At 58.1% G+C, this 68,696-nt stretch overlaps 1 protein-coding gene across 5 annotated transcripts; it reads left to right on the forward strand.

The window, feature by feature from the left end:
• Positions 1–14,135: 14,135 nt before the first annotated feature.
• Positions 14,136–54,424, forward strand: Wt1 (WT1 transcription factor). 5 transcript variants are annotated; one of them, XM_087211497.1, is made up of 11 exons: positions 14,158–14,295; positions 15,951–16,090; positions 21,283–21,405; positions 21,663–21,765; positions 30,614–30,691; positions 31,478–31,528; positions 47,705–47,801; positions 49,186–49,336; positions 51,148–51,237; positions 51,755–51,847; positions 53,173–54,424. In XM_087211497.1, exons 3-11 carry the CDS (start codon positions 21,384–21,386, stop codon positions 53,292–53,294), a joined length of 807 nt encoding a protein of 268 aa, XP_087067623.1. In that variant the 5' UTR covers positions 14,158–14,295; positions 15,951–16,090; positions 21,283–21,383; the 3' UTR covers positions 53,295–54,424. The 5 variants fall into 5 exon arrangements, with proteins under 5 accessions (XP_087067625.1, XP_087067623.1, XP_004851667.1 ...); XM_087211499.1 differs by lacking the exon at positions 15,951–16,090 and having other exon boundaries at positions 14,136–14,295; XM_004851610.3 differs by lacking the exons at positions 14,158–14,295; positions 15,951–16,090 and adding an exon at positions 16,875–17,325.
• Positions 54,425–68,696: the final 14,272 nt, after the last annotated feature.

Here is a 68,696-nt window from a genome sequence, read left to right on the forward strand (position 1 = left end):
CTGGAGGAGGCCGGGGCCCTGTCAGTGGAACCCTTCTGTCCTCAGCACCACCTCCTGGTCATGCTTGGGGAGCACTTTCCACCCAAGGCCGTGCCTTGCACCCGGGCCTGGCCCCTGCGTTTACCCGGGCAGCGGCCGCTGGTCCCCATGGGCGATTCATGGCGGCCCAGCCAAGGGGAAAGTCCTCCCAGTCCATCTTTGAGATGAAAACTCAATTTCGTACGCCTCAGGTAACAGCCAAGTCCCTCATTCTTCCCTGGAGTGACCAACACACTTATAGAGCCCTCCTGCTTGCCAGGCCTGGCTCCGGGCTGGGCCCCTGGTGCCTCACAGGGCTCCCAGTCCAGCTAGAAGGACAAACAGGAAGAGGTGAAGGCAGCCTGGGGACATGGCTGTGCTGAAGCCGGGGGCTGCTCCTTCCTGAGCTTCGCGGGAGCCGCAGCCCAATTTCCAGCCTCATCCTGGATCATGGGTCCGAGCTACCTGTGCGCTCCTGTGGAAGGATCACACCCACTTTTAAGCAGAGGGTAAATCATGTCAGAAGGGGACAGCAAACAGCGAAGCAGGGAGCCAGAGGGGCTCAGGGCTTTATCTCTGCAAAGTCGGTCTCGTGAAGTGCAGCCTCTCACTCTCTCTCCATCCTTCCTCTCACACAGCTGACGCCAGACGCGGAGCAGCAAGTGTTGGCCGGCTCCATGACGTCAGCGGATCAGCACTCCTTTGAAGGTGATCCCCTTACCACCCGCCGTGCGTGCTTGTGTCAGACAGGCGTCTTCCGTGTCCTGCAGACGTGGCTTCAGGCAGCGCAGCGTCCTGGCCCTGTCAGCTAGGTGGGCGGAAGTTCGACCTGGAGCCCCAGATGCCCAGAGCTTTGGGAATGGATACCGGTGGGGGGCACTGGAAAGAAGAGGGGGTCTCTGCGAGGGCCCCCATTCTGCGGGGTTGAAGTCCCACTCTCTGAGCCCTGCTCCCTTTCCCACGCAGGTCAGGATGGGCACCTCCCGGAGACTCCCCCAGCTCAGGCTCTGAATCACTTGACAGCACAGTGCTTGCTGCAATCCCGACCCATGGTGCAGGGGAAAACGAGTCAGAGGCAGATTTGCCCCATTCACCTGCTACCTCAACTTACATCCGGGAAGCTGACTTCTGTTGCAATGGTCTAAGGCTCTTTGTCGTTCTTTCCAAGTTATGAGAGGAATCCACACTCATGGTAACGGGATAAAAGTACATCAAAAGTGCATGCCAAAATCAGGAGTTCATAAAGTAAAATGGTAAAAGCGAGCCAGCCCCTCTTCCGCCCCAGGCCTAAAGGTGGTGATACAAAGGAGTGTGTGTGTGTGCGCGCGCGTGTGTGCGTGTGATGTAAAATTCTGTAGGAGCCATGTTAAGAAGTAAAAAGAGACAGGTGTAGTTAATTTTGGCCATATATTTATTTAAACCAATGTATATAGATAATTATTTCAATATGTAATCAACATTATCAAATTACTGAGATATAGAATTATCACTTTTTCATTACTTTTGTATTGTCTTTGGCATTGATTATGTTTTACACTTTCAACACATCTTCATTTGATGCTAAATTCTCATTGGAAATACATGCTCTGTATTGAGATTTCATAAGACACGGCTGAAAAAGTAGATCCAGTTGGAAAAAGAGATTCACATATCAAAGTTGCTGCAAACGTGGTTCATAGGTTTCTAACAACGGAATCAAGTAGCTTTTAAAGTCGATTAGAAGTAATTAAAATTAAATCCATGGAGCCAAGCATGGTGGGGTACACTGTACTCACAGCTACTGGGGGCTGAGGCTGGAGGATCACAAGTTTAAGGCCAGCCTGGGCAACCCAGGGAGACCCTGTCTCTGAATAAAATTTCAAATGGGCCAGGGTTGTGGCTCAGTGGGAAGCACCTGCCCAGCCTGGGCGAGGCCTGGGTTCCGTCCTCAAAACTGAGGACTCATTCATCAAATTTCCCTCCCCTCAGTCATACCAGCTACAGCTTTGAGTGCTTGGTAGCAGTGTGTTTGTGGCTGCCACACTGGGCAACGAAGCTACAGGACACCAGAGGGAATCAGCCCAGCCTTTCCCTGTCTTTGAATACATCATCAAAAAACATGACAGATGCTATCCAATATAATACAGATACCGTGTCTAAATTTCACTTGGGAGAAATGTGGTCATGCTGTAGAGTTTACTTGACAATCTAATTGTCTCTGCCTGCAGTTATATTTTGGGTGTTTTCCTTCCCAGTTTGTAGGCCTCTCTGATCTCCATGAGAGCTGTGTGGCTGATCTGCTGAAGCTCTCCTGCTAGTGGGGATGTGCTGGTTAGTTAATTTCCCATACAGAAAGTGAGTGCTGTGCCCTGGCACCCTCCCGAGAGGCCGTGCCAACTCTTGCCATCCCTGTCCTGCATCTGTGGATGCTCCTGAGCCAGGGTCATAAAATACAAGTTCAAAGCAGCCTCTGGACCCAGGAAATAGCAGCCGTAGGGGGATCGGGGCTGGCAGCGTGGCCGTGGCAGGGCTGGGTCTCGAGCAGCCCGTGGTGGTGTCCAGTGGCCACGGAGGAGCTGGCCGAGGCCTCCCAGAAGGTCACCTCCCCAGCTCCGTTGCTGCCAGCCCGCGCTGGCTGGGGATCGCCAGGCCTTCAATGGGGCGTCGTGCCACGCCGCGCCCCGGTGAGCCGTGTGTGACATTTGTATCCAGCATTGAATTCACTCTGCTCCACTCGCTCACCCGCTCGCTCTGAGGCTCACTACAATCTCACCGCCTCCACCTTCTGCTGAGACCAGGGAGGAGGTGATTCTGCCGCGGGTGGAAATGGACAGCGCTGTCAGGCAGGCTGGCAGCAGACATGGGCTCAGGGCTCAGCTGGAGTCGCAGCACAGGACAGAGGTGTGAGGCCCTTTGGGCCAGTGACCCGGGGCACCTGCAGGCCCAGAGCTGGGCAGCCCTCGCAGGCAGGGCTGGGGCCCAGGGGCCTCAGGGGCTGCACCCTCCTTGTGTTCACTGGGGACAAAGCCCGGGCCGGAGCAGCCTCTTCCTCCGTTTCTAGAGCGCTGTCCCGTCCCGTGACCATCCTCTCCCACCGGCAGCCCCAGCTCAATTCCATCGTGAGCGCTGACAACAAACCTTTCTGCAGATGCTCCCGCTATTTATTGTTTAAAAATCAATTCAGATGCTTGAACGTTGTTTATTTTCCTGCCTTTTACGACCCCTCTGTCTGCGCAGGGACAGGGGCTGCTTTGTGTGACCAAGACACAGGCGGCCGAGGAGCGAACAAGTCCTTTCCTCCCTCTCGGGAGGAACCATGTGGCTTGGCACTGGTTTCGGTGTTGCCACATTGTGGAAGCAAAGCAAAGGGTGGCAGTGGGAAGCGGGAGGCGAGCGGAGCTTAGCTCTGCTGTGTCAGGGCGTCAGCCGGCACACTCATCACGGTGTCACTGTCCCCAGTGACCCACCTGTGTGGCACACCCGTGTGGGCAGGACCAGGACTCAGTGTCCTCGGGAGGCTGCCCCCCCACCTGGCACAGGGCATGGGAGCCCATCGGGGTGCGGAACCTGCCCTGACCCACGGGTGTGAGCGGCACGCATGTGCAAATGTTCAATTCGTGAGTAAGGAATGCTGGTCGGGTACACACGGGCTAACAAGGTGTCCATCACAGGGGAGCGCTGCCCTGACTTAACACGGAAATCTGCTGAAAATCTTGGTTTCTGGTGGTAGTGGTGCTGGTAATTTGAACCCAGGGCTACATTCCCAATCTATTTTTATTTTTTATTTTGAGACAAAGTCTAAGTCTCTAAGTGGCCCAGGCTGGATTCAAACTTGTGGTCCTCCTGCCTCAGCCTCCCAGAGTGTGGGTTACAGGCGTGTGCCATCAGATCTGGCTCCATTATTTTCAGTCTCTGAGGGTCCTGGGCTGGGTCCCCCAAAAGAATAAGGCAGTAACCCATGTGACCAAAGAGCACTGTGTGGATGCTTTAGGTTCCTGGTCCGGGCTGGTGGGCAGCATCAGGCACTGCAGTCACCCCCTCTCGAGGGGATCCACGACAGCATCGCCACGAAGATTACACACAGGCCTGCGTGCCTTTGTCACGGGGTCACGTCCCGCTGGGGTCGGGGCCGGCATGGCTAACTGTGGCACCCTCACGTTCAGACACATGGTCACCCACAGGCCACAGTCATGAGTGCCGGCTTCCCCCTCACCGCCCTAGAAGACTCCAAGTCTGGAAAGGGCTCCCAGGAATGGCCCTGCAGCCCGGATCTCCACGGTAACGGGCAGAATCTCTCCAGGTCCTTCCTGACCGCAGGGCACTGTGGCCGTGGGCGCCAGGCAAGCACGGCTCTGGTTCTGTGCAGTCTGCAGAAAGCGCCCTTGTGGGGACGGCCAGACGCAGACCGCCGCTCCAGCCAGGCCGCCCTGTGCCGAGGCCGCCGGGCCTGCTGCTGGGCAGGGAGGCGCCAGCATCAGCCCTGGCCGAGCTCTTTCCCAGCCCTGGATTATCAGCCAAACTCTATCTTTGTTCCATTTGTCAAAACACCATTGTTCTCCCTCCCCTGTCAAGTTTCATTTCTATTGTTCAAAAAATCCAAAGTCAGGGCCGCCTGGGTGGCTGGAGGAGGCCTCATCCAGGTCGGCAGGCTCGGAGGCCACCTCCTGCCAGCCTCCGGGCTCCGGCTCAGCTCCGCCACGAGAGAGAGCAATTCTGTCGCAGGACCCAGACAGCCGGGTGTGGGTTCCTAAGCCAGGGCTGCTCTTCTCCCAGCTGCAGTCTTCACAGAAAGCAGCGAGCTCGCTAAGGACAGAACACGTCACTGTTCCCTTTCTTTCTCCTTTCCTTTCCTCCTTCCTCTCTCCTTTGACACGGTCTCACTGTTGCCCAGATTGGCCTTGAACTAGTGATGTGCCTGCCTCAGCCTCCTGAAGTGCTGGGATTACAGGCACAAACCACCATGCCTACTTATCACATTCATTTTCTAACAGAGCGATCTGGTGGATCTGCTTTTTAGAGTCTGTGGCTTCAAGCGTTACGTGCTGTTTGACGTCCTCAGGGAGGTCAGCAAGTTTCATACGCAGCTAGGACAACTAGCTCCGTGGGACGTCTTTGTTGTTTTGTTTGTCACTGTGCCAGGGATTGAGCCCAGGGCCTCTCGTGGGCTTTACCAGGGCTCTGCCCCAGGCTAGGCCCAGCCCTCTCCCTGGCACAGATGCACGAGGGGTGCTTAGCAGCTTTCAGCAGGGTTTTCTCTGAGGGTCAATAAAATCATCTAAGAAAACACAGCCCCATCCCCTGGGTGTCATCACAGAGCCAGGCCGTGGCATAGCCGGGCCTCCCAGACAACCCTGTGCTTTATTCCTGCCTGCTGAGGGCAGAGCCAGGGTCCCAGCGTCCAGGCACGGCCTGGGTACTCGCACAACTCCACCTCCCGTCCAGTGCCGCTCAGCAGCACTCCAGTCTGGGGAGAGGAGTCGGGGGTCACCCGGGTTCCCTGGAGCAGCAGATCCCCCGACGCCCCTGCTCGTTGCTGCTGTTCACTGTAATTAACAAAAACTTCATCCTGAGGACGGAGCACGGCCTCTGCGCCGATGTGACCTGGACAGGCAGTGGCAGCTTCATCCCGCTTGGGCCCAGCTCTCGCTGAGACCTGGCAAGCAGTAGGTGGCCCAAGGACAGGAGGACATGCTTCGCCTGCAGGGGTGCCTGCCCTTCAGCCCCGACCTGAGCTACTGCCACGTCCTCCCTCCCGGACTCAGAGGCCCCCTCGTCCAGGGCCAGCAGCATTCCAGGTGGCTGGACGCAGCCCTCCTGCCTCAGCATGCTGGGTGAGGGCGGGGTGAGGACCACTGCAGGGCGCTGGGGCAGCAGGAGAGAGGGCAGGACACACAGCACTCGGCCAGTGATGCCACACACCAGAGCAAGCGACCGCTGAGGAGGAGCAGGAGGAGCAGGAGGGGAGGAGCTCTAGTTAGACAAACTCACCGAAGAGCCAGCGGGGCAGCCTGAGAGCGATTCTATTCAATGCTTTAAAATACTTCACTTGTCGGGTGAGGTGGTGCCCATCTGTGACCCCAGCACGAGAGGCTGAGGCAGGAGGATCACTGTGAGTTTAGGTCCAGCCTGGGCTACATAGTGAGTTCAAGGCCAGCTTGAACTACATAGAGACCCTGTCTCCAAAAAACACAGGAAAGAAAAAGGTCGTATGTAACAGTCTCTTTAACAACGCTGGCTAACTTTCTCAGTCAGATCATTGCTGTTTCTCACCCAGCACTTGTTCTGTTTTGATTGTACAATATTTTTCTCAGTCCACACCTCAGACTGGGGTCTGGGCTCACCTAGGACTTTTGTCCTGGGACCTTTTAAAGTAAGCTGAGGCAGTGGTTTAGAAAACGATTCTTGTTTGTGGACAGAGAAACATTAAACCGAGGGGGGCTACACACTGGGGTAGGCACCCTCCGCCTCGGCCCGTGGGAGCCAGGTGGGAGAAGCCCTGTTTTCCATGCCTGCCGTCCTGGCGGGCTCTCTGGAGAGGTCCGAGCTGTCTGCAGCTCAGTGACACTTGGGCCCGTGCAGTTGACTCCACCAGCACCAAACAGGCAGCAAAGCTTGGTGCTGAGGGGCTCTGTGTGGCTTCCCATCACCTTCCTTCGACTGCTAAATGCAGCTGTGAAGGTTTGGGCAGCGGCTCGAGTCCCTCCCAAGCCAGAAGAACGGCCCCTGCAGGCGTCTCGCTGCTGACCGAGGAGGCGGAACAGCACACGCAGGTCCTGGGGCCCATCAGGCTGTCCGCAGACTCAGTGAGGCGGCTTTCAGCTCCAGGAGCAGCACAGAGAACGGGGGACGTGGGGTTTTCCAAGGACAGGCCCGACAGCAGCCACAGTCAGTCTGTGAACACCTGAGAACCAGCTCGGCCGCGCAGGTGCTTGGCTGGGACGGAACGAACGACGGAACGACTGGACACTGTCCCAGAAAGACGGCTCCCTCCCCAGGCCTGGCTGGGTTGCTCCGGCCGGGTGTGTGGGTGTGATCTTGGGGAAACTCGGGCAACTAGCAACAGGAGAGCTGGGGCGAGCTGCTCTCCTGTCCCTCAAAGCTGCCACTGCTGCAGGCTTCCGATGCAGCCTGGCCAAAGGCGCTTGCACAGATAGGGGCACCTGGGTGGCTTCAGAGGGTGCCAGGCGCGTTAGGAGCGGGGAGGGTGAGGAGCTGCTTGGATCCCACTCAAGACGTGAGTTCTGTACCGGCGATGCCAGCTGTCCTACTCTGACCTTCTGAGGACAGCATGGTCCTCTGGTAGTCACGAGTGACCCTGCTCTGCCTCGCTCTCTATGCACAGGTCCCACCTGCAAGGAGCAGGAGCCCCGTCCCTGTTGGAAACCGATTTCCAATCACAGAGCCGCACGGGCCCAGGTTGGCATCAGGCGCCTAGCCCACTGCTGATGGACGTGAGGAGATCGGCCTCCGTGAATGCAATCGCCTGTAAGGAAAACAGGGCAAACCGGAGTGCACAGCTGTCTGCGCTTATCCGGCGAGAAGGATACACTGTTTGTCTGGGCCGGGGCTAAGTTGTCCCAGCTAACTTCAAGGTCCCAAAGCAGTCCCAGATTCCAGATCCTGTGGATTTATCACACCCCCGGAGGACTGGGCTTTCCAGCCTCTGAATGGATTATCCTGTCCCGTTAGAGAGGCGCATCCTTTCCAAAAGATAACATCTTGCTTCTCCAGCCTGAATTTCCCTGCCTTCCTTCAAGCCACAATTTGTGAAAACAATGTGTGAGAACACAGGACAATGGGAAGTCCTCCGGCGGGAATTCTGCAATAAATATGTCAGCTCCATAAACTAGCCGATGATATTTATTTGGTTCTTAAGAAGGAAGTATCGGGATACGGTAAATCACGATCATTTTTCACCGTCTTGGGTTTCCCCGTAACGCATAGATGCTGGCAGACCTTCTCGATCGCACTAATTTATTTGTAAATCATCAAAGGAAGACATAAAATATCCGTCTCCAGGCCAGTGCCTGCGCAGGGAAGGGCAGCCGCAGCGGCGGTATTTTCCTCGGCTAGAAGTAAACATGTCACACGGTGACGAGGGCTGTCCCTCTCCTGGCTGAACTCGGGCTGAGACGGTCAGCATGGAGGGACTGCAGCAGCCCCTTCTCACAGCTCGTTCCCTGGCTCGGGAGAGGACGGCCTGCAGTGTGACACAGAGCCTGGGTCAGAACCATATTTCTTACTGGTGATTCTGGCGCTGCTGTGCAGTGACGGCAGCGCTCTGGAATTCTCTGGCCCGTGGTGGCTTGCGCTGCTCAGTAGGCACTGCTTTCCAGTTCAAGGTGACAGAAAACCGAGTCCCAGCGAATGTGCAGGGTTAGAAAATGGTGTGGGAGGGGGGGCAGAGCCCGTGCACCCCCAGTCCACCGCAGACTGGCGCTCGGGCGGTCCTGGCCACGTGGAAGGCGATGCTGCCCTGGTCTTCGTGGCTTCAGGACCTGGGGTGTGGCACCCGACAGAGCTCTGCCCTGCTTGCTTGGCCCTGGCCTGCTCCCATTTTCTAGTCAGCTCGTTTATCCCCCTCCCTGGGGGGCTGCAGCCTGCGCTGGGCTCACTGCCCCATCCTGGGGCAGGGGCTAGGTGACCGGGCTCCCCGGGCAGGGTGGGGACCTGGCCCAAGCCCCCTCCCCACCGCACTCATCCCTCGGGCCCAGGTGGAAGCCAGGTCTGCACCCTGCTGGCCCTGCACGGGGCTTGGCAGTACTTGCCTCTGCCTACCTCCTGGACGCCGGCTCAGCCTGTGTCCAGCGTCTCCGGGAGCAGCTCACCCTGGGGGCCCTGCACTGCTCTCCTAGTCCTGAACAGGTTCTGGAGAACAACACGCTTCGGTTCACGTTCGTATTTGATGATTCATGAAGAAAAGATGTTTTTCAAAATTACCAATGGGAGCTGGGTATGGTGGCACAAGCTTGTAATCCCAGCACTCTGGGAGGCGGAGGCGGGAGGATGGCATGTTCAAAGCCAATGTGGGCAGTTAGTGATGTGGCGAAACCCCTGGCTCAAAATGAAAAGTAAAAAGGGCTGGGATGTCGCTCCATGTGAAGGCCCTGGGGTGCAGTGCTCAGTGGAGCCCGGAAAACTATAAAAGGAGACCAAGCTATTGGCTATCTCCCTTAGAAAGCGTTTGCAGAACGGTGACTGACTCTGACCACTGGGTTGGGCCATCTCTGACACTGGAAACTGCAGTTCTCTGATGACCCAGTGGCAGACAGCCGCTGTGAGGCGCTCCATTCAAGTTCAGAAAAACCAGGTTTCCTGCTCCTATCACAGGAGAGCTGTTCAGCTATCGTCACTTTCCCTTTCTGACTTGGCTGTCAGGACACTCAGAACCAAGTTTTATACTAAATGACTCTTTTCACTCTCTGGTTTCTAACGTCAACCCAATCATTTCTTCTCACTCGGCCCACCAACTCCATCTTCTTTCAGCCTTGTTCGATGACCCCCCCGCCCAAGACTGGAGGAAAAACCCAGGGCTTCAAGTGAGTCCAGCCCTTTTTGTTTGGAGTCACGGTCTAAGTTGCCCAGGCTGGTTGTGAAATTGTAACCTTCCTGCCTCAGCCTCAGGAGTAGATGGGATTACAGGCATGTGCTGCCAGGCCCTTCTAAGGCGTTCTTAAATCCTTTTCCTAAAGCGCAACTTGAAGAAAGTGGAATATTATTTACCAACCATCAAATCTAGGATATATACTCTGGGAGTCGAAAGAGAGCAACTAATAATTAAGTTAGGACAGCAGCTTAAACAGAGAACTTTCTGCACAAAATTAAAATGTGGTGGCTCCAGGAACAAATAATAAACATCACAGATAATGTGTGTCCATTCCCAGGTGGGGATAATTAAAGATAAACATGTGCTTCACCCAGGGAACCAAGGTTAAATTCTGTGCTTCTTATTTATCTTGTGTCACATGTGTTGATTAGAGTTTAGTATTTATTATCTCTTGGGAAATTTTGTAATTAGCCTCTGTATCGGTAGGGGAAAATATTGGGCTCTCTAAAATGCACTTAGCTCTCCCAAAGGGGAGGGTCCCTTAGCTCTGCAACAGTGATCACGAGGGAAGTTTCATTTGTTTGTGATTTATGGGAGTCTGTGCTGTTGACCAGTATCCAATTTCTAACGACTCCATCTTGTTTTTCCTGAGCAACTTCTCATAAACTTTGTAATGTTTTGTGCAGCAAGCTAATACTATGTTCACACCTGTTTACGGAGCTATTAATAAATGCTACGTGCAACTCCAGTAAGAGGGTCAGACTGCTTTCCCTCTCCATCGGCTGAAAACAATTTCTTGTCTATTTTGAAAAATATGGGACCACCAAAGTCCTTGATTAAACTGGGTATTCTGCAAAGACACCCACTGAGAAGAAATGGGATTAGAAAATTTAACCTAAAGGACTCACAGTCAAAAGGCAAAAAGTGAGCCGGGGGTGGTAGCTCACATCAGTAATCCCTGCACTGTGGGAGGCTGAGCCAGGAGGGTCACAAGTTCAAGGCTAGCCTGGGCAACGTGGAACCTAGGGAGACCCTGTCCCAAAACAAACAAAAAAATAAAAAGGGGCTGGCGACACATACAGCTCAGTGTGAAGGTCCTGGGTTCACTTCCTAGTACCACACACACACACACACACACACACACACAGTGTGCTGTTAATCCCTCGGCTGCAAAGGTTTTCATAAATGAAGGAAAGTGAATCTTGGTGTGGCACAGCTGGGCCCAGAGGAAGACTGGAGGTTTGCTTCTGCCGCTCAGAACCCTGCTGTTGCTCAGGCTGCTTCGGCTGAGCCGTCCTGGAGGCCAAGCTTCACGCCAGACCAGACAAGTTCAGGGTCCAATCGCTACTGGCTATGCATTTCCGACCCCGCACCCCTACTGTATACACAGCTTTCAGCTTGTTCTCAAAATGACTCTGGAAGGCGATGGTAGCATCAGCCCCATTTCACAGCTGAGAAAATCCAGGCTTGAGAGCAAGCAGAAGCCAAAGCCAGGGAAGATGGGAGGACTAAGGTCCCCCCTGCCGACCCCAAGCTCTTCAGTCAGAAGCAGCCCACCCCACACAAGAGCTGGGGCAGGGCCAGGCCCGGAAGAGAAGTGGCTCAGAAGGTCGCACTTACTGGACAGCGACACTGGCCAGTCCCTCCCTTCCCGCAGTGCATGCCCCGCCCCGCCTCGCCCACCCTGGAGGGGCTGTCTGCTAGGTGCTGGCGCTGTTGCAGGGCGCAGGTTTGCACTCCCTCCATGCCTTTACCTCGTGCTTCTCATCACTCTCCCTGCGCAGATAAAGGCAGGAAAACTCAGGGCTTTGCTCCTTCCTCAGGTCAAGGTTGCCACCAGAGGCTTTTACACCTAGCCCAGGATTCTTCATTCCATTCTGCACTGCACTCCACCAGCAGCGATGTGATCCCAAACAAACTCACTCTTAAGGAACAGCCATCCACTTCCGGTCTCAGGGACAGGGTACAGGGCAGAAGGACCCCAACTGCTTTGAGAGTGCCATGTCTTGCTCACGGCCTTACCCTCTAGCAAGGGCTTCTCTTCTTCCCTTGCCTCCACCCAACAGGAGTGTGAAGATTGCTACCTTTCTTCTATGAAAGCTCTCCCTCACGCAGCAAGAGGACAGCTCAGAACTCACATCTCTGTCAGTACCGCACTACCATTTACGAGGGCTTCCTGTGAGCTAAGGAAGTTACACACCAGACCAGTACCTCTCACAACTGAACAGTACTGCTGTTATTTTTACCTCGAAGAAGAGAAGCCTGAGGTTTCCAGGGTAAAGTCACTGAGTCACTGAGCCCTGGTGGTGGTGATTTTGACCCAGCTGTGCCTGAACGGCCACGCTGAGGATCCTAGGGAGACTCAGGATCCCGTAAATCCCTCAGGAACCACGCTCCCAGGAGAGGGTGTGACCCATTCCCAGCTGCTGGTGCAATGCTGGCCGCAGAACAGCTGCGCCGCTGGCCTGGCCTGGGTGGCACTTGCGGGATGAGCTGACTCTGTTGGGAAAGTAGCAGGGGGGGAGGCTCTTCTCTGATCACTTGTTTTTCACGAAACTCTGAGAACAATCATTTCTGAAAGACAAAGAATGGCCTGAGCTGCCATGAAGCAGAGCCCCGGTCTTGCATGCCCCTGGAAGGTTTTGTCAGGTAGAACCCTCTGCCCCTCCGAGTGCCGTCCAGGTCCATGCACACTCCCCTTCCCACCGGCTCTCCTCCCCACCCATCTCCTGGGCACCGCGTCCTCCCGGCCACCCGGCCACCCGCTGCACAGGGCTTGGCGGCCAGGTGCTCTGGCCAGGCTGTCTTCAGCAGGAGGAGCCCCGCCTTTTCAGACTGGATGTTTGTGAAGCTGAATTGACCTGGGGGTGGGGGCGTTCTACAGAAAACACTGTCTTTCTTCCCGGATGCCTTTGCTGCTCATCACAAACATCTCACATCATTTTCTTTTTAAAAAGTCATTTACTGAGGACTCCAAATGCAAACTGTTGAGACGCTGCACTCCCGGCATACTTTGGGAGCCACTGCTAGGTTGACGCCCTGCACTAAGGTCTCCAGCCGTCCTGCCACCCCTCCTCCGGTCCTAACTCAACATTTGGATCTCCTTAGACACATGCTCCCTTGCTAGATAATACTGATACCTTGTTTTATATGAACATTTATACACCCGGACCCTGGCAAGGGCTGACTTCATTGGGATGCTTTATGGCTTAATCCTTCAGAATGATTTATACCTCGCTTTGTCTAAGCCTCTATGCTAATAAATTTAACAGATTCCCCCGGACTGTCTGCTTCTTCGTTGCTTCAGGGAGTCAAAGTGAGAGGAAAATAAAGGAGCAAGTTGCTAAAGAAAGAAGGAAGAAATTGGTCCAACGGATTTGGAACACAAACAAAATCTTTGATTACAGCTAAGATGAAGTAGCAGTCGAGGGGGTAGGGAGAGAAGTCCCCAGATCCAGGTAGATTCCTGTAATTAATCTAGTTCTCGGAGGGGAAGTCACAAAAGTGACAAAATATTTAGCAAGCTATTTACTAGAGAATATTTTGGTCCTATATAATTAAATCCAAGGCTAAAGGGAAGCTGACAACTATTAAACAAAGTGCAGTTGGGAATGGGGAGAAGATAAAACCTAGTCTATAAAATATACTCCATTATCTTTTATAGGTTAAAAACACAAAAGAAACGCTTGGGAAGAATTTTCTAAGACGGAAAGATGTGAAGATTGCGTGCAGATTTTTTTTTACAGGTGCAGAATAAATTGTGTTTTTTTCCTATTTTTTTTCTTTTGCCCATTTTCCCCGTTGTTTGCAAAGTTGAATCTGGGGTCAGGAGTTCTAATTGTAACCTCAGACTGGAATTCCAGATGGTGTGCGCAGGACTGGAAGCGAGCTCTCAGTTCATCAATTTCATGGGCCTACGTATTTGCTCGGGCCACGGCCTGGCCTCCATCCCCGCTGTGGCATTAATGCAGAACAAATTGAGACATATCCTCTATATAATTAGTTCCAGAATTTAAAAAGATTTACGGTATAATAATAGAAGCAGCGCTGCGGAATCCTTTCAGTGGGGACTGGCTTGCAGTGGCTTGGGACAGAGCAGCCGGCGGCTGGGGAGAGCGCTCTGCCCGAAGCTCTGCTCCGCTCCTCCCCTGCAGGGCGCCGGGTGGGAGACTGGTGCAGAAGATGGAGAAGACTCACAAACCCAGAGGGGAAGCTGGGGAAGGGGCTGCCCGGAAACCTCCACCTTGTTTGTTTTAAAAACTGGCTTCAAGATTCTGATGCCGGGCTGTAGCCTGCACGGGCTGGGAGATTCCTGCGCCCCGGTGTGGTACGGGTGCTGCCGGAGCAGGGGCCTGGGGCACAGCCAGGGTCAGTCACCCGGTGCCCCAGCAGGCACAGCCAGCCTGGCCTGGGGGTCGCAGTGGGGGGTGGGGAGGAGCGGGGCGCAGACCTGGGGCCGGATGCAGTGGACCTGGGGTGGAAGTGGGGCGAGGTCCTCACCGCCTGAACCACACCCACATTCCCCAGTGTGGGGAGTCTCTTGGGTGCCCATGTGCCCTGCTCCCCTTCCTGTTCCCTGAGCTCTGGAGCGGCCGAGTGGTGGCTAAAGCCACTGCTGGACCAGGTGGGGTCACAGCTTGGCTGCGGTGACTTCGCTATCCCACCCGGAGAGTGGACAAACTTGAAAATCGTGATTTACGGAGAGTTCTGGGCCAACACCTGCTCCCCAGTGCGCAGGGCAGCACCATGAGGTGGGTGCTCCCGGGGCATTTCCAGCTCTATAGGGAGGAAACGAAGGGCACCCTGCCGGCGAGGCCCGCACAGCTGCTGGTGGCCGCCAAGCGGAGTCCGGTGCTGGCCACCTGTCCCTGCTCCTTTCCCTGCTTTCTGGGCCTTGGCTGGCTCCTTCTCCTCAGAGTCAGGAGCTTCATCTCCAGCCCTGCAAGGTGGCTCAGACCGGCCTCACAGGGCGGGAGGGGAGCGCAGGGAGCCCAAGCAGCCCGAAGCTTCTCCGAGGAAGAGCTGGAGAGCGCAGGGTGGGCAAGAAGATCACCCCACTTCTCCAGAGCTGCAGCCTACCAGCCAAGGCACCTGGGCTTCCTGGGGCTCAGGAAGGGAGGTGGAGCCTGTGCTCCTCGGCAAGGGCCCAGTGGGAATTTAGGGACCCCAGGGAGAAGGTGGCACTCACTGGCGGAGGCGGTGGGGCAGAAGTGGAGGTGCCTTGGGCTCAAAGGGGAGCGACACTTCCTTGGCCCCCTCAGGGACCCCAGAAAACAAAAGACAGGGGCACCGAGGGGTCCTCAGTTGCCTCTGCTCCCCTCCTACCAATTACTAGCCACTCTCTCGGCCCTCACTCGGCAAAACCTTATTATTTGAAATGTCGAGGTAGAGACTTTGGTGTCTTCACCCTGCTCGGGGTTGCAGCCAGCCTCTCTCCTGAATACCCCGCCCCCCCCCCCAAAAACCTTGCAGAGCAAAGGACAACCTGGTCCCTCCTTTGCAGCTCTACCTTTTCACAGGGTCTCCTCTCCGCTCACAGCTCATCTAGTCCTAGTTAGGAAGAAAACGAGTTTCAAGTTGAAATCAGAGGTGGGGAGGAGGGAGGGAGGGACAGGGTTTTGGGGCGTCCAGGGGACACCCTGGCTTGAGCAGGGTCCTCTGCAAGGGCCTGCGCGTCCACCCAGACTCCAGCGCGCTTCGCCCAGAGAGGAAGGAAGGAGCAAAGCTGAGCTGAGAGCGGCGGGAAGGTGGATAGAGGGACGCGCGCGGCTCCCTCCCGCCGCCAGCCTTGGCCCGCGGGGTCTTCTGCGCCTCTAAGCACGCCCTAAACCTTGGAGGGCTTCACCTGCGGCCTGAGCGCCCGGAGCCCAGCGCCGAGCGCCTCCCGCCCGCAGCCAGAATCTAACAGCGACAGCGTAGACAGCACGCCAGTGAAAACCAAAGCGGTAAATCCAGGCCACGGAGACGCTGTTCCGGGTTCCGCGCAGTGGGCTTGGCGGAGACCCGCGCGCCCCTCCCGCTAGGCCGGTGCGGAGGCCCGAGCCCCGCGATTCCCGCCCGCGACTGGCCGTCCCAGGCCGCGCCGTCGCCGACGCCTCTGGAGCTCCGGGGCGTTTCCACGCGCCGCAGACGCACGTCACAGAAACTAAAGCCCAAAGTAAAACCAGCCCCAACCCCTTCCCTGAGGCGCGGGGCGCCGGGTTCTCCTAGCAGGGTTCCGAGCACGCGCGCGCGGCCTCTGCCGCCGGGCCAAGAGCTAGGTCCCGCTTCTCGGTCGCCAGACTAGCAGGAGCCTCCAGGTCGGGCACTGGGCCTCAGTACTGAACCCTGGGCGTGAGCGGAGGGCCGGGCGCCCTTTCTCCCCGGGCTGTGCGCCGAACCTCCTGTTTCCTCTCCTCCCCAACAGGGTGTGGGTGCTGCAGCCCGCACGCACGCAGGCCCAGGGCGGACCCCGGGTTCCCGCTCCCCGAGCCATTTCCCGGCTTGGCCGTAGCATAGATGCACCTCACTCGGGAGGAAGCTAAGTCCCTCAGACTCCGATTTCAGGTAGGCGGCCACCGGCCTCCTCACCCGGTAACCAGCTACCAGGCGATCGGTAACGCCCTGCAGGTCTCCCACCCGGGGCGTCTTTGCCTCGGATCACGACCTCTGGGGCTGACCCCTCCCCAGGGACGTCGAGATGAAGGCACGGCGGCGCGGAGGCCTCCGAGCTCCGAAAGTGCTTGGACCCCTCCTAAGTTCCGCCCTGGGGGCCCCTCCCCTCCCTCAGCCCCCACCCCCACCCCCGTTCCACCGCCCTTTGGTCCCCCTGCCGCCCCGGTGCGGAGGGGACACTTGGCTCACCCTAGGGACCGGCCAGGGCCCCCACTCGCGCGCTGGCTGGAGGGGAGGCAGAGGGAGCGCGCGGCAGCTGGCGAGGAGGTGGCCGGGGGGGGGGCTCCTGGGGTCCCGCCCCCCGCCCCCGCTAAGGGCGCCCCGAGAGAGCGAGCGCGAGCGTCGCCGGCCTGGCCGACGCGGTGTGAATGGCGCCTCCGGGCCCGCTGGCTCCTCCTCCTCCCCCGGCGCCAGCCCCTCTTATTTGAGCTTTGGGAAGCCGGGGGCAGCCAGGCAGCCGGGGTAAGGAGTTCAAGGCAGCGCCCACGCCAGGGGCTCTGCAGCCCGCCGCCTCCCACTCCCTTGCCGCCTGCCGCTGGGGCGCTGCGAGCCCGGGTCCCGCGCTTCCCCAAGGCGCCGGCGTCCACGTGCGCGCCCCGCTGCGAGCCCAGGCCCGGGCGGCGTCGGGGCAGAGTCAGGCGCGGCCGCGCCGGCGCACAGCGTCCCAACCCGGAGCAGCGGCCCGGCACCCATGGGCTCGGACGTGCGGGACCTGAACGCGCTGCTGCCCGCGGTGCCCTCGCTGGCCGGCGGGGGCGGTTGCTCGCTGCCAGTGAGCGGCGCAGCGCAGTGGGCGCCGGTGCTGGACTTCGCGCCCCCGGGCGCCCCGGCCTACGGCTCCCTGGGCGGCCCCGCGCCGCCGCCCGCGCCGCCGCCCCCTCCGCCGCCGCACTCGTTCATCAAGCAGGAGCCGAGCTGGGGCGGCGCCGAGGCGCACGAGGAACAGTGCCTGAGCGCCTTCACCGTGCACTTCTCCGGCCAGTTCACCGGCACGGCCGGGGCCTGCCGCTACGGACCCTTCGGGCCCCCGCCGCCCGGCCAGGCGTCCTCAGGCCAGGCCCGGATGTTCCCCAACGCTCCCTACCTGCCCAGCTGCCTGGAGAGCCAGCCCGCCATCCGCAACCAGGGTGAGTGGGCTCCGCGGCGGCCCCGAGTCCCCTGCATGCCTCCTCCGGGACCCTGCCCCATCGGCCTCCTCCTGGGCCCGGGGGACGGGGTGCGCTCGCCTCGCCGCTCCCGGCTCCCTCTGCAGCCAACGGTTCGCAGGAGCCGGGAGGCCGCCTGGGTCCCCAGGATCCGGGAACTCCGGGCTGTGCGTTGCCGGGGAACGGGAAGCGGCGCCGGGGCAGGTCTGACCCTGCCTGGGGAATAGGTCTTGTCCAAGGCACCCGGCGCATTACGGCCAGGCGGTGGGCTTCTCGGGGCGTCCAGACGGAGCATCATCGGGCGGGGGAGCCACAAGCTCAGGCGCCGGCCAGCGTCTCATCCTTGGCGCGGCGCTGTCCCAGGCTGGGCGCGCAGAAAGGCGACAGCCTGCTCTAACTAGATGGCTTTGGGGACAGTGTCCGGGTCCACGTGTAGCTCTTGGGCAGGGTAGTCCAGTGTGACTGCGCCACGCAGGCTGCAGGGACAGAAGCGATCCGCTTGGCGACCACAGGCTTGGGAACAGGTTCTGCTGTGGGGGGGCCGCAGCAGGCCCCTGGCGCGCACCTCTCTGTGCACCCCCTTTTCATGCCAGCCTGGGGCTCAGTGGGAAGAGTTTTGGGAGACTCTGAGGTTGGAGCCAGGCGGGTTTCCGTGCCCTCTCCTCCATCCTGCCCCAGCACCTTCGCACCTCTCTCCAGCATGAACCGAAAAACAAAAGTGGAGCCACTGTATTTTGGCCTCTTTGTTGATTTCTATTTGATTTCTTTGCAGTTGAAAACCCAATTTGGTTTAATTCCGTATTTTAGGAAATCCTTTACCAACACAATGGCCGATGCTCTTCCTGGAGCACAATGTCTCGAAGTGCAGGCCAGGAGTCGGCTGTTTGTGAGGTGGGGTAGAAGGGGCTTAGTTCAGATTGCTGGTGGGGGCGATGCCACCCGTACTCCTGGCCCTACTCCCACCACCTACTCCTGCCCCCAGGCCCTAGCAAAAGCACCCTTTCCCCTAGAGCATTGGAGTCCTGTCCTGCTAAGGAACCCTCACCATGAGGTCTAGGAAGTTCTTGTCTTCTCTCCATGAAAGTTTCCGTACTCTGGAGCACTGGGACGGCTTCCTGTGAACAGCCCATCCTCCTGCAAGGTGGGATGGCAGGTGCTACCGAACCTGGAGGCCTGGAGGCCTGGGCTCCTCATCTGAGAGAGGGAGCTGAGAGTCTGGGTCGGACTTCGGCTCAGGACTCAGTGCAAAGCTCAGCAGCACCCAGACTTCCGCTGGGTGCTTGGTTGGGAGCCGCAGCCAGCCGGCAGGTGTGTGATGCCAGCGGGAGGACGAGAAGCAGCCTGTCCGACCCTGTGGGGCGCAGCTTCTGTGCCAGGATCTTTTCTTCAGTCCAGCTTGGTTCCGCCCCACGGGCAGCCTGAAGAAGAGCGACCCCGAGCAGGGTGGGAGCTGGCCAGCCGACTGAGCTCGCTGAGCCTCGGGCCCAGCCTGACAGCCAGCAGAGCTTCAAGGAGTCAACAAGGGTGGGACCTTGCCCCTCCAGGTTCCACATTTCTTCCTCTGGTTTTGGGGGCCCCTGGGTTCCCCCGGAATGCAGGACCAAGAAAGCCTGGGTGTCGGCTCTGGGGTGAGCCTAAGGCAGACTCCAGGCTGTCTGGTACCTGTCCTGAGCAGGGCTGTGGGGCTGAGCCTGAAGCCAGGCCCTTGGTGAGTGCTCATGCTCGCTGCTTCTTGGCTCATTGTATCTGCTTCTAGACACAGCGGGCTGCCCAATCTTCTGAACATTTCGTTAGCAAACAGCAAGAACCCACTTTGTGACAGACGGGACAGACCATCTATAGCCTGGGGGCCCTTTGCTGAACTCCTGCAGCTGACTTTGCAGGCCTAACACCTTGTTTCTGGCGGGAAAGCCTGGTGCTGAAGAGGAGGCGCCTGGGGCTTGAACCCAGGCCACCCCGATGGGGCCTGAGGTGGTTTCCTCTGCCCAAGGGCAGTGCACCCTGAACTCCTCCCTCCTCAGTGCATGAGGGTGTGAGGTTTGTCTGGGCAGAAGGCAGGGAGGACTTTTCTACGCCAGCCCAAAAGCAGGGCTCAGGGAGCGGAAAGACTGCCCCATCCGGGCTGGAGCTCCAAACCGATCACAGGCGCAGGACTAGGCCTGGGCATCGCTGAGCTGTCCTAGGGTCTCTGGGGGACCAGCTCTGCCTGAGGGCCAAAGATGCCCCAGGCAGCCATGTGCAGGACAGTATTTGGTCCTTGGCTGGGGAGAGGTTTCCCGTCCCACAAAGCTAGCCGCAGCCCTTCTTCCCTCTACCCCTCCACGCCTCTGGTCCCAGCTTCCGAGCTGGAGCAGCCTCTCCCTGCAGGCTCTGTCAAGGTCTTGCTCCCGCTCGCCCGCCCGCCCGCTGCCGCTGCCTGGTCACCCGCCATGCTGGGAAGGACAAGGGCGGGCTCTTGGTCAGCCCTGCATCCCATAGGCAGCCGATGAAAGGCTCGGTCCCTACAGACCTGAGGGAGGGGACTTGGGGCCACCTGGCTGCCCAGGTCTGTGTTCCATCTGGGGGCACTGGCGTCCCAGGGCCGGGTTCTGAGGTGCAGAGTTGCAGCCGGGACCTCAGCTGTGCACAAACTGCTCCCGACAGCTCTCCGGCCTTGGGTCGCTTGCTGCCTGTTCATCGGCTCAGAATGGAGAAGGGTTCATTGGGAGAAATTTTCTTGGTGGTTTTTATTTCTCCTTGACTTTATTAAAAACAAATCCTTCCAGAAATTCAGTTGCCCTTGGGCAAAATTGGGTGTTGGAACCAAATTTCGTTTGCAAGCCCATTCTCCATCCTGCCACAGGGCCAGGCTCTCAGCTCCCCCAAGGGAGCCGTGAGGACTCGGGTGCCCACCACACCCAGGTGTGCGGCCGGGCATCTCCACCCACTTATCAGTCAAGAAATGGAGGCCCCGGGTCATGCAGAGGATGAGACCTGGGGCTTCTTCAGTGCCAGCCTGCATGGCCGGACAGTGTCCTGGGCCCGTAGGGTTCTCCCACCCCTCCCTGGCGCTCTGGAGCCCCAGAGTGAGGACAGAACCCAATTTTGTGGGCAGATTCTCTGGGTGCCCAGGGTGGGGGTCACTGGCCTCCTGGCTCTGAGCTGACCCAGCTTCCGAGACATTTGTCACAGAGACTGGACCACAGGCTATACAGACAGGAGAGGGTTTGGGGAGCCTTTGCCTTAGCTCATCCCAAGAATTTGGGGCAGATGAAGGCATCGGGCTGGCGGTGGCCCTTGGGGAGGGGGGTGCCCAGCTGCTGCCATTCGCACTTGGCCAGCCAGGACCTCAGACTGTAGACTTGGAGGTGAGCACTGAAGTTGGGCACCCCACCCGCGGGTCAGGGTTCTGGGGCTGCACTTTACCCAGGACATTTCTTCTAGATGTTCGGGGGTATTTGGATAAAACCACACAAGGCCGCAGCTTTCGAGTAAGACACTACATTCTAGTGCGTGACGAGGAAGCACAGTGCTGGGTTCTTGGCAGGGAAACTGAGGCAGAAGGCCTGGCCCTGCTGGGGGGGGGAGGGAGATTCAGGGCCCGGCCCACTTGAAAGGCTTTGTGGCGGGGTCCAGTGCACCGGGGAGCCCAGTGGGTCCAAGGGGAAGGGGAGTCAGGGTTGCTTCTTCCCCTCATTTCCTTCTGGACAAGACTCCCGGCAGGGTCTGTCCCCGCCGCGGAAGCCCAGGGGCTGAACCTGCGCCAGCCATGCCGGCTGGGCGCCCCCTGTTGCTTCGGACCGCCTCGCTGCTGCCTCGGCTGAGGAGTTTTGCACTTAACTCTCCGAGGTTGAGTGCAGGAACTGGTCTCGGAATAGGCTCGGTGTGGCTGGGAACTGTGAGGTGAGGAGCCCTCAGTCCCCCAGAGCCCACTGACCTGTGCTTCTCTCTGCCCCGCAGGGTACAGCACGGTCACCTTCGACGGGACGCCCAGCTACGGCCACACGGCCTCCCACCATGCCGCACAGCTGCCCAGCCATTCCTTCAAGCACGAGGACCCCATGGGGCAGCAGGGCTCGCTGGGTGAGTGCAGGGCGGGCTGATGAGTGGCCCCTTTCTGTCTGGGTTTCCTTCCGGCCTAGGAGCGACAGGAAAGCGCCGCTTAACCCAGGGCATTTGTGGTGGTCACTGGGTGACCGCTAAGGAAGCAAAAGTGAGAAGCACTCAGCCCCCATCTACTGGGGCTGCCTGGCGGCGCCCCCACCTGTCCTCCTCCTGCACCCTGCTGCCCATGGCTGCATGACGCTCACCCTGGCCCCTTTGTCCCCTGCTGTCCACAGGCGAGCAGCAGTACCCTGTGCCGCCCCCAGTCTACGGCTGCCACACGCCCACGGACAGCTGTTCCGGCAGCCAGGCGCTGCTGCTGAGGACGCCGTACAGCAGGTAGGAGGCTGGAGCTTCCCTGTGGGCAGATGAAATGTCACCTCTCCCGGACCTGCAGCCTGAAAATGAGCGCTTTCAACTTCCTGGGGCCAAAGTGGGAACCCCACCCAGTCCTCTTCCAACCCCTTGGCTCACTGAGGCTCTGGCCCATCCCAGCCCCACCCGTGTTTAGCTCGCATGGAGCCCACTCCAGCCGGGTGCAGGCCAGGCCAGGCCGAGGACACTGTGCCACCTGTGTGCACCCCTAGGGCTCGGCCAAGCCTCCCTCCCTTCTGCTGCTCTCCTGTGTTCTTCAACTTTAGGTGAACTTGGCAGGGGTCCTGCGTCTGATAGGGTTGCTTGGTAACCGTGGGGGGGGGAGCCCGGGCAGGAGGGGTTTTGGCCGAGCTGTGAGCTCACCGCCCCTCCCCCGCTGCCGGGAGCTGACACGGGCTGCCCCCAGCCCCTCCTGGTGGGACCCAGGCCCGGGGAGGCTGACGTCAGGGGAAGGAGGCAGTGAGGTAATGAAGGAAGGAAGCCCGCTGCCTGGGGGACCTCCTCCGCAGGTGGAGGGGGACGCGCTGCCCACTCTGGGGACGCTGCTTCCTGGGAGTTTCTAGAGGGATGCGGCCGCGCTTCCTGGGTGTGTGAGCCCTGAGCCCCTTGAAGTTTTGCTGGCCCTGGAGATCGGGCGGACACCTAGTCGGATCGCAGAGTCTGCTCACTGTTTGGGGAGGGGGCAGAGAAATGTGCAGGCTGAGCAGAGATGGGGCACATCCTCCCTTTCCTCCCTCCTCGCTGGAAACCAGCTCTGTCCTAGTGCAGCAGGGCTCACGTCTGCCCTCGACGGCCTCCCCTCCGGGATTCCACAGGGGTCTCTTCCCTGCTGTGCCCCCCTCCAGCAGCACTGACATCCTCTGAGCAGCTCCTTCCTGTCTGTGGTCAGGCTGTCCTTGCTGCTGCTCCAGGTAGCAGGGGGGCTGTTGGAACTGTTCCCAGGGGAAAGCCTTGGCCCAGCCCTTCCTCCTGGGCTTCTGTGGTCCTGGCCGCCTCACCGCAGGCGAGGGGAAGGCCTTGGAGTGGGAGTGGGCATTGTTTGGGGGCCGGGCCCTTGGGGTACAGCTACTTGCAAGAGTGGGGCACAGCTGTGCGCGCACCCCGCTCCCCTCCCTGCCAGGCCAGCCTTGCTCTGGTCCTGCACCGCGCTGAGCAGTCTGGAAAGAGGAGCAGTCTGGGATACAGTGCTTCACGGCAGTTCCCCACCTGGAGCCCTGCATAGATTTTAGGGATGAATTTGCGGCCACCATGGAAGTGGAAAGTCACTCAGATAGTGTGTGTGTGGGGGGTGTGTTTGTGCACGCCTGCTGGGGAGAGGGCCCACCGCCTCCTGCATGCTAAGCACATGCTCTACTGCTGAGCTACACCCCGGCCCTGGGATTTTGTTTTCTTTTTTGCAGTCCTGGGGGTTGGATCCAGGGCGCTGCCCTTCTAGAACACTCTGGCGCTGAGCTGCACCCTGTCTGATACCATTTTGTGTACAGGACCTTCATACTTCCTTATCGAGCGTCTCACTGGCCACTGGAGAAAGCAACTTTGTCCATTTCATCTTTCAGAAATGTTTGCTTATCTCTTCTTTCTGTAACTCTGGAACTGTCTTTGGTCTTGTTTTGTCATGAATCTCATAAAAATACCACTTTCTTCTTCCACCCAAATTTGCAAAGCATCTCAGAAAAGGATTTGTGAGGCCTGTAGGAAGAGGGTTGGCTCCTGTGAGTCTGAAGTGCCACCCGTGGACCTCCAACTTGACCTTGCTGACCCCTTTGCCAAGGTTGTGTGTCTTCCCCGCAGTCATGACCAACTGGCAGGGGCAGGGATGTTTTAAAACCAGGTTGCTCTAGTCCTGTGGTTTCCTTCTTTCCTCTTCCTAAAAAAAATTTGAGGTGCATTTAAATGTTTTTGTGAATGCAGTATTTGAAAAATAGAGTAAAATAGGTGTAAATTAATTACTTGGTGGCTTAACTTTTGAATTTTTGATACTCAGTGGTGCTCTCACTCATGCCTGGTCCATTCCTTTTTCTAAAATTTGGGGACCTCCTGGGAAAGGCTTGCCTATGACTCCGTGACATAGCAGCTCAGCACCCCTTCCCTGTACAAAGCTCTGGCCTCCCAGTGGGGTCTGGTTTCCCTTCCCCACCCGGAACACATCTGATTTAAATAAGCAGTGTCGCACACCAGTCTGCCTTAAGAAAGTGAAATTCTAGCACTTCCCTTGTCGCCCACATGTCCCCTGCCCTCTCTCAGGTAACAGGTCTGCAGGTCCAGGGCTGCATGCATTTGGGTACAGGCTGCACGGAATCATAGAAAATGCCCCCTTGGGCACGTGGGGGGGTTCCCCCATCCTCCTAGCCTCCCCTAAATGTTGAAGGTGGAGAGTTTTGTCCCAAGGTTGTGAAACCGGATGCTGGCCCTTTTGGGCCCTGTGACCATGGGTGGTGGACATAGGAGTCAGGACAGCATACTCAGTGGGTTGTGTGAGCTTCCACCTCCACTGTCCCTAGTCCTCTGACTGCCCTGAGGGGCAGGTGCCATAATCTCATTTACCCATGAGGAAGTGAGCTCAGGACTTGAAGCAACTTGCTCAAGGTCACATAGCCAGTGAGAACCAGAGCCGGGATTCGATTCTCTGTCTCTGGCCTTGAAGCCCACCTGTGCCCTGAATCTCGGCAGATCAGTGTTGGCCCCCAGATGACCCCGGGAACGGCCCCGGCAGTGCCCTTGGTGATAAATACAGAGCAGGTGCTTACGTGGGCTGATGTGTGCCTGTGCTGTCGTCAGCACCTGGCATGTGTGGACCTCCTAGCCCTCGAGACGCAGCCAGCAGGGCTATCGCTGCCTCCACCCAGGAGGAGACAGAGGGCCCGCCCTGGCGCTCATCTGGGGTGGTGAGGCTGTGGACTGCGGCCCTTGCTGGAGTTGGGGTCCGTCTGGGGCTGCAGCTCAGTGGCTTTGTTTCTCCCGCTGTCTGTCTGCTTTACCCGTAGCCCATTAGCAGGAAGGTTGCAGGGCCTGGCCTGTCCTTTTCCTGTGGTGCAGTGGGAGGCAGGAGAGTTTTCTCCTGGAGCCAGCTCAGGAGGAAGCTGCCTCCACACTCCAGCTCCTCCAGCTCCGTCTTTTCCACTGGGCAGGAGTGGCTGGTACAGCTCAGCAGGGCACCCAAAGCATTCCAGGCAGAGCTCGCTCCCATCCTGGAGGAAGGACTGCTTCCGGGGTCACAGTGGAGGCAAGGGCCACCCCATGATCTCCTGGGGCAGGGTAGCCACGTCCAGCCTCCCCGAGCACCTCATTGCTATTGGCAGCTGCCTCTCAAGCCGTCTGCCTCTCGCTCGCTTGCCTCCTGGGAGCCCCGGGCCTTGCTGCCCAGTGTGGGGAGGGCCTCGCGGCTGCTGTGAAAATGGCTGCACACGGTGTGGATTTCTGGTTAGCACTGTTTTCGTTTTTACTTTTACTAGTCTGGTACATTCATCGTGAGCAGATGGTGCCGGTACTTAACGCATCTTAATCTTTTTCTTCCACTCTTCTTCCCCCTCCCCTCATGTCTTGGCCCCCTTCCCTTTTACAGAAGACCTATCTCTGGGCTGGGGATTTAGCTCAGTGGTTTCACTGCCTGCTGCGAAAGCATAAGGACCCAAGTTCAATCCCCGGTACTGAAAAAGAAAAAGAAAAAGAAAAAAAAAAAGAAGACCTATCTCCATTTCCTGTTATCTGTCTTTTATTTTGGTCTTTAATTTATTTATACTTCGGGTTTCTCATATAAGAGAAACCATGTGATGTTCAAGCTTGTGCGTCTGATTTATTTCAGTTAACATCATAGTCTCAAGGTGCACCCATTTTCCCACAAATGACTCAAGTTTACCCTTTAGGGCAGAGTAGATCCCTGAGTTTTAGACATTCGAGTCTTCCCCTTTTCTTTTTGCTCTTTAGTTAGCCTTGCACAGTTTCCTGGTTGCTGTGCTACCAATGAATGAGGGTCTTTCCTCCTGCCTGCCTGGCCCAGCTCTGCGAGCAGTAACTGTGGCTGAGTGTTTGCGCTGTACGTTGGTGGAGGCACAACCCAAAGCGTGGGCAGTAGCTTCCTTCAGGGCCCAGGGCTCCGAGGGAGCTCAGGGGCTGCAGGGCAGCGCGCTGCTCACCACCTGGGCTGGGCTTCAACACAGACATTAATCAGGACAGCTCGAGCTCGAAAAATCAAACCCTACACAGTGCCCACCTGCACTGCAAGCACGGTCTTCATGTCGCGCAGTGCTACTGCTCAGTTGTGCAGGAGGCAGGAGGCGGGGGCCTGGCTCCGTTTCCGGGGTGGTGGCTTTGATTTTGTCTCCAGGGAAGGGGAAGAATCGAGTTTCAAATATCCCTGTGCCTCTTGTGCTGACCAAGTGTTTATGAGTGGAAATAAAATCCCCGGGGAGCTTTTCTCTGGTGCTGTGCACTCGAGCGGAGTTACAATAGCTGGAGAGTGGCTGTGCCCACTGAGGGAAGGGCTGGGGACATGTCTGTGTGGACGTCCCCGGCGCCTGGATGAGCCGGGCCGGGTCAGCCGCAGAGCCCGAGACAGTCTCAGTGATGATTCCATTCGTCCCTGCTGTTCTCGAGTTTGGCATTTTTGGGGCTTTGCTCTCACAGGGAGATTTTACTTCTGCCAAGATTCCACTTTGTCTGACCCATGAGGCAGAAGCATCCACACAGCAGAAGAAGCCCTCCATTCAGCCAGGGGGGACGATTCTGTTCCAGCGGCAACGTGGAGCTCTCTTCCTGTCCTGTAGCATCGTAAACACCCTTGGAACACACTCCAAGATGAACAGGCGCTGGGATGGCACAGGCCTTGCAGGAGGAGGAGCCCTAGTCCAGATAATAGCTGAGGTTTTCTTCTTCCTTTCTTTTTGTACAGAGGTCGAAAGCTCAGTCATACTGCAATCCAGGCCAAAACAAACTCTGTATGATCTACTACCGATTTCCTTTCAAGTTCCCCTTTTCACTTGGGCTGACTTCCTTTTATTTCACTCCAACTTGCATTAATCCCAGTTACAGAAGTTTCTTCCCTCTCTCCCTTACCTTTAACTTCAAACACGTCTTACATGGGAAACAAGTCTTAACTTTTTAAAAAGATCTACTTAAAAACGTACAAAGGACAGGGTGGATTTGGAAGCTATTTTGGCAGCTTGTGATTTCAGAGTTCACTTCCGGCTGGGCGAGAGAGGCGGGTGGGGCCCCGCTGCCTACGTGACCCTCCTTTTCTGGTCTCCCCCAGCACCGACAGTGGTCAGGTGACCATTGGCCACGTCTTCCCCGGGGCACCGCCCTTTTCCGTGGGCGTCATGTGCGAGCCTCACGTGGACCCAGCCACCGAGAGCTCAGAGCTGGTGGCCCCGGGCCAGGGTTTCCCGCACGGGCTGGGCTCTGTGCTTCCTGGCAGTGGCCACTGTCCGAGAGGAAAGGTTGTGCCAGCCGGGCCCCGGCCAGCCGAGGGCGGGACGTGGGTGACACCGGCCTCTGATGCGGTCTCGGCCCCCAGGAAACCTGTCAGTGGCTTGGGGAGGTTTTGGAAGCCCCCTCCTGGCTGCCCTGCTCTGCTAGAGGCTTTCAGGCCCGAAGGGTTCCGGGATGTGTGAGCTGGGAGAGGATGCGGCCTGCTCAGTGGCCCGGGGTGAGGGCTCTGTCCTTGAGCCCTGTGGGGTCAGGGTTGGCCGTGCTGCCCCAATCTGGTCGGTGCTGTCATTATTCTGAGGCAGTGAGAGGACAGGCCCGCTGGTAGCACCAGGGCCGTCCGCGGTGGGCACCCTCCGGGCCCCGTACTCGCCTGCTGAAGAGGTCATTGTTGTAGCCCCGAACCCAGTGATGACGGCGAGGTGCGAAGTTTGGCGGGCTGGAGGAGCTAAAGTTTATCATCTGGGTCATCTTCCAAGAGCTGCAGGGGCCTCACAGCATCCCAGGCGTGAGACTGACCGAGATTACCGCTCCCATTCAGCAGACCATAACGGAGCTGTGCCTTGCCCACTTCCCACACTGTGAAGTAGACACGCAGCAGGAGCCACACATGCAGTTGGGCATCTGCTAGTAGCCACATCAAAATAAAACAAGAGGAAATTAACTTAAAAATACTGTGTTTGTCCCAGTATAACCAAAGTCACCTCAGCGCGTGGCACAGGCCGAATTTCCAGTGCCCGACAGCTGCATGTGGCCGGGGCACCAGGCTGGACTTCGAGGGCCTAGAGATCCTGGGCACCCATTGGGAGGCTGTGTAGACGGAGACCCGGCCTGCATCAGGAAAGTCTGCTTTGTGAGGGCCGGAGAGATAGCCAGGAGAGTGTCTTTGGGTCGCTTCCTCAGAGAGGCCCTGGGAGCCGGCAGGGCTGCGCTGTGAGTCTGAGGAGTTCTAGATCCCCAGGTCCCATACTTCCACATAAGCATCTGTCACTCATCTGGTCTCCCAGCTGTCTGGGAAATCATCATAATCTCAGTCTTAGGCAAAAATCAAGTAATTTCAGAAAGATCCCACCTCCTACCCGGTCCTAGGAAGATTGTCAGCAGGGGCTGAGTGATTTCACTTGGTGAACAATTTTTTAAAAATCAGTGACAAAAATATAGAGCTACCTGGGGAATACAATGCCTGCTGGCTGAGATTAATGGCAAGATTAATAAATGGATTGCTTGATGAAAAGGCGCAGGAGAACAAAAACCAGCGGCGAGGTCGTGGAGGGGCCGCTTATTAATGAACTGTCAGCCCCGGGAAAGTTCAGGAAGCTGCCTGGAGCTGAATGCGGCTGGCCGGCTCTTCTAATAAAAGTTGGGGTCCTTCAGGAATTAATTACACCAGCCTTCCAGCAGGAATTCGTGGAATTGCGAAACAGTGGCACCGACCAGCACGGCTGCCGCTGCAGACCGGGAAGCTGCCGAGGAGGCTGATCATTTTTCGCGTTGATGTGTAGATACTGTGGCAGCAGAATGGCCCGCATGCGGGGGAGGGACGGACGGGTACACGCGGGCTCACGGAGCTGCACATGCTTGGGGTTTGAAGTCACTTCGCCCTTCAGACGCAGGAGCCCCTCCTGGAAGCTGACCTCCTCGTCCGGCGGATCCGCCTCTGAGGAGTTCCGGGTAGTTCTCAGGACGATGATTCGGGGTCATAAGGACCCCACTGTGATTTATCACACTGCGCGGAGAGCGGGCACAGTGTGCATCTATTCCTGGCCCCTGGTATCCCTGTCGCCCTGCATGTCCCCATTCAGTTGGCCCGAAAAAACCCTCTGTGAATTAAAAATGAGTGTTGCCCAATGAAGCACCGGAAGGAATCTGTGACAAGACAGAGGCTGCCCAGGATTGGCGATCTGATGTCACCTGCCAGTGAGCTGAGGCTTCTTACCTTCCTGTGTGCCTGCTGGGAAGGTAGGCCAGCTTTCCCTCGAATACGTGTAGGCCCAGGGCAGCCATGGATCTCTCGAGTCCCAAAACATCATGGTCGATGCTTTCAGTGAAAGCCTAAAGGTATTCATTCCCAGTAGTCTTAGCAGTGCAGGAAGTCTCTGACACTGATTCACAAGGGGTGCCCAAAATCTGTATATGGCCAGTGTTTAATGAAAAAAATGTTCTGTAGTGAAAGACACAGTGCCATGCACTCTCAGAATACTCTTTCCTGCTTCGGATACATGTATCCCGTTGTTCCCTCCTCCTTCTGGAGTGGTTCTTAAAGTCCTCTTTGTGTGTCTTTATGAGAGGTGATCAGAAACCTGAGGAGTGCTGCTGAGCAGCATCCAGCAGAAGGGCAGTTGTTGTGTCCGTATCCACCTTATTCAGCGGATCTGGCCCGGTGCAGCTTCCTCAAAATCCAAATAACCATGAGAGGTCAACATTTTGAATCAGTTCAGGACATCAAGGCAGCCATGCCAGTGTGACTGAAGACACTCAGGAAAGAGGACGCCAGAGCTGCTGCAGGATGTGTCAAGAATGAAGGGGTGAGCGTGCGCAAAGTGAGGGGAGGCTCTCGAGGGCCCTTCACAGCAATGTGTCTTTTACAATAATAAATCCTGAAAAAAAATTAAGCATTCACCGTAGTTTGTGACCACAGCTTATGTGTGCTTGGCTTCCAGGAATGAGGTGGCTGTAAAGAGAGAGAACAGATTTTGTTTGGTTTCCATGGTTGCCGATGTAGTTTCTCTTTGGGGTCTCATTGTGAACCTCTGGCCTTTCTTTCCTTTTTGGATTTCTAAAACAGTGCTGCCTGACTGCCGCCAGATTATAACCCTTGCAGATCACCATTCCTTTGCCACGCACAGGGTTCACCGCCTCTTCCCTTTGTCCGTCGTATCCTAGGCCTTCCGCCATCCATCACCGGTGACTGACTGCTCAGGCCCGCGTGATCCACGGGATACTTATCCTTTTGATTAAAACAACTTAATAGCCTCTTCACGAATAATTAATCTGCTGTCTTTGGACTCTCGGCTCCAAGCTTTTAACTTTCATGTTGAGTTTATCCAGCCTGTGTTGCCTTCGGAACCCTCCTTTCCCTCAGCCTTTTCCCTGCAAGGTTTATCCCTCTTGGGAAACTCCAGCCAGTGCTGGACTGAGGTTTCCATGAAGCCACCAAACCGCTCTCCCGTCCCTTCTGCTGTGTGGGAAAGGAACAGCTGTGGAGACCAAGACCCTTCCTGATGTGCATGTTCTGTTAGTTTGCGAGATGGACAGGCTTGCTCTGGAAAGACAAGCGAAATCCCCAGCACTTTGGATGGAAGAAGCAGTTGTATTTGTGTGTGTGTGTGCGCGCGTGCATGTGTGAGTGTGTGATTATGTATTTCTAACTCTGTATGTTTCCCAACAGTGACAACTTATACCAGATGACCTCCCAGCTCGAATGCATGACCTGGAACCAGATGAATCTGGGGGCCACCTTGAAGGGGTGAGTAAGGCTTCCTTATGCCCTCAGTGCAGTCCCAGGCATCTCGAGGCGCTCATCACTCACGAAGGGGCACAGCGTGCTCATGGCTCCAAAGCATTAGCATGCCCTCCTCTGTGCCCCGGTGGGTCATGTTCAGTAGCAAAGCTTCAGCAGTCCCGAGAGGGGAAGTTTCCGTCTGGAACAGGGGAGCTGTGAGGGTGGGGAATGCACTGTGCCCTTCCCCCAGCGGGTGTTTTGGAGTTCTTCAGCACTGTTGTGTCCTTGCCACCTCCTGTGATGCGATGTTTGCGGTGGGATCGCAGATGCTAACTGCTGCCCTGGCTCATGGAGCAGCACTTTGTGAGCACAGAGCCCAGGGTCCGGGTCTGTACTCGAGGTGGGGCTCGCCAGAGATGCCCCCATCCACAGGCAGACTTTGCAGCAAGAGCTGTGTGGAGCCGGGAGCCAGGCAGCGGTGGGGCTGGCTGGCTTTGCACCCAGACAAGAGGACAAGGAGGCCAGGGGTGGCTCTGTACAGCAGCGAAGGACCCACGTCAGTGCGCAGGAGTCTGGCTGGGGCCCTCGCGTGGCCTCTCCGTCCTCCCGAAGTCCGGGGGCTGTGCCCTGCTCACCGAGGAGCCAGAGCCCCGAGTCATGTGACCCACGGCCACTTCCCACGTGGGGCGGCAGAGCCCAGGCTCTGCTCAGCACCCTCGGTGGGCAGCCAGCTTCTGCCTCCCGCTGGTTCTGCTGGGCCATGCCGGAGCTCCGCCTGCTCTGACCCCATCCCCTCTCCTTCTCTTCTAGAGTTGCTGCTGGGAGTGCCAGCTCGGTGAGATGGACGGAAGGCCACAGCAAGTGAGTGACAATGGCGTGATGGCCGACTCTGGGACCACGCAGGAGTTAGGGTGACGGGAAATCAGGGAGGGCAAACCTACCCTCGTTCCCTCCCATGTTCGCCACGGGCACACTGGCCACGGGGCTGCCAGATCAGAGAGCGCATGTTTGCTTGTGCGCGTTTCACAGAAAGCTGTTCGGCCCCCAAACCTCTCCTTCCTAACCGCGGCTTGCTTTTCTCTGTCTGCCTGTACATCTCGCATCTCCCCGGCGGAGCTGACTTTGCCCTGGGTGGGGCCAGGCTCTGAAGGCCCGCCTGGCCCCCGTGTTTCTGCAGGGATCTCTCCTGCTTCTGTCCTCTCTTCTGCCCCAGCACAGCCTCCTCTCCCGCGTGTGCTGGCTCGGTCCTGGGCCTGCATCTTGGCCTGCTTTTCAGACCCCTCGGGGACCACAGGGGCTTCCACCCCCGGGACTGGTGTCGGGTCCTTCTCCTCGCCCATGCCCCACTCCTTCTGCCTCTTCATCCAAATCTCCGTTCCCTCTCTCGGATCCACCTAAAAGCAGCTGCGAACTGCTCCGCTCTCCGCCACAGGGCTGCTGAGGCTTTTACTCCTGTTTCTCCTCACTCAGTTTCTCTCGCACCCCTTTTCCTTCCCGAATGGTTTGTTTCTTTTCTCTCTCTGCTCAGAATTTAGCACCTCTGTCCATGAGCGGGCAGAGCACGGTACAGTGAGCACTGTGAGTCCACTGGACCACTTCTCCAAGAGGGAGGGCAGGGCTGGCTGGGTGGATTACGGACTGCACAGATCAGGAATCTTGGGCGAGCGTGACTCTGGGTGTCTCATATGGAGATAATTTTGATATTTTTAAAGGTCTTGAGACACGTGACATGCGCCTCTTGCTGGGAAATCAGAACCCGTATTGTGTGGGTGCAGAACAAAGTGTGAAAAATGTTTTGCTCAATTTGTTTCTTCACAAGAAAAATGAGAGGGGTTTTCATTGGTTTGTTACATCTTGGGGCAGCATTTCAGAAATAAAAATTATTTCGTGAATACTACTTTATTCAGGGATCAACCATTCCCACATCTAGCCCCATGTAAATGTTACAGTTGTCTACGTTTCTGACATTTCTCCCACGCTGTGGGTTTGTCCCCTAGACTTTACCTAAGCCAGCTACTTCCCGCTTCCCATGGGGCTTTTCCTGTGGTCCTCTTCGGAGCTTGCGGCTGCCCTGCACGCCTGGCTCAGCTCTGCGGGAGGGTGGGGAGAACGGACCACTTACCAGTCGAGTCCGTTCTGTCTGCTTCTAGGACCCGGCCCTAGGTTAGCGTTGCTGAAACCTTCCAGCTGTGCCCACTGCTGGGATGGGTTATGCTGAGACCCGGCGTGCGCATGGAGCCTACACTTCCGCCCTGTGCCGAGTCAGTTTTAAACATGCTGGGTGTGGCATTCTGGTCAGCCTCAAACTCTGCACTCTGCCTCATGCCCGTCATGCCCCGTGTGCCTCTCTTTAGCCCTAAGGGGATGACTGGCAGCCTCGGTCCTCCAGGCCCAGGAAGCGGCTGGGGGTTTGCACTTCCAGTGGGGAGTCTGGCTGCCAAGGAGCCCCATCTGGGGATTCTGTGATGCTGATTGGCCTTCCTTTGTCACGATGCAAAAGACGCCCTTGCCTTTGGGGTGAGAAAAGATACTGATGACCCAGAGGGAGACAGTGGGCACCCCTGACCCCAGCCCTTGGGGAGGCTGAGGCAGGAGGATCACAAATTTCAGTCTGGCCTGGGCAGCTTAGTGACTTAGTGAGTCCCTGTACCCAAAATTTAATAAAAATGGGAGCTGGGGATGCATCTCGGTATGGAGCCCTGGGCTCAGGCTCAGTCCTGGAAAGAGGCGGGCAGAGCTTTTTGCTTCCACTTACAGCCGGGGTTTCGACCTCATCTGAAGTCAGTGGTGAGAAGTGACATCGTGACAAGGTCCGATTTCCACACCTGTCCTAGGACTAAGATGCGATTCGTGCTTGACCAAGAGCATACCCCAAACCCAAGTGCTGGTCCCTGTCTTCTCCCCTTGGGAAGGTTGCGTTCTGCAAAGTCGCCCCTCAGAGAAGAGGCCGTCTGCCCCCCCGGCCCGGGCTGACATCCCTGTGAGCTCCCTCCCGGCTGGTTGGGACGGACTGGCCTGGCCATGGGAAACCAGCCTGTGGGAAGCGCGTCGCCTCTGCCTCCTGCTCGGAGCCCTCCCGCCAGCCTGCCTGACCTCTGCGTGTCCTTCGGGATCAGAGCTTCTTGTAAGGCCCGTGGGGGGCGAATCCCGTGTTTCGGTTGAGGTTTGAGGAAAGGCAGTTGACAGACTCACTGTCATTTCCCTCCCCGAGAACACAGAAGGTCAGACTTCTGAAGCCGGCCCTGGGAAACACGCGTTTCTGAGGACGCCTTCTGAGTGCCAGGCATCGCGTTCACACTTCCGTTTGGGCTGCCTGGCGGGGTCTGAATCTTCTGTGTGTTCCGCGTGGCGCTGATTTCCTAAGGCGGCCTCCGAGCCTTGCTGCCCGGTCGCCTGTTTTGTCTCGTGAAGAAAACAGCCTGCAAGACGGAGAACCACACCAACCTAGCTGTGGTCCAAGCCCCTCGGGCCTGGAGGATGCGGCCCTGGGCTGGAGGGGGTGGGAGGAGGATGCAGCCGCTAGGCTCGGAGGCCCTGGAGGAAGTCCCACTGTGTCTCAGGTGGAGGCCGGCGGGCAGCGGGAGCTGGGCTCTCCCCCCACCCTGCAGAAGGAGGCTGCCCACCCTGCTGCCCGGGGTGTGGCTGGCACCGTTCTTTCCGCCTTCCTTTAGACTTGGTGGCAACCAGGAAGATGAGAGGGTGTGATGGCCGGCTGGAGAGGGAGTGTCCTGACTCAGCCTCCTGTTGACGGCCTGCTCCCACAGGGAGGATGCATTCTGAAGCTGCTCTGCTTCTCATTCACCTGTTGCTTCTCTCCGCTCCTGGGCTGCTGGCCTTTCATGCCCTGCTGTCCCTGAGCATGCTTGAGTGTGTTTACTCTGAGCGCTGTCCCAAAGGTGACCTCGCTATGCGCACGTGGGTTCGGGTCCTTTCCTCTCCTAGGAAGGTCTGGCTTAGCTTGGATGGAGTTCTACAGATCCAGTCAGAGGCCATTGGAACCTGTGTCTCAGCCTTCATGAGTCTTGACTTTGAAAATATTCTTAGCCTCTAAAAGTTACTTAGGGTTTGGGGCCCTGTGGGTTGGAGCAGTCCTGTAGTCCAAACACTTGGGAGGCTGAGGCAGGAGGATCTCAAGTATGAGTCCTGCTCAGGTAGCTTGGTGAGATCTGTCTCAGAAAACGAAAAGGGCTGGGGGTGCAGCAGAGGCCCTGAGTTCAATCCCAGCTCCAACAGATATTTATACATGCGGCGTTGTGGGGTTTCCCTCTTTTAGGATCTTTCTGTTTTCCCTTTTAAAGCAGGAATTTCCTTCACCTCATAAGTGGAAGGGAAAGTCTGTTCAGATGAAGATGAGAAAGGAGCTGCCCAGGAGGATGGGGAAGGTGGGGGGCATTGCTGGGTCCCCCGCTGGGGTACGAGGCAGAGCTCCCAGGGGCTCCGATGGCTGGCGGAGGAGGTGGGGAGGCGCTGAGGTGTCTGCCAAAGCTCAGGAGGTGCTCAGAGCCCCAGGAGCTGCACCAGTGCTGCGACTTCCGGTTTCCCTTTCTCCCTGTTCACCTGGCGCCTCCCTCTGACACAGCAGAGCTGGGTCTGGGTCTCCTAGAGGCGGAGGTGAGGCTCTGGCTACAGTGAAAGCAGCTGTGGTTTCTCAAAGCTTCAGACGGTGCTGAGACTCAGAAAGAAGAGAAAAGTCAGCTGTCAGCTCACCACCCAGAGGTGACTTTGAGAAGTTGTAAAAGCATTTTGGTGTATTTGGTATCTGCAGAAAAAGCCTGGAAACCTCTCCCTATGAAGTGCGGTTCTCTCTGGATGGGTTAGTGGAAGGGGCTGAGGCCTGGGGCAGGGCAAGATCACAGAGGCCAGGGCTGGGCATCCTCCGAAGAAGGAGGAGGGGCTGAGGGAATCGCTGGCCGGACAGCCTGGCAAAGGTCAGGAGGTCGTTTCTATGATGTGTTTTGTTTTTTTGAGACAGTCTCACTGTGTAGTTCAGACTGGCCTTCAACTCACTATGTAGCTCAGGCTGGTTTTGAATTTGGAGAGATCCTCCTGCCTCAGCCTTCTGAGTGTGGGAATTACAAGCATGCACCACCATGCCTGGCCCTGAGAAGATGGTGTTTTAGAAAATTGTTTTCCTTTATTTATTTTCATTTGGAAAACTATGTTTGCATTTTGTTTGCTACTGAGTGGGATTGCAGCAAGAAGAGGCAAGAGCGGGTGGGGAGGGAACTGCAGGATTGGGGGCTAGGGCAGGGAGACCACGCCTGGTGGCGGCTGGGACCCTGAATGCTTTGCTTGTCCCGTGGACTAGAAATGTTTTTTTTACGGTTTGTACTTCAGCTCTGTCAAGGCTTTCTTGTCCTGTCAGAAGTTTTAAAATTAAAAAATTGTTGTTGTTATTGTGCTGGGGACGGAGCCCGGTGCCCTGGCAAGTGCTCTCCCGGAGCCGCACACAGCCTCCCCAGGGTTTTTATAGTAAAATTTGTAAGCTTCTTTTCATAGTTTCAGTTTTTGGGTTTTGTATTGTGTTTACAAGATTCTCCCCACCTTCTGATTCTGTAAATATCAGGAACATGCATTTATTCCTGATCTTTATAAAATTAAGCTTTTACAGCACCCGATTCATCCCGGCTTTATTTGGCTGTTAGAGTCAGCTCCATTTCTCTCCCAGAGCAGAGGCCACATGCCCGGCCCGCTGTGGCCGCCCTCCCTCCATCTGCTTCATCCGACTTGGGCCCTCTTCGGCCGCCCGGCCGCTCTGCCAGGCCTGGGACTGGCTTCTCTGCTGTAACTTCAGTCTGCTTAAATCAAGGACAGGAAATCCCCCAGCCCTGTGCTTCTTTTGAAGACATTTCTAGCTATTGTTTCTTGCTTATTATCACTTGGTTGGGTGATTGCAGTGTGGTTCCCAGATCCCAGTGATCTTCCTGCCTCAGCCTCCAGAGTAGCTAGGACTAAGGTGTGAGTCACTGTGCCCTCTGGATTCTTAAAGATAATTGAATTTCTAATTTCAAAGACATTATCCCGGTACTGGTTTGCTGATTGTGGCAAACATTCTATATCAGTATGAGGTGTCATAAGATGAGTTTGGGTGTAGGGTGTTCTGGAACTCTGGATTATTTTAGAAATTTCTCTGTAAATTTAAAGCTGTTCTAAAAATATGTATATTTCCATTTCCTGGTACTGGGAATCACCCTCAGGGATGCTGTACTTACCAGAGCTACGTTCTCAGCCCCTTTCCTCTGTATTTTGAGACAACATCTCCTTATGGCTGATGAACTTGCAACTCTCCTCCCTCAGCCTCCCAAGTAGGCAGTGTTACAGGCCAGTGGCACCATGGCCATCAAAATAAATTTGTTTTTTAAAAAAGACTTAATTGGAACTTTAAATGGATCACATCAAGCTTGAAAATTAATTTTGGCCAAGATTGATTTTCAAAACATTTTGGATCCTTTCTTCGCAAACATATTCTCCAGTATGTTTTCCAGCCTTACTCGGCACCCGGCATCTCTCTGTAGAGGTCCCCTTTTCAAGACTTAAGCGCCTCTTGCCTCACAATTCCTTGGAGAACAAGTGCAATTCATGTGACTTTATTACGTGGTTTTCTTACCTAGAACGACTTGGTTTTTCCTTCCTCCTTTCTCCCCCCTTTCCTTTCACCAACTGCCTCCTGCTTCTTCCTGCCCTCCCCCTCCCCGGGCATGGACCCCAGGGGGCTCGCGCATGGTAGGCGTGTGCTCCCCACTGAGCTGCCCCTGGCCCACACGCGTTACTGCAGGGCATTTGGGGACGTTGGAGGGAGCGAGGGATCAGCACAACTTCACACCCTCATGGCCTCCATTTCCCCTGGAGAGGCAGGAGTGCCTCAGTCCTGCAGCCCACTGCTGACGCTGGGGTAGGAGCAGCACTTCTGTGACAGCTGCGAAGTGTGAGCCAGTGGGCGTGAGCCTTGGAGGACCAGGCCCCGAGGACCCCGCTCCTCTTTCCTGTGTGGATTCGGGCCAGGGTTTCTGGGGTCCACAGAGCCAAAGCATCTAGAAGCTGGTGCGGTCAGTGCAGTCAGGTCCAGACAGACCAGCACCGTGCTTCCAGAGATGTGCTGGGCGCGCACGTGTTCACTGCCTCTGTGTGTCCTGAGTCTGCCAGCTGATGAAGGTGGGGAGTCCTGTCTAAACGCATTCTTCCGTGCCCTAGGGCCAGTAAGCGTGCTGGGGTTTTTGGACAGTGTCCCCTCCAAGCAGTGGTGGGAAACCGGATGTAAGAGCATCTCCGGGCTCTGATCTGGGTGTGACATGAAAGAGAAGGAGCTGCGGTTGTCTGTGCCCTGTGTGGCGTGAGGAAAGTGTCGCCTTCCCCAGGGCGTGCGTGACCCTGTACATAGGCCAGGGACCGGCGCCCACGGGACGTGCACCCAGGTGAGCCTGGCCTGCAGATAGACGCCGAGAGGGATCACACAGTGTTAGTGACAAGAGACGTGGCTGGAGGAAGTGGGTCCCTGCCAGCAGGACCTGTGGGCAGGGATGAGGTCATGCAGGTGTGGTACTCTGATCGTCCTTGGGAAGGGAATCCAACGACCTGCAGGTGACAGTTGGATTGTGCGTGGTCTGTGATGACTCATCTGTGACACGTGGCTGAATCCCAGGTGTAATCATGCAGGCACAGGGAATGCAGTAGGTCAATATATTCTAAACCCCTTGCCTGGGTGCAGGGCCTCAGTCCTTAGAAGGAGGGTCCGCTATTGGCCGAGGTGCTGACACACTTCCCAGCCGCACTCTCTGCTGTGGCGGAAGTTGCTCTGGTTTTGGCCCCTTGTGGCCTCATAAGGACAGAGACTCTACTGGTTCTTTTCCAGCAAAAGACCCAAGGAAGGCCCTTGATTGGTCTGTGCTGGGTCATGTGATGGGAGTGGAGTGGTCTGATTGGCCAGGTCTTAGCGCCCCCTAGAGCCTGAGACTGCGGGTCCCTGAAAGGGTGGGGGAGCTCTGGTTTCCAGGAAGGATGGATATGGGTGGGAGAAACAAGAGACACTTGAGAGAGTGCTTAGAAAAAGGGGCACCCTCTTCCCTGCAGGCGGGACACCAGGCTGGGTGCTACGGGGACGGGCGAGACCTGGCGGGAACAGGACGGAAGGCTGCATTGGTGGGGTCTGCTGTCCAGGGAAAGCCCCTCAGGAGAATCACCCGAGGGCTGTTTTTAATGAAAAGTGACTAAAATGTACTGTTCTAGTTAAGTGTAAATAAAATGCATCTTTTCCACTGGGAAGCGGAAGGAAGGTAAACTGTCCAAGTTTTTTACAAAAGCTGATTCCTTTCTAAAGTGTTTTTGAGGACATTTTAGAACTGTGAAGTGTCAGATGCCGGTCGTTATGTATCCATGTGTGTTTGAACTCATCAGATTTAACTTGGTTGTTTCATTTGTAAGCTTTTACTTCCTGAGCTGGGCCAGGAGAAGCAGCTTCATCTGCCTCCCTCTCTGCTGTCTGTCTGTCCACACCTGGAGCCTGCGAGAGTCGTAGGAAGTCCCCCTGGGGAGGGAGGCCGAGAGGGCCTTTTGGGCCACCTCTGAGCAGGGCTGTGGCTTTCCTTCGTGGTCACAGTCATGGTTGGTCCCGAGGTGCCTGTTCCCGGGCGCCACTGCACTGGATACACACAGTACAGTATCGGAAGGTCTTAAAAGTGGATGGAGGGGAAGCCTGGAAATTACGCTGAGGGTAGGGAAATTGGATTCTTAGCAAAGCTTTGAGCCTGTGCCTTCTGTTGCGACTCCTGAGACTTCCCAGGAGGCATTCCCAGGCCATGTGACACAAAGTCTGCTGGGCTGGGTGATCCATTGTTCAAGGCTTGTCGTTTTGGTGGATTTGTTGTATTTTGTTGGTTGTGCTCTCTTTTTGACCATTCCAGTCCCCGCCCCACTTACTTCCCTGTGGTTTTCGGAGCTGGCTGGTCAGTGGTCAGCGATGTCCCACAGTCTGGACTGGGTGGGTGGCTGCCCCCTTGCAGTCTGCAGCTTCACACCTCTGTCCTTTGTGTTTCCTGTGAACAGGTAGTTAGCGCTAGAGATTTTTTAAAATTCAGCCTCGTCTCTTGTGTGGCAACTTGAAGGGTTTCTTAGTGTGGCTCTTTCATTTCCCTCTGAAATTGGCAGTGGGTGAGGGGCACTGGGCTACCAACCCTACAATCCTGTGTTGTCAACACCAGGAGCAGCCAGGTACTTAACACCTCAGATAGAAGTCCTGAGCGTCCGGAATGGAGAGGGGAGAGGCTGGACGGTGAGCTCCCGCTCTGGGGCACAAGGCCTGGGGGCCCTGGGGTGCTGGTGAACTGCAGAGGGGAGAAGATGGAACTGAGGACAGCCGCCCACCTGGCCCATCACTGCGGGTGGGAGAGAAGTGTCGCAGGCAAAGTCCCTCTTTGAATATTCGTGTTAAAGGCTGATTGCCCTCCAAAGGCTGATTCTCTTTTCTTTTACTTTCTTTCTTTCTTTTTTCTTTTTTTTACCTCTTCTGCTGATAAGGGATTTCAGGGCAGCTCTGGTTTTCCTCATCTGTAAAACCTCAATTCCTTTTTATTAATCTTCTTGTGCCTGTGGAATATCAAAATTAATCATTTCAAAAGACGCTACTCTTCCAACACAGCGTTTCCCCTCAATGGAGCCTCAGTGTACAAGTTCTTAGCAGGGGGAGGGCTCATCATTTGTGTTCTACGAGGGACTTTTTCTTTATGCAGACTTTCAAAGAACACGAGCTGATGCTTTTAAAGCTGTCGAGGAAAAGCAAACTTTCCTAGGATACATTTCGTGCATGTGAATTCCGAATTGGAAAATGTACAGCCCAGGCCCTGCTGGAAATGAAGTCACGAGGTATATGCTCTGCCAAGAACTGCTTCTGCTGAGTTTGTTTTCCCAGATAGGTACAAAACATCTTACTTTTTGTAAAAATTTTGCATAGTTTGAGCTGCTGTGGTATATCAGTTCAACTTCTCCTTTCTTTATAACAAAAAATAAATACGGCCCCTCACAGCTGTACCCAACTCTGTTGATGGGAGCCGTTTTAAACCTTCCCCTCCTCACCATCTCCATGCCTTTCTCCTTCCCTGGTGCCCCACTGCATTTTAAGAATTTAAACAAGCCTAATTTCATTCATCCCTAGAGGAGAGACCTGGGAATTGCTCAGTCACGGTGATAGAGCAGAACTTGTCCGGGTGGGGTTGCATCCCCGGGACGGCCCAGCTAACTGTGAAGGAAGAAGAGAAGCAGTGACCTGGACTCAGATGCCCCTGCCTGGGGCAAATGACTCAGCAGCTCCTTAAACCTTGGTGTGCTTTGCAGCAAAACAAGGGTGACACTACATAAGCAGCGATGAACACCCATTAGGTGCATGGTTATATAGGGATTTACCAGGTGGGCTCACAGTGGCCTTTTGCCTCTGGGAAGCGGGAGGATCCAGAGGGAAGTGGAAGGCCTAGAGCTCACTGTAGAGTGTGGTGCAAGTTCGTGTTGGAAAGCTGAAGGTCTGTGTTGGGAGCCTGAAGGAACTGGAGAGGAACGTCCAAAGGCAATGGCGGAGACTGGAGCTCATTGGCAGAAGAAAAGGTCAGACTTCCTTCTTCTGCCATTTTTATTCAGTCCAGGCTCCAAGCCTATTGGTTGGTGCCACCCACGTCTGGGGTGGGTCCTGCCTCCTCAGTTGGCAGCCTACCTGTCAATCATCCAGACACACCCAGCACTTTACCAGTCTGCCAGGCAGCTCTTACTCAAGTCAGTGAGCCATTGTGTTACCTCACCCCTTGGCTCCTGCCCCAGACTGTTGGATAGGAAGGGTCAAGTGTGGCTGTTCCCACTTGACATGAAACTGGGTTGGGGAGGCTGAGTTGTCCACCTGACGTGACACCTTCCTGACTCCTAGGGTTGTGCTGACACTCAAACATCACACATCCTGCTGGTGTCGTTCCCTGGGTCACCATGAAGCGCAGGAGACACAGCCCCAAAGATGCCCAAGTCCCACCTGTGGAGCCAGTGGCTGCTGATTGGCAAAGGTGTTTGCAGATGTGGTCCAGGGAGGGACCCTGAGTGGAGAGGATTCCAGGGATGACCTGGAGGGCTGAACGCTCAAGTGTGATAAGGAGCAAGCTCGTAGAGGGAGGCCGCGGAGACCCGACCTCAGAGGAGCAGGGCGAGAGGCTCTTGAGAGGCCGGAGTGGTGCAAAGAGGGGACCAAGGGTAGGCATGGCGGTGCCTCCAGCCTCAGACTCAGGAGGCTGGGGCCGGGGATTCATGGATCCCTGGAGTTTGAGAGCAGCCTGGACAACATAGCAGGCCCTCATCTCCACCCCCCACCCCCCAAGTAATTCTAGAAACAGGAAGGTAAGGGAAGTTCTTCCCCCAGCGCCGTTGGAGGAAAGCAGCTCTGCAGAGACCTCGCTTCCGTCTGATGAGGCTGATTTCACACTTCTGATCTCCCCAACTGTGGGAGAATCAATTCATGTTGTTGTAAGCTGCCAAATCTGTGGTGCTTTGTGACAGCTGTCTTAAGTCATGATACGCCTCAGGTGACAGTGCAGCAGATAGGGTTTCTGTCTAGAACTTCAGCCCTTGAACCTGTTTTCCAGGGACTCAGGCAAAGCCCTGCACCGGGGATGAAGCACCTAGATTTTGCTCCCACAGGCCTGACCCTTCCTGCTTGGTAGCTGTAGCATCCCTCACGATTCCACAGGTCTCCACCTCTGTTTTGCCACCATGCTGAGGGGCAGCAGAATCAGGGTGGAATTTTCCCGTTTGTAGCTTAAACTTCACTGCTCAGCCTTGAAATCAAATCAGTGGCCGTTAGGGCAGATGTCTCTTTTGTCTGAGCCGACAGTGGCTCTTCAAAAGTTCAGTTATTTGCATGAATGCAAAATTCAGATGGTCTCAGAAAAATTGAGACTCCCAACTTTTCACCAAAACGGAAGATGTGACCACTGTGTTCGTCTTTCTGGCAGGGATGGGCTGGCACAGCTGAGTCAGGGCTGCCTCCGTCGGGCAGGGGACAGGGTGGCCCAGGTGGGTATCCCTGCTATTTAAGGCTGTCTTGTCCCTTAGGGCTTTCTTCGTTTATTTTTCTCACTAACTTGGACTCTGGAGGAATGTTTGAGTTTGTGGCTCTGCTTTAAATAAAAAAAGAATGTAATCCATATTCTTTCATGGAATAATTTCCTACTTGGCCAATAATCCAGGAATTCATGGAAGACGAGAGAGGTGATGGCAGAGGCGAGACAGGTGAGTGTCTTGGTTTTCAAGGAGCAGAAAACCCAGTTGATTTTAGAGACCACAGAGCGGTGAGTTAGCTGAGTTCTTGGGAAAGGTTTTAGGCCAGGGGTGGGGGTCCAGGGGAAGAAAACCAATCAGTCATTAGGAACCGGAGTTGTTTGGTGAGGTGAGCACAGCCCCACGGCCACTCCGTTGGGTGGTGGGATTACTCGCCCGGAGAGGAAGTTCACTAGTACAGCCTTTGACTGGAAAAGGTGTTTGGTGGTTGTGTGCGTGGACACCTGTGGTTGAGCAGTGGAGCTCAAGCCATGGGTGAGGCAGCCCTCAGCTCTTCCTGCTTATCTTGGAGTCTTCAAGTTCCCTCTCCCTGTCCTTTGGCTGACTCGGTATCTTAACATTCAAGAGGAGGAAACGTACGAGGCAGCCATGTGGAAGTGACGCACAAAGTACCCGCTTCCCACTCTGGGAAAGCGCGGGGTGCCAAGGCTGGCTTTGGCCTCTGTGTGTCCCTTCTCGGGATCAGGGTTGGTGGTGGCTGAGGCTTCACCTGCAGCTCCACCCTGATCAAGGCCTGGGCCCTTGGTTGGCCTGCTTTCTGGTGTCACTCCATGGTGTCCTTTGCTTCTGCCGCTGGGTCATTCTGATTGTCGGGGCTCCGTGAATTCTCTTACCTGCAGTGCATCTCTGTCCCTAGAAGTGTGCTTTCTTGGCTGGTGGTACCTTGCCATTTGGAAGGACTAATGGCTCCAACCTCCTGTCCATGTCCTGGGCATGTTAAAGGTGCTTCTTTCTCAGGTGCGGCTTGTCTTCCTGCGACCATCTGAGCCAGCGGCTTTGCCCTGGCAGCTGCTGTCTCCTCCTTGAGCCTTTGTTTCTCAGCTCCTGATGGCGACTGACATGTTCCGTAGCTGGCGGGGCCACCTGTGGGCCTGGGTTCTCCTGGATGGCTTCTCCAGGTTGTTGTGGAGAGACCTGGACTCCTGTCCCTTCTGAGTATCATGGAAGCCTATTCCATCTGCCTTGTCAATAAGACGGGCTCCGGAGCAGCAAGGGAGACCACTGTCTCTTCCGAGGACTCAGAGAAGGTGCTTTGCAGGCCTGGAGGAGGCACAAGATGGGGTGGAAAACAGCAGATCCACAGCCAGAGGGATCTGGCCATCAGGGACAGCTCGCTGCAGGACAGAGTGGGGTCTGAAGAACGGATCTGTGGTCCTGAGCTCTGGCTGAAGCAGCTGGGCCTCCAAGCTCAGGGCTGGGACACCTGCCACAGCTCGTGCCTGGCCTGGGGTGGGGCATGATTTGATGCAGGACGGGCCTGGGCCCAGTGCAAAGGAGTGGTTTGCACTTGGGCGTGCTAATGGCGCTCTGGCCACACTGCACCAGGTGGCCCCAGCCCTCTGCCTGAGGAGAAGCCGGCATCTGTGGCCCAGGGCTCGCTGGTGCTGGAGGGAAACCCGCAGATGGGATGCACACTGTCCTGAGGCGCCTGTGTGGTGGATGGCCCCCACTGGTGCCCTGTGGCGGCATCTCCTACAGCATGGATGCCATCCTGTGAAAGGGACTTAGAGGCATGAGGGGGTCAGGAGGAAGACACCGGGGGACAAAGTGCACCTGTCACAGTTGGGAGAGCACAGCAGAGGCCCCCGAGGGCGAACTTGGACCTGGAAGGAAGGGTCGCCAGGTGGAGGTGGGGTTAGCCCCAGACCGCCTTGGGTGTCTGACTGGTGCCTGCTGCAGTCCCTGTGGCTGGAGGCCAAGAGGGCCAAGGAGTCTCTGTGCTCAAGGCCAGGTTTCTGTGGAGCAGAGGAGACACCAGAGCTGGCTGTGACCAGCCATATGATTTGTGCTCACCAGGAGGCAGAAGCAGGCTGGTTTCAGCGCAGTTTGGAAAGGCCTTTGCTAACTGGAACTCTTCCCAGATGGAAATGAAGTCTTTGTCATGTCAGCCAGCTGCTGGGCATGAGCTGGAAGAGGTTCCTGCTTGGAGTGGGGTTGTCGTAGGTGACTGAAGTAGCTCTCCAGCGCTGAGGCCAAATACCTAAGGGTCGTAACTTGGGGCAAGAAGCCTTGTTTGGGCTCACAGTGTCAGTCCATGGTCTGCCAACTCCATTGCCATAGACTGTGGTGAACCAGAAACGTCAAGGTAGAAATGGGGGTTAAAGGCAAGCTGGCAGCTGGGAAACCGTGAGGGAGAAGGGGCCAGGGATAAGATACACCCTCCAAGGCATCGTCCTGCAGCCTGCTTCCTTCTGCCGGTTCTACTTCCTAGTAGTCCCTTCTGCTGTGAGCTCAGCAAGTGAGCCACCTTCTCATCACTGGGACAGAATACCTGGCACCAGCAACTTACAGGAGAGGTTGATTTGGCTCACGGTCTCAGAGACTTCAGTCCATGGTCAGCAGGGCAGCATGATGGAATGGCCTGGGTGGAGGAGAGCTGCTCACGTCATGGTGACCAGGAAGCAGAGGGAAGGGAAGGGGCTGGAAGTGTCCAGGCCATGCCCACAGTGACTGCCTCTTCTGACCAGCCTCCGCCTCCTAACGGCAAGTCACCTATGAGCCCCCACAAAGCAGTCACCTTCAGAGGTCCCGCCTGGAATTCATGAGGTCTGGGGTCATCTAGATCCAAATCCTAACAGCAAGTCAGCAGCCTCCTACGCAGTCCCCTGTCCCGGCCCACCCCAAGCACTGGTGCACTGTGACCAAGCCCTCACTGACTGACACCCTGGGGGTGCTTCACACTTGGACCACTGCCAGCACCGTCCTCGGTTTCTGCTGGGACCAGGTCAGGGCAGCTCCTCCTCAAAGCCCTCGCAGTGCAGAGTCCGGGATGCCCCATGCTGGCTGTGTTCTTTCTCTGCAGCCAAGTGGCCTCGGCATCCTGGTCACTTCCCTAGCCTCACTTCCTTCGAGCACATCCTGAGGGAGGGGAGCTTGCTGGCATTCGCATCTCCCAGTCTGTGCAAGTTTGGTGCTGGCTTAGCCCTGAGCCCCTCTCCTCAGGATTTGTCAGGGTCAGCGGAGCAGGCTGTGCAGGGGCACGGACCTGCCACCCGTGTCCCCAAACTCTGCAGGGCAGATAGGCTGTTCTTCCTAAAATGCCTGGATGCAGACTGAAGGCGAAACCTTTTCTGTAGCTGCTGTGGCCTGGGCCGCGTGGACAGGCGGGGTCCTGGGACACCTCTCCCTCCAGGAGGGCGTCTCCCGGGGATGGGAGTCGAGCCAGCCCCAGCCTTCCCCTCCCTGTCGCACTCTGCCGAGCCCCGTCTCCCTCGGGACCCTGGAACCACTACAGCGACAGAGGCAGAGAATGGAGTTCCGAGCCCCACAGCCAGGCCAGTGTGTGCATGGCCCGATCCCCAGGGTCGGTTCATGGCTGACCAGCTGGTGTGGTCCTGGAGATTTCCCTCTGAGGTGCACGTCGAGCCCGTTCCTCACTTGTATAATATGTTCAGACAGGGTCTCCTGAGTTTTCTTAGGTTGCCCAGGCTGGGCTCCAGCTTGAAGTCCTGCTGCCTCTGCCTTCCAGAGTGCTTCCAGAGGCCCGGCCCTCCAGGACTGGCTAGAGAACATTTCTGGAAAGGAACTTCATTGGCTTGGTGTAGCCATGCAGTCTTCTCCTTTAGTCTGCAGTGCAGCGGTTCCAGTGCATTCACAGCCTGGTGCGACCCTGGCCCAGTTCTTGGACATCGTAGTGTCACTGTCCGCGTCCCGCCAGCCCCCTCAGACCCTGGTAACCACGTATCTTGGCCGATTTGGTTTTTCAGGATGTTTTGTGTAAGTGGAACTCGACGATCCGTATCCTCATGACTGGCTTCTTCCGCTTAACTGCAGGTTGGAGCATGTGTCAGGTCTTCATTCCTTTTTATTGCCAAATAATAGTCCCTTGTGCTCGTACACTGCGTTTTGTGTTTGACTTGTCAGCTGGTTGACCTTTGGTTGAATCTGCTTTCTGGCTCTTCCCTGTGAGGCCACTGGTGAGCCATGTCGCATGCAGGGCTTTGTGTGGACTCTGTACTCGCTCTTCTTGGGGTCGACCCAGGGTTTCTGGGTCATGTGGTGACTTTATGTCCATTTTCTGAGGGGCTGCCAGATGTTTTCCAGTGCAGCTGCACCATTTCGTCATCGCTCCGTGGCGATTCTGCCGGGAATTGTAGCACACTCCAGGGCCTCACTCCGCCTCCAGTGGGGATGAGATGGTGCAGGGCAGCTCACAGCTACACCCAGGACAGCGGACGTCATGCAGGTGGCCGTAGGTGCCCCGAGCTCCCTTGGGGCCGAGTCAGGCTGGGCTGGGGAGCGGACCCTGGCTGGCCTGTGACCCCGCTTGGCCCCAGAGGGCACAGCGGATCTGGAAAGCTGGGGGGTGGGGTGTGAAGCAGAGGGAGCCACAGAGGCGGCCCCGCTTCTGAGGACCAGGCAGCTCTTCGGTGAGTGCCCTCCCTTTCTTGGTGCCGCCTGGGAGGAACCGAGTCACAAGGTACTGACGGGTGCTCAGCGTGGTTCCTCTGAGCCCCAGCCTCCTCACTGCTGAGATGCTCGTGATGGCGAGCAGCCTGCCTGGCTGAGGCCCTGCCCTGGCCCTTCCCAGCTGGTGCAAATGCAGCACCGGCCAGGCAGTGCCTGCAGGAGCCGGCGGTGACTGTCAGGAGGCGTCCACAGCAAAGGCCCAGGGCGGGGGCAGAGCCAGCTGCTTCTGCCCCGTGTCTTCTAGGCAATCTCTGCTTCCGGCACAGAGGAGCACTTGCGGGGGGCTGCTGTGGGCCGGGCTGAGCCCACCTCGCTGTTCTGTGTTCACAGCCACAGCGCAGGGTACGAGAGCGAGAGCCACACGACGCCCATCCTATGCGGCGCCCAGTACCGGATCCACACGCACGGCGTCTTCCGGGGCATCCAGGTGAGCGCTGGGCACGCCTACCTCTGCTGCCTCCCTGCTGGGTGGCCCACGGGCCTCTCTGGGGGGAGCCCCAGCTGGGCGGCCGGGCATCAGGGACCCTTCCCTCCACGGCAGCTGGCCGCTTGGGACGGGGAGGAGAGGGGAGTCGGCACACGAAAGTCCCAGAGCACCCAGCGCCTCTGGGGCAGTCAGAGCCACCTGGGGGCTGAGTCACTGGCAGATGCGACTCGGTGGCCGCACCGAGTGACAGCTGTGTTCCTGTCCCAGGGCGTGGTGCCCTGGAGCGTCAGGCTGTGGACCGGGCACTGGGCCCGAAGGTGGGGCGCTCAGCTCCCACACGTTCTGATCTGAGTCTCCCTGTCCCAAGTCGCACTGCCCTGAGGAGGCGGAGGCACGGAAGCGTGGCTGCGCGGGTCAAGTTCGGAGAGCACCCTGGCTCCGCCCCAGCACCCTTCCTGGCACAGCCACTGGGAGAACAGCTCTAGTTTAGGTCCCAATCACATGTGCGTCGCGCCAAGGACAGGAAGTGAGAGGTGCCCCCTGCCTTCTCCTCACCAAGCTGCTCAGATCCCCGGGCCAGCTGGGCCCCCCACTGCCCAGTGTCTCCTTGGGTCCCACCTTGGGGTCCCGCTGGCTCAGCGTGCCACTTTAGGCCACACTGGCCCTGGGACACTGGGACACTCCCGGGCTGTGCACACTGAAGTTTACCGTTTCTTCCAAAAAAGAGAAATCGGAGCCTGGGCAGAGTGGGGCGGCTTCCAGGCTTCGGACCTGCTCCCATCGTCACCACTGCGGTCACCACTGTGGGCTTGGCTTGTGTGTCTGTGACAGAATGGGGGCCAGTGCCCCCGTGACTCAGTTTCCCCCAGAAAGGGACCCACCCGTGCCTTGGAAAGACATGGACGGTCCCCGTGTTTCCTGGTGTCACCACTAAAGGCCGCATTGGCCGCGGTGTGGCATCACAGACGGCCCTGGCCCAGGGCTCCTGCATCTGCATCCTGCATGCACTAGGGTCTGGTCAGTTTGGGGCGAGTTTGGCAGCTCACATTGTCCTCTAACAAGAACGTCCGCACCACGGTGGGCTGGACGAGGGTGTTAGGTGGTCTCTGAGTGGGACACGTGGGGGTCCCCAACACCACATTGCTTCCTTGAGGCGCTGTGTGGCAGCCCCAGAGGGCTGCACTCGTGGCCTGGATTCCAGCTGACTCTGACATCTGTGTGGGGCGGGTTGGAATGTCCCTCTGCGCCCCCTGCAGGGTCTGTGCTGGGCTTGGGCCTTGGGCTTCATGGGCTGGGGCCATCGTCCCTGCTCAGCGACTGATGGAGCCCTGCTTGCCAGGGGATGGTGTCCAGCTAACGGCCTCTGTCCTCCGCCTCTGCCCAGGACGTGAGGCGCGTGCCCGGTGTGACCCCCACACTGGTCCGGTCGGCCTCTGAGAGCAGTGAGAAGCGCCCCTTCATGTGCGCTTACCCAGGCTGCAACAAGAGGTACTTCAAGCTGTCCCACCTGCAGATGCACAGCCGGAAGCACACGGGTGAGGAGCGCTCGCCTGGCGGGAGGCAGGTGGCTGTGAGGCCAGCTGTGAAAGTGCCCAGGGAGCCTGCTTCAGGGCAGGCAGATGGCCCTGCAGGCAGCTGCGTGGAGCCAGAGCCCGCAGTGCTGGCTTCAACAGCAGGGGAGGCTCCGGGCGGGCTCAGAGGTGAGGGCGCCTGCGTAGACGCAGCCCGAGTCTGAGCCCAAGAGGCACAGGGCTGTCTCAGGCTCGGGTCCTCCTGGCCCTCTGGCCGGAGAAGGGCCGTGGCACAGTGCTGGGCTGCGGGGCGGCGGGGCCCTGGGACAGCTTCCAGAGATGGCGGGAGGGCTGTGCGCTGGGGACAGCCTGTGGTCGGATCGATCTCAGCAGCCCCGGGAGACGGAGACACGATGTCGGATGATGTGTCAAGGGGAACGGGCCCCAGTCCAGGCGTCGGCTTGGGATGGTGCTGGCCTGGCCTGGCCACTCTGGGGACACGGGTTGGGTGTGGCTGGGTCCCGAGGCAGCCGCGGCTGGTCTCCCATGCTGCAGGGCAGCCTCACGAGCCCTACTGCCCTTGTCCTGCACGTCACACTGTGCGCGTGGAACCGTGCTGTGCCCATGCTCCCAGGGGACCCCTTGAAGAGCACCCATCACGGTTAGAGGAACCATCGAGGACCGCGGCCTTGGAAACGTAGGGGCCGCGCAGGACGGCAGTGTGGGGCAGAGAGAGGCCGGGTGGAGCGGAGTGAAGGCGGCGTGAGCCAGGAGGGTCAGCAGCCCTGAAGCCCCTCTGCAAGCGCGGAAGGATGAGGGGCCGGGCGGGGGGCACGGGTGGCAGGCGAGAGGGGTGAGCAGGGAGTGGGTTGGGGCTGCACACGGGCAGCTGAGGCCAGGCTCGGCATGAACGTGAAGCCCAGGAAATCCAGGCGACACAGGGGCGCAGGCAGAGGCAGGGCCCCTGGGGGACGATCAGGGATGCAGTCTGGGGAGGGAAGGGAGGCTCTGGGCTAACCGTGCTGCTCCACGCACGGTGTTCGTGGGGCGTCAGGGGGCATGGGGACAGAGGTGCTCAGCGTGAGCTGAGTGCAGGAGGACTTGGGGATCATGAGGCCACCGGAGTGGAGCAGGCTACAGACAGGTCAGGAGGTTGGGGCCAGGGAGAGGGGATGCCCGGTGCCCCGGGGTGGCTTGCTGTCTGCCCAGGATCTTAGTCAGACTTCTCCGTTCAGCTGTGTGCACTCGGGCTCAGCTCCAGGTGCTGGCTGGGCTCCCTCTGTGGAGGACAGGGCTGGGTTGTACAGGCCATGCCTGCTTCTCTGGGGTGGAGGGAGGGACACAGCTGCCCTGCATGCTCGCTCCTGCTCCTGGTGAGGTCCCGTGGCCCACCAGGTCGTGACCATGCTCAATGCAGGAGTGAGAAGTCAGCAGCAGAGGATGCCAAGTCTTGGGGCCGTGAAACAGGGGGCCCACGGCAGGGCCACCCCCAGGACTCTACCAAACTCAGCCCATGAGTCAGCTTCTTTGCCCTCTGCCTAACTGTGCCCTGACACTTCACTGTGTCCCTGAGCCTGTGCCAGTCAGATTCTGGCCCATTTTGCAAGGAGGAAGCTGGCCCCTCCTGGTGCTGTAAAGGCGGAGCTGGGTGGGGCACCCTTGGCCCCTGGCCCGAGCCCATGAGGGTGCCCGGTGCTCTGTCTCCTCTGCAGAAGCTGCATCACTGTCCTGCCCCTGCCCCGGGCCTGGGCCCTGCTGTCCCCGTAGGAGAGGTTGAGCCACATTTGCAGGAGCACATTTGTCTCAAATAGAATGTAAATGGTGTCTTCCCCAAGGTGAGAAACCGTACCAGTGTGACTTCAAGGACTGTGAGCGAAGGTTTTCGCGCTCTGACCAGCTCAAAAGGCACCAGAGGAGACACACAGGTTTGTGGGCCCCTTCTGTGGCCGGCTGCCGCCTTGCCTGGGGTTAGGGTTGCTGCTCAGCTCTCTTCCTTGTTGAATGTGGACGAGAGGGTCAGCATCAGTTTTGTTTTTCCAATACCTCTGTTTTCACCTGGAGGTGTTCCTTCTCTTAAAAAAAAAAAAAGAAGGGAAAGAAAAGGAAGTGTCCAGATTCTCCCGGACAGCCCAGCTGGCGCAGGGCCCCAGCGAAGGGCTGGTGACAGTGGCCCGAGCCTGAAGCACAGCAGAACCGACTCTCAGGGCTTCAGGCTCCAGGTTGGCCAAGAGCCGCCGCCGAGAGAATTGGGTGTCCAGGCTAAGGAACGGTGGTTCCCAGGACAGAAGCAGGTCCTCGGGGCCCAGTCGCCTCTGGGCCGGGGGTGCTGCGGACACTGCAGGTGTGGCTGACAGCCGGGCGCCTCCAGCTGCCGCGAAGCCAGCCCAGGGCTCGCTGTGGCCGCATGTTAGGGCCGAGGCCAGACCTTCTCTGTCCGTCTAGGTGTGAAACCATTCCAGTGTAAAACTTGTCAGCGAAAGTTCTCCCGCTCCGACCACCTGAAGACCCACACCAGGACTCATACAGGTAAAACAAGTGCGTAAACTTTTCTTCACTTTTATTTTTCTTTATTTTTGGTGAGCGACAGTGGGGTGCGGCTGTGTGTGCGGAGAGCCTGGGAGGGACTCGCAGCAGCGTGTGCCCCTGACTGAGTGGAAGCGCGACGCCCTCCATCTCCAGACGTGGGGCGGAGGGTGTGAGGGAGGGGAGACCAGGTCCTGCTGCCCGGGACTGGGCAGCCTGGGGGAAGCGGAGGCTCCAGCAGGCCAGGCCGGAGCTCCCGTGCCCCATGGCCCGGCTGCCAACCAGGCCCTCCCTCGGCCCCGCCTCACCCCCGGCTGGTGAAGGGCTTCACTGCCCCCCGCCAGGCTCCTGTGGCCCCCAAGGACGGCAGTGCCCTGTGCATTTTCTGCCTCTGGGAAGGACAGACGTTGCGTGTGATCTCGAGTTATCTTTGCATCAAGGCCAAGGAGGTGGATTTCACTTCCGTTTCACTGATGGGGAGACTGAGGCGCGCAGTGGTCAGGTGACTTCCCAAGCCCCGAGCTAGGGAGTGGGATGCTCAGTCCTCCCTGTTGGGGAAAGGCGTGCATCCTACAGCAACCCGGCAAGGACAGCAGTGGGGGACAGGCAGGGCCAGCAAGGGCCAGAGGTGACAGAGGAGCAGGCCTGGGATTTGTCCCTCAGGAGGTGGAGTGAGGGTGGAAGCCGGGTCCGGACAGTGGGGGCCCAGATCTCAGCACCCCTGGCACACACAGGGACGGCGTCCTGCGCCCCCTCTGCCGTTTCCCTGACTGTCCTGAGCACACCATGCCTGGGGAAGACGCTATCCCTGGGTGCCGGCCCCTGCCTGTGGCAGAAGTGGCCGGGTCACCAGCAGTGGACGCTGTCTTCGGACCCAGGGAACCACGTGCCAGGCACGTCTGCCCTGCTTGTCCTGAGCAGGGGTCAGAGATATCAGTGTCCAGGAGACGTTCAGGCAGCAGAGGGCCTTCGGGACTGGGAGGCGACAGAGGACAGAGGGGCCGCGGGGTGACGTTTTCCTCCTCAGCTGCGCGTGGACACCAGGGACGCGCAACATAGGACTGGGCCCACGCAGTGCAGGGCTCGGCGTAGACCAAGCATGGAGTAAGCTGATCCTGACCCTTGGGAGAAGCAGGCTCGGGGGAAGACCTGGGTCCTGGGCCTTCCGAGTACGGGAGTGAGACAGGCACAGGGGACCAGTGATGGCGTCCAGTCCCTCTGGCCCCACGCAGCCAGCCACAGACGGAGCCCCGGCTGGTGCAGACTGACCAGGGGTGCGCTCGGCACCTGTGCGGGTCTCCTGGCATTGCCACCCCTGACCGGCTCTGTGCCCACAGGTGAGAAGCCCTTCAGCTGCCGGTGGCCGAGCTGTCAGAAGAAGTTCGCGCGCTCCGACGAGCTCGTCCGCCACCACAACATGCACCAGAGGAACATGACCAAGCTGCAGTTGGCGCTCTGAGCGGACAGACAGCGCTGCGGCCGGGCCGAGCTGCTTCCGGCTGTGCGTTTGAGCTCCCTCCTCCCTCACCTCTCTGAGGAGGACCTGGAGCTGCCCCTCCCCTCGCATCTGGCTCCCCAGACCCCAGACGCCCAGACCCCCAGGTTTGCCAGAGGAGCTGTCTTTGCTCTGCCAGCCTTTAGCTGGCCTGGAGGCCCTTGGAGGGAGGTGGCCTCTGCATCCCGGCCGAGAAAAGCGTGATGCCACTTGGTTGGGGTTTTCCGCTGTCAGAACCATTGCTGATAAGGTGCCCTTCTCCCTTTAGGCTCATTTTCACTAGGAATGGCGTGATTGTATGGTTTCCTCTCCTGGGATATTTATAGGCCAGGGCATGTGTCCGTGTCTGCTAATGTAAACGTCGTCATGGTTTCCATTTACTAACAGCGAGAAATAAATCAGTGAAGCGGCGGGCGGGTCTCCACCAACTCCCGGCCAGGCGGGCTGCCAGCCCAGGCAGCAGGAGGCAGCTCTGCGCTCCTGCGTCTCAGGCAGCCCGGAAGGCATCGGAGCCAACTGGTTAGCGCAGCGCTCACTTCAGCACGGCCCCATAGGAAGCTGCTTGCAGATTCCGTTTCAGCATTTTTCTTTTGACTTAGTCATCAGAGATGTACAGAAATCCTCACACAAAGAAGCGGGGCTCCCTTTGTCACTTGGGGTGCCCTTAGAGTGTGCAGACCACACTGGCTGAGTGGCTTCAAGCTGTAAAATTTAAGTGACTTTGAAAGAAAATGGAGGCTGGCCCAGGGCTCCACGGTGGAGGCCGTTCTTGAGTAACGGGTGGCTGGGGGCACACGGACGTGGGGAGACTTCCAGTTGGGGGAGTCAGTGGCCACTGGTGGTAGGGTGTGTGTGTGTGTTTGAGCGTGTGTGTTGTTTTGTCTTTTAAGGGCAGGAGTATATTATTTGCTGTTGCTTGAACATACTGTGTAAATATAGATCCGATGATGATTTCCTCTTCGATGACTAACTTAGGAAGTGTATAAATACTAGGCCTCACTGTCAGTGTTGATCTTAACGGCATACTGATGATGACACTAAGCTTGTAACCTGCATTCTCACACTGCTCTGATTAAAGTCTCTTCAAAAAGCCAGTGACGGGACTCTCAGCCTGTTGTGTTCCTGCCTTGAGCAGCTGCCTCTCTTCTCCACAGGTAGGAAAAGGTCGCCCAGGCCGAGGGCCTGTGAGGGCCCCGACCACTGTCCGCCCGCTCTTCAGGACTCGGGAGTTGGCTGCCCCGGAAGCAGCAGCGAGTGTCCCAGTCCCTCACCCTGCAGCAGCCGTGCTCGCAGGGTGGGGCAGCGGCACCCTGAGCTGGGTCTGTCCTGCCGGCTCACCAGGCATTGCTTCCTGTCCACACGGGCAGGGGTGACCCGCAGTGCTGGTGGGAGGTGGACTCCGGAGAGCGCTCCACCTGGGCCCCCAGTTCCCGCCGTCTGTGCTGAGCTGCGCTAGCTGCCACAGGTTGGCTCCGCGGTGGGGACCGGCTCCCAGCCCCTGGGCACTGCGGGTGAAGGCAGAGCCGAGCCGGGCCTGCTGCGTGGCTCCCCGGGTGTCCACAGGAGATGAGCTCGTGCCGCCCTGTGATCCCGGGGCTCGGTGCCCCCATTTCCTTCCTGCAGTCCTGACCACACCAAGACCTATTCCGTGCTGAGGGGTCGCCCGGCCCGGGCTGCCGGGTCCCGTCTGGAGGCCCCCTGCTGGCATCTGGCTCTCGCATCACTGTTAACTACAGTGAGCGTGTGACTCATGTGGTCGGCTTTATCTTTTCCTGCCAGAGACAGCGTTCCCTGCAGAAGCTCAGGACAAGCAGGGCGCTTGTGGGCTAGTGGCAGAGAGATCGGCGCGGAGGTGCATCCTGTCCCGGGAGCCTGGCTCTGCCTGCCCGGCCGCGCGCTGGCTGGAAGTTGTGGCCTTTAGACAGTAGAGCAGCTAGGTTCACCCCCAGTCCCATCTCCTTCTCCACAGGAGGACAAGCGCCTCTGCCTTGGGGTCGTAGTGAGGGCTAAAGGCTTAAACGTGTGAGAACAGCCAGTGCTGGCAGAGGCCTGTGAGAAGCTGTCCAAGAAGACTGCTCCCCACACCTTGAGGTCAGCTGTCAGGTGACCACATGCATGTCCTGTACCTCGAGCTGAGGGGACCTGGGCTTCTTGCCAGCCTCACCACAGAGCCCACATCTGTGTGCTCCATGTGCTTTGAAAGTGCTTGGTGACAGGTGGTGCACACCTGTAATCCCAGCTCTTGGGAGGCTGAGGCAGGAGGGTCACTGTGAGTTCCAGGCCATGCTGGGATAATAGTGAGCTCAAGGCCAGCCTACCTGCATGGCAAGATCCTGTCTCAAAAGAAAGAAAAAATTTTACAAGTACCGGGTCTACACTGGTGGGTTTCACTGTCAGGGGACATGGGCAGCAGGGCTCAGGGGCCCAGGCTGGAGCTGCACTGTCCCCACTGGCTCTGCTCTGGGGCCTGCAGTGGTGCGTGTCCCCCCCAGGTCCTCCCACTGCCCCAGGCTCCCCAGCCCATCTGCACCCTTGGCCAGAGCCTGCTCCCTGTCTTCTCTGCCCTTCAAGGGGCTCCAGGTAAGGACGGGCACAACCCTGGTGACAGGCAGGACGTGGAGGCCGGGCAGGGCTGGTCTGGGCTGTGTGACAGGCGCGCTGGTGGCTCCGAGGGGTTGCGTCCCTCCTCGAGGACCTTCTTGGCCTTGGTGTCCCCAGACGTCACCTGCTGAGTGAGGCTGGTTTGGAAGTCCCGGGTGGGCCTGAGCATCTGCATCCCCATCCTGCGGTCCCCACTGCTGGGAGCCTAGGCCTGAGGGTGGCTCAGTCCGTACCTGCTGACAGGTGACAGGTGGCGGTGAGCTCTGTCCCCTGTGAAGGTGGCCAGGGCTCTGCAGGGCGGAGCCATGTGCCTGCAGGGGAAGCCACCTCGCCGGTGGGGGGACGAGCGTGTGGTGGCCACAACCCCAGACAGCACACGGGGTCCAGGCGCGTGGAGCCCTGTCCCAGGTGACAGGGTCCCCACCAGGGGCGCTCCTGTGTGCCTGCTGAGGGCAGCCTGCTTAGCTCCCTCGGGACCAAGGGACGGGTGGAGCCTGTGCATGAGGCCTGCAGTGCCCCGTTGTGCGACCCCCAAGGTGAGGGGACCCCACAGATGCGGAAGTGGCCTGGCCGGGGTCACCTGGCTCTTGTGTCCGCTCGCTGAGGTTCTTTCTCGATTGCGACTCGGATGCCACTCTGTCCACCCCTCTTGGCCCTGGCCCCAAGACCAGGGAGCAGCGCTGTGGAATTGGGGGTGCTGGAGGTCAGGGTCCCAGAGATGTGGCCCCTGTGCCTGGCAGCATAACCTCTTGGTAAAATGTGTTTTCCATCAGTATTTTCTTTTAAATACCGGAACTCGAGAAATGGCACGGTGTGATGTTAGTGGACAGCAATAAAAGGGAAAAATTGGGAAATGCATTTGAAAAAGTTCAAGGTCAACGACGGCTCAGCGTCCTGCTTCCTCCTGCTCCGGACAGGAGGGTAGTGGGAGGGGACGTGGATGGAGACGTGCACCACGGACAGGGCGAGCCACTCCTCCACAGCCAGCCTCGCTGCGAGTGCTTACATCCAGGCCAGAGAGGCCTCGGAGGTGTCCCCATCCTGGCTTTTCCGAGCCCTAGAAATGCAAGAACTCCGGTATTCGTCACTCCCCGAAGCTCAGCCTCCCAGGAAACGGTCCCCCGCAGGAAGGACGGAGCCATCCTGGTCAGGGTCTCGGTGCCGTGACTTTGGATGACCTTGGGGCAATTGGTAGGGGTAGAGGTTCTGTATTGCCCTGCTCCCAGAACTGGGGACATGAGGTGCATCCTGAGGAGACCTGGATGCTGCTGTTTGCAGGTGGGGACCAGCGTGCCTGGGGAGAAGCTGCTGGGGTGGACTCGGAGGCACTGCTGACCCCGCGTCTAGTCATTCCCACCACTAGCGGCAGGACAGGAAGGGTCTGTTAGTGCATCTGAGCCGTTGCTCTGCTCACCTCTGCCTGGGCCACCTGGGAGAGGTTAGGAGCAGCAGTGTGGCAGTCTCCCAGTAGGCAGGAGCCCCAGCAGGGCTCTGCACCCCTCCCGGGAACCCCGAAACAGTGCCTGAGCCTCAGAGCCCTGGGCTGGGGAGCACAGTCCTCAGTGTATGCCCCGAGGGCCCAGGGTCTCCCCCAGCGCCTCCCACCCCCCTGGGAGTAGACGAGAGGAGGGAAGGGTGGGGATGGGGTGACCGGGTCTCAGAGAGGAGGCCACAGCCAGGTGGGGCCGGGGGACTCTCCCATCAGATGTCGCCCAGGCCCACAGTCCTGTGGACCTCACACAAAGCAAGTAAAAACTAAGGCTGTCCCTGAAATGAATTTATGTGATTGTTGAGAATCCACAGTTGTAGATTCATCTTGAAGCATGGCCTTCTCTGTGAGGCCCCTGCATCTTACCTGACAGGGAAAGGCTCGCCAGCTCCCTGCATGGCAGCAGGAGGCGACCGAGACCCAGCTGGGCGAGCTCCGCTGCTGTCTGTCAGGTGGGTTCCAGGGCCGCGCTCGCAGGACCGCTGTGTGGTCAGCGAGGCCGGGCGCACAGGGAGGTCCGGCCTGTCTCTGACGCGGGGCACCACTGCTGTCCAGCCTGGGGAGCCTCTGGGCCCTGCTGGCCCCCCACTGGACACCGACAGCCCAGCCAGGTTGGTGGCACGACGCCCTGCTGCACCAGCCGCTCCCTCTTCCCAAGCCCTTGACCCGGGGCCAGGCCAGGCACCTTCGGTGCCAGGCCCCAGGGCCAGTGCTCGGGCAGAGGGAGATGCAGGCCGCGGTGCGGCGTATGGAGGACTCATTAGCCGGCCTGCGATGGGCCAGGCCTCTGCGCTGATAAGGCGGCCGGGCTGGCAGGTCTCATTTTTCACCGGGCCATCTGCATCTAGTCAAAGGGAGCTTGTCTCTCTCGGGACCTCCCCGGGCTGCGCCAGGCCCCGATGCCAGGTCAGGTGGGCGGTGCCCCTGGCCGCGCCATCCTGATACACACGGAAGTGGCCGCGCTGTTGACGAGGTTGATGCCCTGTTGCTTCTTATCAGCCTGCCTTGCTGCGGCTTAGCTCCGAGCGCGGGCTTCGGAGCAGGGGTTTTGTTTTCTGAATTTGTCACCTCCCTTTATGTGGAGGGTGTCACCCCCTCCTCAGCCGCTCTGCTCTCTGCCCTTGCAGGTTGGAAACCCCCGGCTGGGGCTCTGGTTCCTCCTTCTGAGGCTCAGCTCCGTGGCCCGGCGCGGGGACGTCCCTGATTGCCGAAAAGGTCAAACAGACCTCGGGGCTCCCCGTGTCCCCGGGACGTGTGTCCCGAGCTGGACGGGCCCAGAGGGGCTCTGTCCCTCTTTGGTCAGTTCCTGCCCGCGGTTGGACAACAGACCCCTCTCAGAAACCTCAGAATTGCTTCGGTGACCTCTGCACAAGAGATTTGAGCTGTGAGGAAGTGATCTCACTCACTCCCCAGCCTGAAATCAGAGATAAGTTATCACTTTATTCATTCCTCAGACACGTACTCTGAGCCTCCTAAGTGTCCAGCCTGTATTCCGCCAAAGAACCAGGCACCACCCTCTTTCTGAGCGGCTCACACTCTAGCAAGAGAATCAGAAATTTGAGCAGGGAGGGCAGGCACAGGAGAAGGGTCTGGAATGAGGGTTACCTGAAGAGGCCAGGCCAGCCTGGGTCTTGAAGCATGTGTAGGAGTTTTTCAGGAGAAAAAGAAGGAAAAGAACATTCTAGGTAGAAGGAATTGAAGATGTCAAGAGAACAGAGGACACAAGGGGTGACTGAAATATATGGTGAGAGCTTATATTTAAAAATTTTATTGTAGTAAAAGACACGCTGCTACAAATCCCCCCCAAGCCCTCCTGCTCTCTTTGAGCCCACTCAGCCCATCCTGCGTGCCGCTTCCAGAAGAGCTCTGAGGTCCTCTTTCCCCGGCGTCCTCACCAGGTGGGATCAGAGTACGCTGAGTGCTGCTGCCGAGCGCCATCCCGCGGAAAGGAGCTCGAAAACCACAGCGCTGTGTCCTCCTGCGCCTCAGTCACCGGGTCTGGCGCCCTGTGACTCCGGCTCTTCCTCCAGGTCAGAACGACCACGGGAGGTCAAGGTCTTGGGTCAGGACCTCGAGGCAGCCAGGGCAGCGCAGCTGAAGGCGCTGAGGAGCGAGGGCTCCAGAGCGGCTGCAGGAAGCGGCCTGGACCCTGGGATGGGATGAGTGTGCTCCCAGCCGGGAGCGTCTGAGGGCTCGGGACTGTCCTACTGCACTGAAGTTCGGCATGGCGGCGCTCCTCCCGCTTGGCTTGCCTGGGGTCTGGGTGGGGAAGGGAGCCCGATGTTGTGTGGGGCCGGTCCCCAGCCTGGGGCTCAGCCGCAGCCTCCGGGTCACGGAGCCGCTCCTCCCCGTGGCTCGGGACAGGCGTGCAAGTGGAGGTGTTCACACCAGGGCAGCGCAGTCCCGCGCAGGGCTCTCGGGGCTCTGGCTCCGCGGGTCTCTGGTCTCAGCGTGGTGCTTCCTTCTGGCGGGAGGCCGGCCCTGACTGCTGCGGGGCTCCGCCCGGGTCGGGTCTGCTGAGGGCCCAGGCCTGGCCTCCTCTGCCGCAGGACCCCGGAGCGGGCCTCAGCCATCGCTCTGCTGCCCCCTTGGCCCCATCGTGGCCCGGCTTGGTGTCAGTGTACACAGAGTGCTCGGCCCGGAGCTGCTGTCCACGAGTGAGCAGCCGTCAGGAGCCCACAGAAATGGTCCAACTCCACCCGGCTGCCTGGCGGCCGGGAGTGGACAGCGACCCCTGGCCCAGTCTTCCCTCGCTGTGTGTCCGAGGGTCAAGCTTGCCTCGAAGGCCGCGGGCACACTGTGCAGTGCTGCCGGGTGCGCCCTTCACCCTCAAGTGCTGCCACCCCTTCCTTTTGCTCCCTCCCCGCAGAGGCCGCTTTGGACTTAGAGCTCAGCCCTAGATCTGCCCGCCTGCTTTCTGTCCCTACAGCTGGAGGCCGCAGGTGGAGCGGGTTACAGAGCAGGGCTCGTTTGGCTCAGGGTTCTGGGGCTGGCAAGCTTGGCACCAGGCAGCGGCATCTGGTGGTGTTCGGGCCGGTGGGGACGTGGCTTGGTCCTCTGTCAGCCCAGGGTGCCCGCCCGCATCCCCGTTGGCTTGCATTGCCTCAGCTGGGTGAGGGTCTCCCTCTGAAACCGGTGGCGGGGCTGGTGGGGAGCTGGGCCACGGCGTCCGCCCGCTTTCCTCTCACTGGGCCCGTTTGGAGCCTGTGTCACGTTAGGGTGGGCTCTGGGCGTGGCCCCGCCCTGTGGCTCTCCGGTCACGTGCTCCAGCTCTGCGGGTGAGGTGTGAGGTAAGGATCGTGCAGGTGCAGTGCGTGTCAGAGGTTTGTGTGCTGCCTCACGACTCTCTAACCTTCTGTCCCTGGGTGGGCCCAGCAGGGACTTGAGCCCAGGCCTCCTGTTCTCAGTGCGACCAGGGGCTGCGTGGGCAGGACACAGGTCTGGGTGTCCTAACGCCAGGCCGAGACCACTGTCCTCCCCACAGGTGGCAGGGACCCTCCAGCTGGCTTCTTTTGGGTCCTCCAGGAAGCAGCTCGGACTGGGGCTGAGTGCTGAGGCTAACTGGGACTCGGATGGCCCCATGAGGGGCCGGGCTACCTTTCCTGGGGTATGGAGGCTGCCAGGCTGTCTGATCCCCCAGAGGGACCAGAGCACCACAGCTGTGGGGACCCAGGGAGCGGGCCACCTCCAGCCAGCTCCAAACACAGGCGGAACCCACAGCCGATGAGCCGATGCTGGGGAAGACGACGCGGGAGTGGCCTCACAATGAATGCACTTGGAGCAGGGCACAGCCTCACGAGGAGGCTGTGGAAGTGGCTTTGAGCACAGGGACAGTCCCCTTCCCTGGGTGGTCATGACTCTGGGGACTACTGCTGGCCCCTGGCCCTTCCTGTCTGGTGCTGTTCCCACGCTCTGCTTCCCAGCCTCCATGAGCTGAGCAGCTTTGCTCCACCAGGCTCTTCCACCATGATGTTCCTGCCTTGGAGCTGGCTGACCATGGACTGAGTCCCTGAAACCATGAGCCAAATAAACCTCACCTCCTTTAGACTGTGGGACACTGTGTCTCAGCAGGAATGCTGACCGGAACAGGAGGTTTGTCATTCGAAACTGCAATAGGTGAGTAACTATTAAGACATGAGAGCTCTACAGCAGGAGAAAGGCCCTAGGGAAGGACAGGTAGGCGTGGAGGCCTCTCCTTGGGCAGGGTCTGGACTGAGTTGGGGAAGCAGGGCTGCAGCTCACCAGTGTGGAGAAGCTTGCTGGTTGCTGGACCTCAGCTGGGCCATGGTGGCCTGGTGCAGGGGAGCTGAGGGGAGGGGCCGAGGGCTGGGGACATGAGAATCTGCTTCTTGGTGATGCTGGTGAGGAGGGCTTGGGCATCGGGCCGGTGGGGTGAGGGAGGGGTCTGTCCTGAGGTGCCCTGCACCACCGCAGCAGGGGCAGAGAGCTGGTGGGAACTGTGCCCCGGGTGGCAGATGCCCCTGGCTGTCCCCACACAGTGGAGGCAGGGTGCAGGCAGTGACAGCAAGAAGCCAAACAGCACTGCCTGGAGGGGCTTCCTCCCACGGTGTCTCTCCAGTGCCCTCTCCTGGCCCAGCCTAGCCCTGCGCCCACTGTCGAGAAGGCTTAGGGTGTTGTCTGGCAAAGCAGGCGCCAAAGGGAGACCCAGGGCAGTGCGTCACTTGATGAACCCCCGGCCTCGTGGGGTGCTCAGGGCCTGGGTGGAAAAGCCCACACCACGCCCTGGGCACAGACCGGTCCTGGTCAGTACCAGAATCTGCTCTCTAGCCTCCTGAGAATGGCACTGCCGGGTTGCGGCTCGGTGGCGAGGCGCCTGGCTTGTGTGTGTGAAGCCCTGGGTTCGAATTCCAGAGTGGCAAGACAAGCCCACCAGGGCCTTTCCCTTGTGTGGCAGGAAGCCCTGCTGTCTGGTGAGAAACAGGCTGCTGTGGGAGAACGTGGAGCCCTCCACCTCCCCCTGCCCCTCTTCCTGGCCTCAGACAATGCTCCTCGTGGCTCATTCTCACCTCCCAGGTCAGCTACTGTGCCACCTCGGAGGCCGCTGGTCCCGAGGTCATTTTCAGACGAAGCCCAGTGAGGTGCAAGAGCTCAGCCATGGTCGCCCAGCTCTGGTAACAGGGTGCAGGCAGCCAGCGCCCCTCGGTCTGCGAGGTGGGCAGCAGGCGAGCTGCGTGGTTCATGAGCAGAAGTCAGGCTTCTGAAGGTGAGGAAGCGCCCTCCCGGGCTGGGCCAGGCCCAGTGACGGTGTCCTCCTAAGAGGAGGAGCGTGGCAGAGGTGGGGACCAGTGGTGGGGACTGAGGCCGCAGGACACCAAGGACACCCAGGGGCTGCATTCCATTCGTTCCCAGAAGACTGGGCCGGGCTGGGACTCGGGGTGCAGACGGTGCCCCCAACGGGAGAGAGGAGTTTGTGGTCCTGAGTTGCACAGTTGTGGGAAACAAAACAACTCTGCCCCAACGCCGCACTAGGACCCCACTTCCTGTGGACTCGGGGACATCACAGGTGACCCTGAGCCAGGGACGGGAAGGAACGGGCACTGTGAGCTGCAGGCAGCAGACAGCTGCTCTGTCCTCGAGTGCGTCCTCTCCTGTTGTCGGCCACATTCTTGCAACAGCTCAGGAGGAAGACTGTCGGCTGCCCTTGCGGTGTGGAGCAAACTCTCCCGCAGGTTATCCAGGGCCACGCCCAGGGCCTCACGAGAGCTGGGTACGTGCCCTGGTACAGATCTGGCGCTCCAGACCCTTTAAACCTTTTATTTTGAGACAAGGTCTAAGTAAGTTGCCCATCCTGGCCTCAAACTCATGATCCTCCTGCCTCAGCCTCCAGAGTAGCTAGGATTATAGGTGTTGTCTCCTCCCATGGCTTTCAAACCTTCCCAAAGCCAGTGTCTGTCCTCACGGCTCAGGTGGGAGGCTGAGGGCGGGTGTGGGGAGCTGAGCCTTGGGCTGTGCCCTGTCTGTCAGTCACTGCGTCCCCAGCCCCTAGGCCTCCTTCGCCTCTCCCAAGGCCCTGCCTCCTGGTACTGGGGCCGGGCTGGGGCTCCACGCAGGAGTCTGGGCACAAGGCAGACGCTGAGACCCTCGAGCTGCAGGTTAAGGGGCAGACGCCTGTCACACGGCCGCAGGGAGAGGGGACCCAGCACCATGGGACCCGAGCACACTGCCTTGAGGTGAAGATAACACAGCAGGGCCGGGCCCTCTCGAGACAGAGACCCCCAGCACCCCCATGCCCCATTGTCCCCCCAGAATGATACTGCACATGAGCAGCAGGGGGTGGCACATGCCTGCTGTCCTGGCACTGGGGAGGCTGAGGCAGGAGGATCTGGAGTTCATCCTGGGCCACTCAGGGAGTTCACGGCCAGCCTGGACTGCTTGGGAAAATCTTGTCTCAGAAATACCCTCAGCAGATGTGTTATGTCTGTGAACCAGCCGTTTCCTGTGATGAATGCAATCATTATGTGCCGCAAACATGGACTAATGAAAAAAGTTTAAAAAGAATTGTACAAGAATGTTTATATTATCTATATTCACAAGTGCTACAAATGGGAAGCAACCCGAGTGCCTTTCAACAGGAGAATGTATACATTCATCGGTTGTGGCATGTTCACGCACTGGAGTACTACACAGCAAGCAAAAAGAAGGAGCAGCTCATAAATGCAACATGGAAAATCTCAAGAGAAGTTTGAATGGAGGAAGCCCGATGGGAAACACGAGTCCTTTCATGTGCAGTTCGAGAAAGGCACTACTTCGTGGAGATAGAAATCACAGTCCAAGGGGTGGTGTCTCGGCATGTGATTATAGTCCCAGCTACTCAAGAGGCTGAGGCAGGGAGATAGCAAGGCCAAGGTCAGCCTGAACAGCTTACAGACTTTGTCTCAAAATCAGAAATAAAAAGGGCTGGAGATGTAGCTGAGCCCTCCCTGGGTTCAATCCCCAGTGCTGAAGAAAGACCCAAGAAATCAGAGCCGGGTGCCTGTGCAGTGGGGATGACAGCACAGGGACGGGGCTTCGTGGGGGACGGGAAGCTCTGGTCGGATGGGGAGTGTGGTTATTTATCAAGCCCCAGATTGCACCCTTGACCTCCACACATTCCATCCATCTCCGCGGTTCAAAAGTGACTGCAGTTTGCCAGACCCAGCTCCAGGTGCCGGGCGGGAGGGAGGAGTGGAGTGGGGCTCAGGCTTGGTCAGCAGCTCGGACAGTGCAGAGCAGAAGCGGTGGGATCGTCCAGGCTTTGTGCAGGCTCGGGGTCCATCTGGGAAGCTTTTCTCTCTGCCATGGTGCAGCTGAAATTTTCCAGAATGAACAGGTTTTCAAAAATCAAACGCAAAAGCGAGTTGCACCCGTAATGTGGAAAAAGCAAAGTAGTTCCACAAAATGGAAGCCAGCAAGGGAGTTCCTGTCACCACCGCTATAGAGCAGGGATTAGAAATGCTGTATCAACTACTCAGGAAAAGCAGACGTGAGAGACAAGAGCGTAGCACACAATCCAAAAATACCCCGGCTGCCGAGCATCCTGGTGCACACCTGTGACCCCAGTCCTCTGGGAGGCTGAGGCAGGAGGGTTGCAAGTTTGAGCCCAGCCCGGACAACCCAGCAGTCTAGTTAGATCCTGCCTCAAAATAGAAAGTAACAGGGAGGCAGCACGGTGGGAAGGCCTGGGCTCAATCCCAGGCCCGCAAACAACAGCAGCAACAGCTGAACGGACATTTTGTCAGACGAGACACATGGGAAATCATCCCGAAGCGTCGCTTATTAATCGGCTAATTAGAATCCAGTCGCTCGAAAGGAAGGGCCCGGAGAGACTGGTGAGAGGAAACAGCTCCCGCAGCCCAAAGCTGGGGTGGACGCCGCGGGTGCAGCGCGCCAGGCACGCCAGGCACCACACCCTAAGTGGCTCCGCGGTCGACTCGGGCCCTGGCGTCCGTTACCGCGACGACTCCGTGTTCGCGCGCGCGTGCTCGTGAGAGGCTCCATCGGGTGGGGGCTGGCCCGGGGTCAGCGGCGGGGAGCGGCAGGGCCCGCTTCGGCCGAAATACTTGGCGACTTCCCTTGGGTTTTCGACGTGGCTGTTCCGTGCGGCAAAGCTGCAGAGCCCCCCGACCCGTGCTGCTCACAGCCCTTGCTGTTTTATCTGCAGTCGGCGCAATGGGCAAAGCCTTCGTCAATGTGTGATTTCACTTAGAAATCGACTCCTTTTAACATTTAAAGGTACACGTGTAATTTAACACGTAATTTTACTTTTAATACTGTACCATGGCCACCTTTCTGAGGGCCTCGGTAACTCTTAAATCGAATAAATTAAACCCATAAACATGATGAGTCTCAAGCCCCGTTCAAACTTGTGTGTAAACTTAACCAGTCTTCAACACAAATATTACATCGGTTACCTATTACATATATATTAGTCATTTATTAAAACTAAGTTCTCTAAATACTGCATTTAAAATACCAAATGGCCATAGATGTCATGAGAAAAATGCCAGTGTTCCTGCCCAAATTTTACACTTCTTGCCATTTCTACACTTCTGCACATGGGAAAGCTCTCTTGGTTTCAGGATGAAGGGCACACTCACGCTCGGAGGAGACAGCGTCACCCCACTTCCGAGGTTCCCTGGCACAGTCACTGCTGGTGCTCACAGGAAGGTGTCCACCGACCCAGGGGCAACTCAGGCACTGCAGGTGCCCATGGCTGGGCCCACAGCCTGCCAGTCTGCCGCTTCAGCTGACTAGAGTCCACATTTCCTTGACTTGCACAATATTTAAGTGTCTCTGGTCCAGTTTCTTTGGTTGTTTTGAGACAGGGTCTCTCTATATAGTTCAGGCTGGTATTGAACTCACTACGGTGTTCAGGCTGGCTTTGAACTCCAGGGGTCCTCCTGCCTCAGCCTCCCAAGTGCTGGGGTTACAGGCCTTGCCACCACCCCCGGCTTCAGTGTTAAGCTTGGGGGGCTCCTGCACTCTGTGTGAGTCTCCGAGTGTGGCCAGCAGTTGGTTCGGGGTAGCTCTCGTCACGCTGTCTGAGGCGTGCTGACCGCTGCTTGCAAAGTTCCGTAACTGACAGTGAGGACCGGCCGGGGATCCGCAGTGCTGTGAATACTTGAAAGTTAATGTCCCTTGAATTTCATTTTTCTGCTATGAAGTTCCTGCCTTCAGCTTGCTAATATTTAAAGGAAATAAATTGCCTCTGGTGGTTCATAATTCATAAGCCTTCCGCCCAGTGTGGCTCTGCCCGCCGGGGCGGGGAGAGGCCGCGTCTCACCCTCCACTCCTGAGCGCAGGGGACCTCCCGGGCCGGCCTGGGTGTGTGCTGCTTGGAGACAGCGCCCAGGTGCTTGTTCTGCTCTCTCCTCCCTGTGGCTGGGGAGCATGCCCCTGTGAGCCGCTACAGCCCCTGCCTCTGCTCGAGCTCCCCTCCTCCAAATGGTTCCCAGGGTGCAGCTTAACAAGAGTAAGCCTGAACACAGAACTAATAATAGTAAGCGCCGGGCGTAGTGGCACACACCTGTAATCTCAGTGCTCAGGAGGCTGAGGCAGCAGGATCCTTGCCAGTTCCAGGCCAGCCTGGGCTACACAGTCTCAAATGCAAACAAACAAAAAACCTGAACACAGAGCTAATAATAATCACAACAACAATAGCAGCAATACCTCCGATGTGCTAGGCACTTACCGTGCGCCAGCTTTGGCGTTTCCCATGGATTCAGTCCTCGCCAGAGGCCAAGACGGGCGGCTGGGCCCCAGGTCCCCAGCGTGAAGCAGCCAGTGGCACAGTCTGCTCCCTGAAGCCGAGTCCCCACAGCTGCCCCTTTCTCTGGCCTGCCTGGCATGGGGACCCTGCACCCGGCCGCCCGCCACCCCTCCATCACTGCCCTGGGCTGGGGTCCCAGCTCCCGACTCCTCCCTGGTATGGAGTTCTCCCTCCAACCTGCACCAGCGTGGGCAGGAGACGTCTGCCCCGCCAGGCCTCTCCCAGCCTTCGGGTTCCCAGCCCTGACCCCAACCTAGCCGGGAGCCCGGCTCTGCCCCGCAGCCTCTCCCCAGGCTCCTCGGAGAGGCTCTGTCCCCTCAGCACAGAGCACAGCAGCGCCTGACTGCCCTGGCAGAGGGGTGCTCCCCCAGGCCCCCATCCCGGGACCCAGGGTGGGGACTTCTCCTGGAGCAGCACCCCGGGCCGGCGTCCAGAGCTGGACGGAGAAGGAAGCTCTGCTCTGCTCTGGGAATCAGGGCCGCTCCTGTGCTCCTGCGGGCTCCCCTCTCCCATGCCCATCAGCTCCAGGCTCCACCATGCCCCAGCCCAGCTCCGAACTCCTCAGCCAGGGAGGCTTAGTCCACAACCCAGCTGCTGGGAGTGGACGGAGCCTCGTTTCTGGGATTTCCAGATGGGATTCAGTCACAGTCTGGCACATTCACATCCACTCAATTGCTCCTTGGCTTCTACCCCTCGGCTTGTGTAGCCCCCTGCGTGACAGCAAGCTCTTCGGGTTGCAGTCCTTGCCTGTCCTTGGCCAGCTTGGGCCCTGGGCGGCTGCCGTCCTCGTCACAGGAAGCCCGGCCGTCAGGTTCACCTGGTGATGAGCTTGGACCCCAAGGTACACGCAGGGTGGGACTCCTGTCCCTCGTTTGGTTAGCTGCCTTTTCCTGGCCGAGACAAATCCCCAGGTTGCACAGCGCCAAGGCGGAAGGGCTGACTGTGGCTCCCGGCTGCAGGGCCAGTGGAGGGGCAGGTGGTCAGGAGGGGAAGCACTCACCCCATGGGGGACATGGACACAGAGGGGAGGGGCCTGGCCAAGGCCAGCAGAGCCTGAACAGCCCACAGTCTGCCCGCTGCGCCCCACTCAGCTCTGCGGCCAGCAGAGGCCGGGGCCTGATGCCTGGCACCTGCACAGGCGGAGCTGGCCTGGGGGCGTCAGGAGCAACACAAGCACAGCAGCGAGGTGGCAGCTGCTCAGGCGAAGGACACTGGGCGGAGGGGCTCTGCTCTCTGCAGGGCATCGGCGGGGCTGAGCCGGGCCGAGGACGACGAGCATCCAGGAAGACACTGGAAAAGGATGCTGAGATGTTCCATCCACCCTGGGACGGAACCCCTGGGAGGTTCCGAGCTGAAGAACAGCAACACTTAAACAGGAGAAGGGCTGCGGCCCAGCGACTCCCAAAGAAGGGAAAACGAGTACTGAGATCAAAACTTTCCTGACAGTGTTCACAGCAGCCGAAAGGCGGAAGTGACCAAATGTCCCCCAGGGGACGAATAGGCCCAT

Source organism: Heterocephalus glaber, unplaced genomic scaffold (assembly GCF_053883595.1).
Source record: "Heterocephalus glaber isolate CG9 unplaced genomic scaffold, H.glaber_assembly_v1.0 deba00001428, whole genome shotgun sequence".
NCBI classification, from domain to species: domain Eukaryota; kingdom Metazoa; phylum Chordata; class Mammalia; order Rodentia; family Bathyergidae; genus Heterocephalus; species Heterocephalus glaber.

Excerpts from the sequence above, each read along its gene's own strand:
- Wt1 (XM_004851610.3), top strand. The coding sequence starts at position 16,890 with ATGGGCTCGGACGTGCGGGACCTGAACGCGCTGCTGCCCGCGGTGCCC. Across the intron at positions 47,802-49,185 it reads GCGTCTTCCGGGGCATCCAG|GACGTGAGGCGCGTGCCCGG; the intron begins GTGAGCGCTGGG and ends GCCTCTGCCCAG. Across the intron at positions 49,337-51,147 it reads GCACAGCCGGAAGCACACGG|GTGAGAAACCGTACCAGTGT; the intron begins GTGAGGAGCGCT and ends GTCTTCCCCAAG.